Source organism: Lytechinus variegatus, chromosome 3 (genome assembly GCF_018143015.1).
Source record: "Lytechinus variegatus isolate NC3 chromosome 3, Lvar_3.0, whole genome shotgun sequence".
NCBI classification, from domain to species: domain Eukaryota; kingdom Metazoa; phylum Echinodermata; class Echinoidea; order Temnopleuroida; family Toxopneustidae; genus Lytechinus; species Lytechinus variegatus.
Genome location: NC_054742.1, coordinates 66,543,829 through 66,603,336, shown reverse-complemented (window position 1 = coordinate 66,603,336; position 59,508 = coordinate 66,543,829). Strand labels below are relative to the sequence as shown.

The 59,508-nt window shown below is 36.6% G+C and overlaps 1 protein-coding gene across 1 annotated transcript; it reads left to right on the top strand.

Moving 5' to 3' along the window:
• Window positions 1-12,766: 12,766 nt before the first annotated feature.
• On the top strand, window positions 12,767-55,767 carry LOC121412125 (the record flags this gene model as incomplete). Its single annotated transcript, XM_041605030.1, is given in 25 exon segments — window positions 12,767-12,896; window positions 21,365-21,513; window positions 22,152-22,247; window positions 23,494-23,575; window positions 24,079-24,164; window positions 24,948-25,088; window positions 25,899-26,038; window positions 26,633-26,778; window positions 27,196-27,322; window positions 28,322-28,425; window positions 29,241-29,281; window positions 29,283-29,345; window positions 31,281-31,431; window positions 33,245-34,000; window positions 34,507-34,746; window positions 35,643-35,863; window positions 39,697-39,916; window positions 40,027-40,767; window positions 42,245-42,536; window positions 43,736-43,844; window positions 45,164-45,272; window positions 48,742-49,040; window positions 49,307-52,960; window positions 54,126-54,175; window positions 54,783-55,767. Coding segments are annotated over 25 exon segments (8,370 nt in total), but the record flags the coding sequence as incomplete, so codon positions are not given.
• Window positions 55,768-59,508: the final 3,741 nt, after the last annotated feature.

Genomic DNA, 59,508 nt, shown 5'->3' with positions numbered 1-59,508 from the left:
TACTTGCCTATTACAAATGTGGAAATTTAAGGTCTGCTTGTTGATGGTTGCATGTACGCAGAATAAGATAATCAAGGCCAAAATGTCACATTATATTATTATTATTAATGTCACAAAGACTTCTGAAAAAAAAACTACTCAAATTAAGATTGTTTTCCCTATCTTTTACCTCAGTTAGTTATCATTGAAATGATTTAAAATAATACTAAATTTCACTGTCACAGTCTTGTCACATTGAATACTGCCAAATAGAAGACAATATATAATCAATTTGTTCAATGTATTTGAAGTTATGATTTTATTGTTGAATTTATTTGAAATCTTTCCTTATTTACACTATAACATGTTTTTATGTTATAAACTAATTTCCATTGTCAATGAAATACATGATTTTTTTAACACGCCATAATCACAAAATTGTGAAATCATCCCCATTTTTATATACTCTTGAGTGAAGTTTTCCTTGATATGTATATATTATATTAGAACTATTGTTTATTTTCATATTTAGTGTTGGAAGCATTCCGTAATTCCTTCTATATTTTTCTAATGAAGTGATAAAAAAGAGAATGATGGTCTTTATTAAAAGTATTCTTAGAGAAAGCAAATGAAAGAATTTTTTGTACTGTTTTGACAACAAAGCATGAAAAAATACTTGAAAGGTAAACATTGTTGTTTCGATATTTTTTATTACTGTAGCCATTTTCTTTCTTATTTTTTTTGGCTTGGATTTTTAGCATGGATTATAGTATCCCTGCTCATGTTACACATGAAAGAAATCAGATTTCTAATATTTTTTTTTCCAATATTTAACTTTGAGACTGTAGGCAAAAATTTGGTGAAAGGTATGAACAGAAATATTTGCATAACATACCATGATTACTACAGGTTTGTACTGAGTTATTGAAATGAAGTGTATTTCGATTCTGTAGAAGAAAAAATATTTTAAAAGTGGAACATGATTACAAAATTTGTTTTACTGTATTTATATGTTTTAAATTCATCAGCCATTTGATATTGATACAACAATATAATTATTATTCTTGCCACATATACATTTCAAATACAATGTTTGAAATTTGTCATTTTCGATTTCAAATATTGTAAAAAAAGTGTACAAGATTTCATAGCATATATCATGATAATAATGATTTAAACAGTGCCATCTATTAAGAAATAATCTTTTCGTAGGTGCGCTATTTTACTTTTTATTATTTTAAATAATTTACAATGTTTGTCTCATAATTCAAAATTGTGTTTTGTCCTTTTTTTATTATGATTTGAAAATACTGTGTGATGTGACAAGTCAATCACTTTTTGTTGATTCTTATACCTTGCTCACTGCAGGTGGTTAATGAATGGAGAAAGTAGATATTTTTATATTTACGTAGTGGACTGCTACATAGTTGCCATAGTAACAGTGCTCAGGAGCCAATCAGAATCAAGGTTACCATTAGGAATACCTTAATGGCAATGAGAAAGTTACCATAATGAAGGCCTTTTTGAAACGGTCGTCTGGATGGAGAACGTAAATTTTTTCCCTTGGTCCTCCACATTATTGGATTTTATGCATTTGTTGTTGGTAAAGGCATGGTCACACCGCCCGAGCGTTGGTGGAGCGGAGAGAAAAAATCATCACAGCTCGCTACCGTTCACCATTTTCGATTTCGATTGTTTTTTTTTTTTTTTCGATTTGTGTTATCGATTTTTTCCCCAATTTTGTGAGCGAAATTCGGCCCTTTCCCTACCGCTCCACGACCGCTCCAACAACGCTCGGGCGGTGTGACCACGCCTTTACATGATATCATCACAAGATGACTTGCCATGGACCTACAGGTCTCTTGCGACCCAAAAGGTTTTAGGCTTACAGGCCGGTGCTCAAGTTGAGTTTTCGTGAAAATCTGACTTTTCTCCCCCGAATCTAATTTTTTTTTTAAATATTCGGTCTAACTCTTTTGTCAAGAAGTTGGCAGCTCTGGTTTTTATCTGTTGTCAATGGGGCCACTTGACTCTGTTGAAAAGCTTAATCAGTGGATGTATGGGACATTTTCATTCAGATTTGTTTGGCCAAATTTAAATGTAAATAGTTTGATAATGTAAAGGTTATATCATTTTTGACAAACAGGCGACATTGTGCAGGCATGCTCATTGGTAGTCAAAAACAAACTAAAGACCTATTTATTTTCTTTGTAATATCCATTTGATTAATATTGTTAGCACTTGGAGAGCAGAATATTCAACATAATTATAATATGATACTGTAAAGCGCTTTGAGCATGTTTACATGGAAAAGCGCTATATAAATATTTAATGTATGTATGTATGTATGTAATAGTTTATGATATTTGTAATAACTATTCATTTCACATAGGATATATCAGTGGCGGACCGTGACCCAAGGGAGACAATGATTGGAGGGGCACTGTATTGTTTGTGAACAATGCTGTGCCCCTCCAATGCTTTGTCTCCTCCGGGTCACGGTCCGCCACTGGGTTATACTGTATAATCGTTCTCTGTGTGATAACTCAAAGTATGATTGATGGTAACTGCAGATTTATGTTTTTTTTTAATTATAAATGTTAAGAAATTCTTTCAAGTTAATTATATGATAGATTACTTGTACATAGATAAGCAAGGGACTTATGAGTCAAGGATTTTCACATAGAAATATATTTTTGAAGGAAAAACAACCAAGAGTTGAAATAATTATATTTAGAATGTATTTTTTTTTCATCTTTCATGGAAGGGATTGAAATCTGATATCAACATATGTGAGATTTATTATATATACCATCTAAGAATGGATTACATTGTATTGCCTCATCTTAGAATTACGACTATATTTTCATAGCCATATCTTCACTGTTTGTTGTATTTTTTTGTATGGTATATTCGTTGTAAATTGCAACTGTTATCACTGATTAAGATAAAAAATTTAGTGTTGTGCAACACAAGAATGTTTATACAAAATTTATAGATAAATAAAAATATTCATAGCAATCTTAAATCATGATTTGAATTCTTTTGTGCAGCTTATCATGCATGGATGTCAAAATGTTTATTCCTTAAAGGTCAAGTCCACCCCAGAAAAATGTTGATTTGACTAAAAAGAGAAAAATTAAAGTAGCATAACACTGAAAATTTCATCAAAATCGGATTGTAAAATAAGAAAGTTTTGACATTTTTAAATTTTGCCTATTTTTCTCAAAACAGTGTTATGCACAATGCAGTGTCATGTAAATAAGACAGTTGATGATATCCTTCACTCACTATTTCTTTTGTTTCTTGTTTGAATTATACAATATTTCATTTTTTAACATATTTCACAATAAGGACCAACTTGACTGAACCATATAGTATTAAACAATGCTAGTTCCACATCCACCGGTGTGTTGGCTCAGTTGGTAGAGCGTCCGTCTCACAACCGGGAGGTCGGGGGTTCAAACCCCGGCCGCGTCAGACCAAAAGACGTTAAAAGATGGGAGTTGCTGCTACCCTGTTTGGCGTTCAATGATTAAAGGGATAGAGCCTCGTCGATCTGGCGCTGCACAGTGGCTGCCGGGCCCACGATCAATTGGGCTAAGCAAATTTTCAGAGTATTTCATTTCATGTCTATTTCGAACAATAAATTATGGATTTTCATTTTTTTTTTTCAGGGAGGAATTAATCATTGTTTCACTTGACAATGAGGAGAAAATTAGAATATTTCATATTATAAAATATAAAGAAATAGTGAGTGGATGACGACATCAGTCTGCTCATTTGCATACCAACCAGGATGTGCATATAACTGTTTTGTGAAATTAAGCAAAAATTAAATTTGTCATATAACAAATGTCATACCTTTCTTATTTTACATCCGATTTTGATGAAATTTTCAGTGTTATGCTTGTTGGATTTGTCTATTTTAATTCAAATCAACTATTTGTCGGGGTGGACTTGACCTTTAACTGAGATGTGATCTGGTGCTAGTGACTGATGACAAGGAAGATATTTATGATGGTATTAAAGAAAAATGAATGATGCTAATAATATTGATGAAAATTATGACAGAGAAAGAGAGGATTGGGTACCAGCTATCTCGGCACTTAAAAAAGGGCTGGGTTTTCCAATATTTTGTTGACAAATGTTTGTATTGAATCCTGTTAGTGAATATAAATCAATTGCTATGCTTTCTATTTTTTGTTTCAATTGCTTTAATGCATTTTAGTATCAGTCTTACTGGAGGGTTAGGGTAAAAAGGTTTATGGTTCGGATTGGGTTTTATGATTGACCACTTGGTACCTAATTTTCCACAGGGCTGGGGCCGATTGCACGAAATGGTCTTTCCAAGGACCGTCTTTCGTGTCGCCCATCTTTTATGATACGCTGTAAGCGGGGTGTTTCTGAAATTTATGATAAAGAATAAGATTCGTTAGCTTGCTTTAAAATCAAATTTTATACAATTTCATGATATATCACATCATTTTATAAACAAATATTTTGTTTATTTTAATGGACGAATGAAATATGTTTGCAGATGATTTATTTAAAATGCGTTTCACATGGCGCATCATAAAAGATGGGCGACACGAAAGACGGTCCTTGCAAAGACCCTTTCGTGCAATCGGCCCCTGAATTCTCTCAAGTGCAGGGTGACCAGACGTCCCGTATTTCCGGGATTGTCCCGTATTTTGCTCCTTTGTCCCGGCGTCCCGACAAACCCTTCCCGGGACGCCTATTTGTCCCGTATTTAAGAATATTGAACAAAATGTAGTTAATACATTTAAAAGTGATGAATTCAAGCAGAGATAACAATGAAACTAATTTGGAGATGTAATCGGTGGAACAAATTATTGAGTTTTCATAACTAGATCTTGTTGTTTCAGCTTTCGTTTTGAGTCTTGTTGTGTATGATGCCACTATGTTTCATCTAATTTTTAAGTTTGACAATTGTTTCACTTTGAAATATATCTTAATCATTTTAGTTTTTCAAAATTCTAAAAATATATTAAAAAGCACCAAATATCATTGTGATATTTGTTAGATGACTGGATTTTTTGTTTGCTTGAAGTTTGAACTTTTTTCCTCTTTCTTTTGTATCATTCTTTGTTCATCTTTATATCCTTCCTGCTTGCCCTTTTTTGTTCCATCTATCTTTATTTCAGATCTTTATTCCCTGAATCTTTCTCTCTCTCTCTCTGTATACTTTCCTTTATTAAATATTCATTTTTTAGTTCCTGAATTCATTCTTTCTTTCCTTAAACTTTTCTTTGCTTCCTTCCCCCTTTCTCTCTTTTTTGTTCTTTTTCTCCTTCCATTATTTTCTCTTTCTTTCATTCTCTCTTCCCTTCATTCTTTCCTCCCTCTCTTTCCTCCTTTCTTTCATTATTTATTATATATTTCCTTCTAATTCTTTTCCCTTATCATTTCTTTCCCTTCCTTCCTGTTTTCTTCTTTCTTTGTTTCTTTCTTCCAAAGAATGAAGGAAACATTTTTCTTTCCTTCATTCGTTCTTTCCACCCCTTTTTATTTTCTTTTTTCCTTTCTCTCCTTTTTGTCTTTCACACATTTATTCATCTTCCCTTCCTTTTCTTTTATAGGAGCGCCTTGAGCACCTAACAAGGTGGATATGTGCGCAATATAAATACCCTATATTATTATTATCGTTTTTCTTTCTTTCTATATTCATTTTAAAGAATGAAGGAAACCTTTTCTCTCTCTCTTTTATTCTTTCTTTCATCCTTCTTTTATTCTAACTTTATTTTTTTCTCTTTATTTTCCCCTTCAGTTCGTTTTTCTTGAATTCATCTCTTTTCTTTTGTCTTGTCTTTCTCTCCTTCATTCTTTCGTTTACCCCCCTTTCAATTCTTATATTTTGCACAAGTCTAACACTGTGTATCTTTGTTGATCCTTTTGTCGATTGTCCCGTATTTCATTTTGTGAAATCTGGTCACCCTAACTTGGACGCTCAAGTGCCGAGTTGACCGGACCCCGCTCGGGCCCATTACCACCCCTGATAAAAGGGGAGCGGGGGGTTTCCAAACTCTTCTTTTACAAAGTAACTATTGTTGAATCAATTTAAATTCTCCACAAAATGAGGCCCTCATCAACATCTATATTTCTTTTTTGCTAGAGATAAAGGTTTGTGTAGTTTGTGTCACTGTCCATATGCAAATTTCTAGAGAACTCAATACAGTATACTCGAAGGATATATATTCATTGGAACCTTAATATCACGGCTACCCTACAATATTCAAAGTTCAACCCCGGTTTTGAACTCTTAATTTAGTTTCCTAAAAAATGAGATCACATAGCGTTTGTACAGAAAAGTGAACGGGTGCTTGCTGAACATAGATGCTTATTTTCTCGTTTGTACCTATATTTAGAGTGCATCATGCATACGAAACCACTGAGATGACGGCCTTCAACATTCGCGAGATTTGATACTGTCTATGAGCATTTTCATTAACTGAAATAGTCTTTCATGATCTAGCAAATTTACGTCTTTAACCATCTCATGCATACGTCCAACAGACTGATTCTATTTGTAGGGCGTTCTTGATAGAACTGAAGAAAGGACATTTTATTATGGGCGGCCATAAGTGCCAAAATTACCGATTTGAGAAATATATATGTACCGTTGAAAATAAACTAAAATGCAGAAATATATCTAAAAATAAAGAAATTTTTAAAATAATTAAGATAACAAAAAATAGAAATTCACAGAATCAAACATTAGTGCAGAAATAAGGACAAACACAAAAACAAGACAATCGCAAAGAATAATAAATGATAAAAAAATACGTAGATAACCATGTAATTGAACACAATCACAGAAATATAGGTTCATGCAGGAATAGAGAAAGACTGAGAAATGTAAAGACATTCATAGAATTAAATACAACTTCAGAAATATAGACAACCGCAGAATTGAAGAGAACTACAGGAATAATAGAGACGTCAGAAATAAAGACATTTTCAAAAATATAGACAGCCAGAGAATTGTAGACAACCTAATAAATATAGACAATCTCAGAATTTAAGAAAACTTCAGAAACATAAACAACAGAAATATAGACAACCTCAGAACACAAAAACTTCAGAAACATAAACAACAACAGAAATAGAGGCAACCTCAGAAATACAGACAACCGCAAAATTAAACAAAACGACTGAATTATAGTCCATCGCAAATAGCGCTACCTCGTCGAAAATAGAGACTGCAGAAATTCTGGAGAGCACAGAAATTCTGTAGAGCTGATCGAGAAATAAAAGTACAGCACGTCAAACATACTGGAAATGAGAGGGCAATAGAGGGCGTACTACCACCACGCACGTGTACATGCGACGAGTGCGATCGAGCATGTGCTATGGTTTTCATCGTTACCGGTATTTTGTATTACATTATCCCACTTGTTTTGGGATTTAATTTCAACCTCTATGGTTGATTACGTTTGTTGGGCCTGAACTTGGTAAAGAGGACTTCGTGAAACAGCGGACAAGTAGCTCACTATCTCCGAGTCAGTCAAGAAGTTAGACTTATAACGGTGTTGAGAAACGGGCCCCATGATGTCTAATCTACGATGACCGGCGTGAAGTTGGTTGGATATTCGATATTCGATATTCAAACTGTGAAGTTGGTTGGATATTCAGGTTCGATATTCAAACGCGTGTGAAGTTGGACAGATATTCAATATTCGATATTAAAAAATTAGGGGTTTTGAAAGCTAGCTAGGGGGTTTAAAAGGTGGAACACGTCTCGGGCAACCATAAAATAGCTGGCTTGCCCTAATACGAGGATTTTTTAGGGGACAAAAGTCAGTGAATAAAAGGGTTGGAAATTTCTAATTTAATTGTTTTTTCAAGGGGCCCCCAGGGATATCCCGACGGCCTAGCCAGGGTAACCACCTATCCTAACTTGTAGAAATCGATTCGGGTAACACGATAAACACCTGCTTGACCCGGCGCATGTACATTAAGGGGGCTCAAATTAACAAAATTAAAGTGAATAAAGGGCTATTTAGAGCATTGGGAACTACTGCCCCGACTTCCTCCCTATCTCTTAGTGCCGGCAATGGGAAGAGTAGAAAAAAAAAACCAATAAGAAAAGGGAGAAAATGAAATAGAAGATATCATTTATTCTACTCTTTTATATTGTATTAATTATATTTGATTTTTTATACAAAATTATGAAAAAACAAAACTTTAAAAGATAAAAAAATAGAAGAGAGAGAGGGAAAGGGACTCGGAGAGAGAGCAAAGAAAAGGAGGGGGAATATAAAGAAAAATAGGGAGAACGGAGAGGTCATAATAGTATGAACAGGATACTTTAGGATTGTGCCCCGAGCAACTTTGAGATTGTTTTAGACATGCATGGTGTGCAGAAAATGAACATCATATATCTCTTCATCTTCCTTTCCTTTCTTTCCTTTTGTCATTTCTTTTTTGTTCCCAGTTTCAGAACTTTTTGGGGGGCTTGGGGCAGTGTTATCGGATGGGGTCCGGAACAATAATGGCACAAAGGTTTTTATCCTATAAGGAGGCAAAATAACATTCTCGGTGGGGGGGGGGTGACACACAATTTCTTTAAATCGAGCGAGAAGTGAGAGCTAATTTTATTTCAAAAATAATGGTGTCCCTCCTGACTTGAAAAGCGACCTGTTAAGGACTAGCTGTTTGCATTAATTGGGTCATGAAGATGATATCTCACCAAATAAATAGTGTGAGCGCGAAGGGATGATACCTGGACGTTCTAAGCACCTTTTTTGTCATCATGAACTGAATGGGTATCTAATTCGCTGAAAATATTTCAGTTATGAAAATTGTGGACACGCAGGATATGTATCTCGCTAAAACAAATAATGAAAACTCTAATGACATTGGATTTTTAAGACCCATGTAAATAGATAATTTACTTATTTCAATTATTAGTTACTGCGAGCGCGTAGCGCGAGCGACATCGTGAATTTTATATAATGACCTGAAAGATCTATGTTAGTGACCAAAATTGTCGGAGCTAAATGCTAACGGTGAATGGATGAGAAAATTTTCAAAATTTTAAGAACAAAAAAAAAAGTCTTGGAGAATTATGACAATGCTTACTAAACATTTTTTTCTTCAAAATTTCGGGGGGTTGGGCAACTCACTGGGCCTCATCCTTTGGTGCCACCACTGGTCTGGGGCGGAGCCCCCGGAACCTCGTGATATTTTAAAACTTTGCAGATGGCCAACATTTTTTTATCATATCGCGGGTATATACACCACATATTATATTAAAGGGATGGTCCGGGCTGAAAGTATTATAGCTTAATAAATAGAGTAAAATTCACTTAGCAAAATGCCAAAAATTTCATCAAAATCGGATAACAAATTAAGAAGTTTAAATTTTAGCAATGTTTTGTGAAAACAGTATGGTCATGATATTCATTAGGTGGGCTGATGATGTCACATCTCCACTTGTTCTTTTGTATTTTACTATATGAAATTAGGTCTATTCAAATTTTTTTCCTCCAAGAGCTAGAAAAATTGGATTGTCCATTGATTTATTGCATTTGATATTATTTTATTGCTGCAACTTATTTCACTATAAGGGAGACATTATTCACACAAGTATGAAATAACGGGAAGAAAATTATGTATTAACACGTTAAGAAAAATGAAAGTTGAGATGTAACATCCACAGCCCATCTAATAAATATTCATGATGATTGTTTTCACAAAATATTGCAAAACTTTAAACTTGTTTGTTTGTTTTATTTCATAACAATATAGATACAATAACGGAGGATCGCCCAATTCAGCTGTATTTGCAAAATACTGCTGTTCTTCCTTGGGGTCCTACATTTACCAAACACAGTAATATACACCAATAAAAATACTAAAAGAAAAACATTTCCAAGTAAAGTACATTGACAGAAAAGTGTTCAAAAAAAGCTTACTAAAACTATGAAAACAAAAAGAAAGAAGTAAAAATACAAATGCTCAATCTAAATAATCATAATAGAGTATGAAAGCAACTTAAAGTTGGTACATTATGAATTTCATTGAGCAATCGATTATAAATTGATATCCCCGATAGAAAAATGTCCTTTTACAATTGTTAGAATTTGGCTTGGGTAAATTAATAACAAATACTTTAGTATTTGTTTTCCGATTTTAATGAAATTTTTGGCATTTTGCTCAGTGAATACCACTCTATGTATCAAAATATAAATATTTTCACCCCGGACTATCCCTTTAAGTTCAAAGCAGTTCAGTGCGGATAATAAACGAAATATATTAAAGCAGCAAAACATAGCAAAAGTGGAAAATTTGTATAAGTCACCAGCGAGCGAAGCGAGCTAGAAAATCTTGGCCTTTTAAAAAGATTTTAAATATAAATTCAAATTATGTGATGGTCGCATTGGCAATTTAGCCGATCAATCAATCAATAATTAGTCACGCGATATCGTATAAAAGAGACATGTTAATTCATAATACAATTATTTTTTAGGGGTATAACTCCGTCCTTGTTGATTAATTGAATTGAAGGCTACACGTGCCATAGAAAATGTTTCCTGAGAATTATTTGAAGATTAGAAGAACGTTAAACTCATATTTTCAACAAGACGTTTTGTATCGATATACGGCCCCATATTTTTTCGGTATGCCTATTTTCTGCAAGAGCATGCAGAGACAGCCGATCTACAACAAAAGGCTAAAGATAATCATTCGACCCAACCCATTCTCATTTTTCTTACTTTGTAATCTGATTACAAAAAAGTAAGTATGTATAATGATTAGACTGATTCGAGAAGAAAAATATGGTTAACAACTCAACAAACTTTGTGCGAATAAAACAAAATACATGTATCACTCGGTTTTCGGAACTATGTTAGTGGCGGAGGAATTAGGACTGAGTGTCATTAATGAATAAAATCTGCTGATGAGATGCTTTACCGAGTTGCCCCTAAATGTGCATGCGCCGGGTCAAGCAGGTGTTTATCTTGTTACCCGAATCGAGTTCTACAAGTTAGGATAGGTGGTTACCCTGGCTAGGCCGTCGGGATATCCCTGGGGGCCCCTTGAAAAAAATACTTTTTTAATTAAAAAATGGTCTAAATAGCCCTTTATTCCTTTAATTTTGTTAATTTGAGCCCCCTTAATGTACAGGCTAGGCCGTCGGGATATCCCTGGGGGCCCTTGAAAAAATACTTTTTTTAATTAAAAAAATGGTCTAAATAGCCCTTTATTCCCTTTAATTTTGTTAATTTGAGCCCCTTAATGTACATGCGCCGGGTCAAGCAGGTGTTTATCTTGTTACCCGAATCGAGTTCTACAAGTTAGGATAGGTGGTTACCCTGGCTAGGCCGTCGGGATATCCCTGGGGCCCCTTGAAAAAAACAATTAAATTAGAAATTTCCAACCCTTTTATTCACTGACTTTTGTCCCCTAAAAAATCCTCGTATTAGGGCAAGCCAGCTATTTTATGGTTGCCCGAGACGTGTTCCACCTTTTAAACCCCCTAGCTAGCTTTCAAAACCCCTAATTTTTTAATATCGAATATTGAATCTGTCCAACTTCACACGCGTTTGAATATCGAACCTGAATATCCAACCAACTTCACAGTTTGAATATCGAATATCGAATATCCAACCAACTTCACGCCGGTCATCGTAGATTAGACATCATGGGGCCCGTTTCTCAACACCGTTATAAGTCTAACTTCTTGACTGAATCGGAGATAGTGAGCTACTTGTCCGCTGTTTCACGAAGTCCTCTTTACCAAGTTCAGGCCCAACAAACGTAATCAACCATAGAGGTTGAAATTAAATCCCAAAACAAGTGGGATAATGTAATACAAAATACCGGTAACGATGAAAACCATAGCACATGCTCGATCGCACTCGTCGCATGTACACGTGCGTGGTGGTAGTACGCCCTCTATTGCCCTCTCATTTCCAGTATGTTTGACGTGCTGTACTTTTATTTCCCAGCTCTACAGAATTTCTGTGCTCTCCAGAATTTCTGCAGTCTCTATTTTCGACGAGGTAGCGCTATTTGCGATGGACTATAATTCAGTCGTTTTGTTTAATTTTGCGGTTGTCTGTATTTCTGAGGTTGCCTCTATTTCTGTTGTTGTTTATGTTTCTGAAGTTTTTGTGTTCTGAGGTTGTCTATATTTCTGTTGTTTATGTTTCTGAAGTTTTCTTAAATTCTGAGATTGTCTATATTTATTAGGTTGTCTACAATTCTCTGGCTGTCTATATTTTTGAAAATGTCTTTATTTCTGACGTCTCTATTATTCCTGTAGTTCTCTTCAATTCTGCGGTTGTCTATTTCTGAAGTTGTATTTAATTCTATGAATGTCTTTACATTTCTCAGTCTTTCTCTATTCCTGCATGAACCTATATTTCTGTGATTGTGTTCAATTATATGGTTATCTACGTATTTTTTTATCATTTATTATTCTTTGCGATTGTCTTGTTTTTGTGTTTGTCCTTATTTCTGCACTAATGTTTGATTCTGTGAATTTCTATTTTTTTGTTATCTTAATTATTTAAAAAATTTCTTTATTTTTAGATATATTTCTGCATTTTAGTTTATTTTCAACGGTACATATATATTTCTCAAATCGGTAATTTTGGCACTTATGGCCGCCCATATTTTATAGCTCCAAAATCAAAAGTTCAGAAACCATCCGTCTTGCTCTCGACTCGCGTCTTCGCCCCGAGCAGCGCATAGGATCACGACGAGATGGACATGGGTTGCCGTGTGTTGTGAATGCGTCACGTGCATGGAATGAACAAAGTTCGGGAACGAACAACAAAATAAGACCAAGGAGACTGGCAACATGAAGAAAGGCAGCAGTCATTCAGGAAGAACCTCGCCTGGGTTAAATGTAAATAAATTCAAAATCCCAAAGAAACAGAAAGGTAATAATGTATGAATTAATTTCAATTATTTTCTCAGAATTTCTCATTTTCTGTCTTCTTAATCTTTAGAAGTTATGTCTTATGTCTAGTTATGATGAACCTGCCAATAAATTTGATGTTTTTTTTTGTTTTCTGCAAGTGCAATAACAAACATGAATAAGATTAAGAATAAGATGTCTTTTCAGTTTTCACAAAATGAAATCTGTATCGGTGTTTGTCTATTTTTAATTGCAATATTTATTTTCACCTAAATTGGCCATGATTACCAGTAGAGGCGCTGGTCCAAAAATTGGGATTGTCCCAGAACACAAGGATATCCTCATAAACAAAGACAAATCATGTCTTGATAAATTGAGACTGTCCTTGTTCATGGAGACGTTTTTTTTCACTTCCCCCTACGGGACAAAGACAGCAATTACGGAAATTGAGAGTGCTAAAAATAGATTCAGTGACCTCAATTCCCCCCAGTTCACCGTCTATTTTCCATGACTTACGGCCTTCCAATAATCTTGTTATGAAACCTGATATGTTTACATTGACTAGCACTAGCACACTTGATTGGTGTCGGCACTTGACAGGTGAATGAACTTTCCTAGATTTCTTGTGTGAAGAAAGCCTTATAAACTGAGACAGTCCCTGTAAACTGGGACGATCCCAATTTTCTGACCAGCGCCTCTACTGATTACTAGACCAATTTTAAATAAAATCATGTATCGCCAAGTTTTGCGGCTGCAATTCGACAGCGCACAGCCCCTGCCTTGCCAGGAGGCTTCGAGAGTAAAAAAATCATTTACTAACGTAAGCTTACTCTCATACGAAGCCTGGTCACTGACCCACACGACGGAAGCCAAAACCTGAAACTTTCACACCCGAGATTTCTACTTTCCTTCCAAAATATCTAGCCCTAAATCCTGTACGGTACCACTCACACAACATGCGAGGTTAGTAATACTAACCTCGCACAACGCATGTGATTTCATAGTGGACTTTGACGTTTTCATTCATCACACGAATGTGAGGGAATGAAACACGCCAAACCTTTCAATATTATGTTATTTTTGTTCGTATTTTAAAGTTCATTATAAAACGGAATTAGAAATTATTTATAAAAGTGTTTTTATCGCCTACCTCCAAATATCAACCGTTCGATCCGTCCTTAGTTATCCTTAATACTGCGGTGGAAAGTACGCAAACAACAATCGAAAAGCAATTTTTCCTATCGAACATTCTCGATTCAAGTCGTCAGCGCATAATAGGAAATTGTACCAAAAATCAACAGGTTGCATCTCATGTATATATACTTATTGGTAAAGTACGCCATCTTTTGACAAGATGATGATGAAAGTGGATTGAACGAGCAAGAAAATAATGCTGATCGCCTAGAATGCAGCTAGCAGTACAAGTTGCGAAACCGTAAACAAACGGTAGACACTTAAGAACCAAGTTTGAAAGGACACTCGTAAAATTACGTCACTCTCGCCGATGAATATTCATTAGATCGTGGTCGTGCGTGTTCAATACAAACTCTCTGCATGCATGCACTCAGTGTGTATTGAACACGCACGACCACGATCTAATGAATATTCATCGGCGAGAGTGACGTAATTTTACGAGTATCCTTTCAAACTTGGTTCTTAAGTGCCTACTGGCTTGTGAATAATATCGCGCGCCCTCTATAGGCAAAAATTGAAATCCGCGCTGAGCAGGAGGTATCTACGTGAAGATCACGAAAAATGCTCTTATTTTATTTTAAAAAACAGCAAAGAGAAGTCAACAAACGATCCATATGTAGGTATGTTGCAAAAAAAATAGATCTCAGAAATAAGGTGTTTTCTTCATGACATCATTTAGAGCTCATCAAGACCTTTAATTTAACACCTCATTTATCTCAATAGCTCCAGAAATAAGAAAGTTATTGCAGTTTTAAGGTCATATAAATCGCCTATTCAATTCTTATGTATTTCTTTGTTTTTTAAGCCAAAAGTTGTGATCTTAACTGGGACCAAGGTGCACTAATAGAAAACAGCAGTGCGCATGCATTTGCATATGGAAGTGCCCCAAAATAACAGACGCCGCCGAAACAGGGACATAAAAAACATCTTTAGCGTCAGTAGATTTCATTCAAATTTCACCACAATATAGTTTAAATGTTGCTCTATCGGAATGAATACATTTTAGAGTGGTATGATACCTGTAAATGTGAATAGCAAGAGGTTGAAAGAAAGGCCAAAGTTCCAGTAGCACACAGAGTCGCAAGATTACCAAGTGAGAATTTTTTTCAAGTCTATATAGCTGCCATAAACATTCAACTACGTAAAAACAATGATGCAATGGGGAATAACTTTTCCTTGGACATACAAAAACAATACAAAGCAATGCCTCCACAGTCGCCCTGCAATTCTAGCCAGCACACTCAATGCCTCATTCAGAATGCACCTAGAGGGCGCTTTTGCAACATATGGTTCGGTAAGTGTCATAGCACAATTAGAATTCTTAGCTATGATGTAAAGTCATAGTTATTTTAGTAAAAAGGGTGTGAAAGATTCGCGTGCACCAGGTGCATATGAATCCTTCGCATGCGAGATGATTTGAAACCATGGGTGGTACGGTACATGGGATAAAACTTCATGTCCGACATTTCTACACTCTCGTTGGTCGCGCGGTACGGTGCGAGCGGTAGCCATTGCAAACGTACTATTACTAATATTACACATGCGGTCATTGCCGGCCCCAAACAGAGTCAGATCGCTAGCATGGTCCTGAGCTCTGCTGCGTTTATGGAAACAAATTTAGACCTAAAAAGAATTCAATTTGAAAAGTAAGTTATGTACCGGTACTGAAAATGTTTTCTTAGATACGAATTACTATTTCATCCTATAAACACGCTGTTTTAACTACCATTACAATGGAAGCGTCACTGTACTCCCATACGTACGCATTAAAAGATTCTACGCATGATCAGAGGAAGGTCATTTGTACTAAAGTGACATGGTGGTTTAAAATCTAATGAGATAAGCACCAACTTGATGTCTTGATTATTCATATATTCTTTTGAATTGTGGTTTTTATTTACATCCACAAAAAACAACAATGCGTCCACGAACGACTGGTATTTCACAGTTTGCCTAGTACATTGTGCAACATGCGATGATATGCATTCAAAGTAGGAATGCAACAAATACCTTCATAAAGTGTTCATTGGTGTGCTATTCTAGTCCCCTGGTCTATTCAATTTCTTCATCCTGCTATGTAAGGCAAGTTTACATAATATCTTGCTTTGAAATCTGCCTATCATAATGAAAGAAATAAAAGGTCATTTGACCAAAATTGTCCCTGAAGTAACTACGAACTGGTCTATACTAACCTCGCAATACATGTAAGATGGGATGACCATAATTTGCGCACATTTCAAAAGTTATCATGAAGTTGATTTTCAATAAAAAATTTCTCTCAGCTCACACAAAATTAATCAAAATAATAAATACCAAACAGAAGGCAAGATCCCAAAGTCAAATTCACTTGACGGAATTATAAAGTAAGTCAAGGGTTTCGCTGGTATCGCAATCTCAAAATTCCATGGCGATCTACTAGTTCGCGCTCAGCTAAAAAAGTGTGACCTTAATTTGCGCACAATCGTTTTGCAAGGCTTTAGATAAGAAATCAAGCAGAAAAAGGTAAGATAATTATATCAGATGGAGGTTAAAATGTCATATATTCGGTTGGTATCACATTTTACTTACCTTTTTGGAGACCTCTGCTTGCAAACTGGCGATTTCTTGATGCTGGTTGAAAAGATAGGACTTGGGGGACCTGCATGTTATGCTGCAGTCGGAGGTCACATGATAAGGTCAAAGGTCATTTTCAGGTCGACGTTAAAGTTTACATGCAAGACTCTCTTAAGACACCTACTGTAAAAGTGGAAATATTCGCTGGGTGGAAATTTTTGCGCATTTCGCGGCAAGATCGGCGAGCGCGAATTTAAAAACACGCGAATTTATGAGCATCTATTTTAATGCAAGTTTTGAACCGCGGTTCAATTGCATGTATCGTTGCGGTTCAATTGCGTGTATCGTTTTGGCAAAGAGATTGCATAATTTGATCTAAAGAGGGCGGCATTTACACAAGCAAGCTTTAGCCCCAATATGTGCATCGCGAGAATTCATTTTAAAAGCAATGCGATCATTTTTTAACAGTCGCAGATCGGTATTTAAATTATGATTTTGGTTGAAATATAAATTGCTTTTGCTATTTGATTGGTGAGTGTTTAGATCTGTTTAGTTTTTGAGAAGACGTTGGGTCGATCGCCCATGTTTGTTGATTGATCCCATGCACTTCGAATAGCTGTAGTCCCCCGATCCTTACCCGGTGCTCGGCCGTCTATCCCAGGCCAGCAGCTAGCAGCGCCTCCCTTTTGCCTTTCCCGATGTCTGCCCCGCAAAGAATAGTTGCGCTAAATGTCACAAAGCTCATGATTAGATCAAAACAATGCTGAATTATGCGACCCTAGAGCTAAAATTATGATCAGAAAATACAATTTCGTTGCTGAAATTTTAATTGAAACTATTCACAGATGGCAAGAAGGAAGTGACTTTGTGATTATGGAGTGTGCAGCGCGAATTTAAAAACCCGCGAATATGTTTGAAGCCGCCCGAGCGCGAAATATTAATCCCGCGAAAATAACAGCGTTTACAGTAACTCCGCAACCGTAAGTCGCATTTCTACCAAACTTGGATGGTAGATGGACTTGGGGGACCTTCCTTCTATGCTGCAGTTGGAGGTCACATGGTTAGGTCAAAGGTCGTTTTCAGGTCAACGTTAAAGTTTACATGCAAGACTCTTACGACACCTAACTTTGCAACCGTAAGTCGCATTTCTACCAAACTTGGATAGTAGATGGACTTGGGGGACCTGCATGTTATTCTGCAGTTGGAGGTCACATGGTTAGGTCAAAGGTCGTTTTCAGGTCAACGTTAAAGTTTACATGCAAGACTCTTATGACAAGTGTAATTCCATCCAAGTCATTTCACAATGAAGTTTCGATATAATTCTCTTGCGTGCCCTCGCAAATCACGATATTTCTGGTTATTTTCATAGGTGGGCGAGACACAAAATTGCTTTTGCCTTGTTAGCACATTTTTTGGCGACCCCGATTCTTAAATTTGAGCTAAGCCGCCACGTGCTCTAAAAATATAGCGCAGATTCCACATTTTTAATCGCAAAATTTGACTCGTAAGAGGGGATTTTTTTAGTTGAAATTGGTACTTTCATGGAGTGAGTGATAGGCTAGTGCCGGTGCATATTATATATAACAATGTTTGGTGTGTGTTGTGGTGATAATTTGCCTTTTCTTCACGAAATGCTAGAAAAAAAATGAGGACCGCAAGAAAAATTTTCTGATAGCTGTTGCCCTGGAAAGGAGGCGCAATACCATTGCCAATACTTTGCCTTATCAGTCACAATTGAAATACCGCACATGTATGGTATCATTTGTGTGGCTCACTGGCTGACGCTATTGGATCCACGATTTGGCAATCGTTTTTTTTTTTTTTTCATGACAAAAGCCATGATGGCACTGTTGTTACCATCAACAAATTTTCTCACGTTCCCCCCCAAAAAAACTTTTTGTCTAACATGATTTTGCACAAAAAAGTCAGATTTCAATTTATAGAGGTCCAATCGTTTTATCAATTGATACGTAAAAGGCCACTTTTCTATTGGGTACAAAATTTACAGCACAAATGTATTCAAAAAATAAAAACATGGACATAAGGGTAATCAAGTATTAATTGTATCCTGCTTGACCTAGGTCAGAGGTCATTTAGGGTCAATGAACTTAGACCATGTAAGGGTCAATCAATATCGAAATCTTATCCAAGGTTAAGTTTTTGAAATGTCATCATAACTTAAAAAAGAAAGTATATGGACCTAGGGGATGGAACTTAGACATACATGTAAGGGTAATGGTGTAGATGTATTACTGAACATCCTGCCTGAGTTTCAAAGGTCACTTGGGGACAACAAACGTTGGTCATGTCGGGGATATTTGTGTCATTGTCATCATAACCTACATATGTTATGGAATATGGATCTAATTCAGGAAATTTGTACATAAGAACAATCAAGTATCTTTAAACATCCTGTGTGAGATCTAGGTCACACATGACCAAGGTCAAAGGTGAACAAACTTTGGTAATTTTGGGGGTATTTGTGGAATTTTTATGAACTAGTTAATGAAACTTTAGAACCATGTAATCCCGAATATACTGTGCATGTTTCAGATCAAAGGTCATTTAAGTCATTGAACTTTGGTTGGTTGGGGTAATTGTTTGAATTGGCGTCATAACATTATATAAAATCTAGGCTGGGACTAAAACCCGGTCCCGCCCGGAAGCCTCGGGTACCCGGATAGAAAAATCAATACCCGATACCCGAAAATTGCTCACCAGTATAACATACATTTGATATTGTATTGAGTAGTGTAAGACATGATTGTAACTCATCACAAAAGTACACAAGTCTCATTTTGAATCTCACCAATTACCCTCGAAATATCCATAAATATACTAGTTTTTCAAGTGATGATGATGTGACTGAGATCGTTCAATTGTCGCCATGTTTCTTTTGCAGCGCAGTGACGTCATCCAGCCAATTTATGAATGAAAATAAAGTAAGCATGCGCATTGTAAGCCTCCCGTGCCCCACGCAGTATTCCGTCAAAACAAGTCTGCAATACTCTGTCACCTCGTACCAAAATTGACCTAGAATCCACTTTCCTTTATTTCATATGAATTATGAAAGAAATTCTTCAGAGGATCTGTTTTCTCACCGATACCACGCAGGTAAGCAAATTTTATTACTTCGTGTTTTTCCGTCAAAATCTTACGAAGTAGCGTCGATATTGCATACGAGGCGCCAGCCAATCACGTTCTTGATACCATTTTCAGTTCATCATAAACCGAAAATGGTAACACGATCGTGATTGGCTGGCGCATTTGACGCTCCGAAACCCGGAAATCAATTGACTTTGTTCACGTAGCGATAGATTTTACAAACTCAAGAACACGATGTAATATCGACGCTACTTCGTAAGATTTTGACAGAATAGCAAGAAGTAAAAAAAATTTGCTTCCGTGTGCGGTATCGGTGAGAAAACAGATCCTCTGAGAATACCTTTTATAATTCATATGAAATATAGAAAAGTGGAATTCTAGGTCGATTTTGGTACGAGGTGACAGAGTATTGCAGACTTGTTTCGATTGAATACTGCGTGGGGCACGGGAGGTTTGCAATGCGCATGCTTACTATATTTCATTCATTAATTGGCTTGCATATCGCATTGGCTTGATGACGTCACCTATGGGGTTTTTCCACCAGTCATATTCGAGCGACATGATTTTCGGGTACCCGGGTACCCGCCCGAAAATTACCACGGGTACCTGAAAAGAAAAAAACCTGAAAGTCCCAGCCTAATAAAATCTATGGAGCTCATTCATTAAATTATAGACATACATGTAAGGGTGATCAAGTATGAATGGTTGTTTTGCACACGTCTTAGGTCACATATCACGGTCAAAAGTCATATTGGGTCAGTGGATATAATATATCATTATATGAATGTTTTGTTTTGTGAATTACTGAATAATTCAATAGCTGTTATTAAAAGTCACCACTGAGCTACAGGTGTATATCAAATCGCGTAATGCAGGCGAGACTGCTAGAGGCATTCTACTTGTTTATTTTATACATGAATTTACAGGTATGTACTAGAAAAAGTGCCCTTGCCCTGAAAATATAGATATTGAAAGCCCAATGAAATATCAAAGTTCAGTCACAAAGACTTAAGTACTTTCCCGCATATCATAATGTAGAGTGGCCGAATGTTCAAAGATACACCTCACAAAATCAGTCGTAAAACAAGCAAACTCAAATCATATCAAACAGCCAGAAGCACCAAATAAGAAGAACCTAAAATATAATTGAAGCTGAACTAAACTCAAAATAAAGATGTTGACAAAATGAAGTCCAGTGATGCTCTGATTTATTGGTCTGCAATCTAGACCTCACAAGGCATTGCCTTTACAAATTATACATTCAAATATATTCAAAAATAATGTCACATGATAAATTCAACCAATAGAGAAACAGAGAATGGAAGAACCCAGAAAAGTGGAAGAACCAAGGGTGAAAGGTGAACCAATGAGGATGAGATAAGATGATATGAATGAAGAAGAATGTTCTGAATGTAAATGAGAAAAGGACAATAGAAACATGTGAAGATGCATCGAGTTGGAATGGCAATGGAATGATGTGATGTAGAAACTAAGGAATGAGAGAAACAGGTGTGTGACAATGGTATAGAAATCGGAAGTAAAGAAAAGTATGGAAAGCAAAGTGTAAATAAAAATATATTAAATAAGGCAAATTTCAACTCTTAAAATAATAATGATTCTCTTTTGTTCTCCCAACAGAGCTGCTGAATGAAGTTGAATTAGATTCCAGTGAATACCTCAGAGAGGTCCTGCCCATTATCCAGCAAGGGTACAGAGATTCATCTTCCAAGAATAAGTTCAACTATGAAAAAGTACAGCTTGTCCACAATCCAGCATTAAAGAAAGAGGTATCCTGCATTGATTATGAATTGATACTCTCCTTATCGATGTTGTGCAGTGTGCATTGTAGCTCTTGAAGATTTTTTTTTTTCTAAATGGCAGTGATCTTGAACATGTGTGCAGCTCCTTTAAAAGTGGACATGTGTTTAAATTTTGTCTTATTAGATAGTGCTGGAAATATATTGGGGGAGGAGTATCACCAAGTTGTTTATTCATTTTAGTATAAAGGATCAGGATTATCATTGTGATTAGGTCATAGGTTTTATGTTTGGCCGTATTTACAGATTAAACATCTTTAATGATTTTCAACAAATTAAACATGGCTTGCTTTTTATGTTCTCGATGACAAATGCTGAAGACCCGTTTTCAGTGAATTTATTGTATTTTCCAGGCAATGTAAATGATGCAAAAGATGTAATATTAATATTTTCCTTTCGTACTTCATATGAAAGTCAATGATGCTACAGTGGAATTAAAGATTATGACCTGGAATCCCTTCCAGAAAATAAAAAAAACTAAACAGATTCCTGGACTTACAAATATTAATTTATACATCTTTTAGATCTAATTAAAAAAAATTGCATTACATGGTGTGAGATTTTTTTATTTTTATGAAATAACCATATTTTTTTCAAATTATGTGCAGTTCATAGAGAAGAAGAGAGAGATGAAAGATGCTGGCCGAAACGAAAAAGAGCTTAGCGAGAGTTATGCGTTTCTCTGTGTAAACGCAGATGAGAAGGTAAGCAGCAATTTGCTTAGTATATTTTGTGCTTTACAAGTTATTACTTATTTGGCATCTCAACAGAGAGAATGCAGAGGAAAAGAAAGAGGAGAACAATAATGACAGTAATGCAGATTTTCATTTATTGGTAAATTAATCACTCATTTGCTTTTACATGTGGTTTGTTGTGTAGCCAATATATGCTGACATATGTGCATACACAGAGACATTACAATGATATACAACCACAAAAGAACTCAGACTCCTAGGTTATGCTTCAAAGAACACAATGAAAAGTGAATTCGTCTTCAGTATGTGTTTTGTGCCTAGGCATGTGGTCTTTTTGGAATATCATGCATTATTGTTGAAAATGTTCTACACGTTCATGTATAGAAAAATTCTTGAATACAAGCCGTCTAATGCCTATTGGAGGGTGTTTTGTACAAGGTTGCATTAATAATGGGCTAGATTCTCATTATTATTTTCATATTATGGATCAATAAAGAAGCAGGACTGTGAATGTTTGAAAATAACATAATTATCATGATTGTGTAGTACTATATACACTACATTTTATGACAAGAGAAAATAATCTGCCATTTCCGTCACTTGCACACTCCTAAAGCATTTGAAGCACATGATAATTCCTTTGGCATGGGTTTGTCATGGGTTCATGTTTTTATAGTTAAAGGGTTATACTTACCATATTAAGGATTTGTATAGGGCATGTATCCACCATTTTAATTGTAGGTGTTCAAGGCGCTCCTATATTACCCCGGCTATAAAGCTAGTCTACCTATTCCGGTGCTCACGGCTTTTTGAGGAATTACTTCCTGCCGGTACCCGTTTGCCTCACCTGGGTTGAGTGCAGCGCAATGTGGGTAAATTTCTTGCTGAAGGAAAACACGCCATGGCTGGGCATGGAACCCACATCCCTCAAATTGAACGAAGAGACTTAACCACTAGAAAATTATATATATTTCATACTTATGGTTTCTTATGTTTTGTAAAAACCATAATTTAAAAAAATCAAGAATATTCATGCACCATCACGAAAAATAACAAAAGTTGAGGGCACAATAATGAATCACCCTTGTTAGCTCCTGATTCATTTTTTTCGTCGTGAAATATTGTATAAATTGAAACAACATCTCTACATGTAAATGCTCGAGATTGAAATTGCATATAAAGCAAAAGTCAATTCTCAACTTATTTCCTGTCTCATGTTTTATTTAGTTTACTCTTATTTATTTTTATAATGCAGGCAAAACAACTAAGTGAAGAATCTCTACATGCTGGAACAAAAAGGAGAAAAAACATGCACTGTTTAGGCAGTCCAAAGATGGGTGAGTGTAGACATTCTGAAACTGATAAGAAATCTGTATGACATTTTTCACAAACTGTTTTTTTTTTTTTGAATTATCTATAAAGCCCTATTTAGGCAGTCCAATGGTGGGTAAGTTTCAAAATTCTGAAACTGATAAAGAAATCTGTATGACATTTTTGAAAAACATTTTGTGTAGTTTGAATTAGTGAAGCCCTGTTTATAGATTTGTCTCTGTAAAATATGATGATCACATACTTGCAACAAATAATTTTCCCCACTTTTTTTCTATCATTCCTGACTACTGAAGTATTATTCTGAATTATAATGATCCTTGGTTAATTACCAAAATATTCTGCATTTTTCAAGGAACATTTATACTATTTCATTTGAAAAATAAATGAAGATATTAAGGTAATGTTCTACTGATAAAACGTATCGAGCATCCCCTAAATAATTTTGTTAATTCTTTTTGTATATTTTACTCCAATTTTTTAATTTAATTCTATTTTCATTGCTAATCAGGTGTTCATGTCTGTCGATATTCTGATGTATTACATCGCAATGGAGTGCCAAATGAAGGGAAACTCATACTATTTAAGATTCTGAAGGTATTGTAATTATTGATAATAATGATGATGGTGATGGTGGTGGTGGATGTGGTGATTGTGATGATGATGGTGATGATGGAGATGATGATGATGATGATGATGGAGACGATGGTGATGATGATGATGATGATTGTGATGGTGATGATGATGACGATGGTGATAATTGTTTTCATTAAATTATCAGTTTCCTATCCCAAGAAAACAAGTTTTTCCAGGTTATTTTGATTATTCATTTCTTAATTGTGCTTTTTTTAACTCAACATATCTCCATGTATCAATAGTACTTGTACAGCAATTTCATTTATTAGTTATGATTTAAGAGTGGTGATAAGAAAATGCCTTTATTTTGTAGGACAAAGCAGCACTGATAACAGAGGTTAGTATTTTTAATCAATTAAAGGTATTATTTAACTTTGTGAGCAGCCAATTTAAAAAATTCTCAAACCAAGATGAAACATGTGAACAAGAACATGTATTAGAACAAAAAATACCCTGATAACAACCATTATTGAGAATGAAAAGCTAAAATTCAATGCAAAACCTAATTTTGTAATTAGGTGTCTTAAAGACGCTTAAATTGAACACATTAATGTACGGTCACTTTATATTTTACTGTTTGAAGCACTAAATAATGATTTCCGGATGTGATTTTTCTGGGACCCATTTTTGTAACATATCACACACACAGGTGACAAGTGTGACCTTCTAGCTCAGATTTTTAAAAAGTCAAATCAATGTTAGCCAATCACTTTAACAAGGTCAAATTAATTCTAATTATTGCAGGGTAAAGTGAAAGCTGTACCCCTTGTGTATGGAGCTTCAGAGATCTTGGAACCGACCCCTAACTATGACTGCCATGTGGCCAAGAACTCTGGGGAGGATATACCCAGCAGTGCCATCCATCGTCTCTTTGATTCATCAGAGGTGAGCTACTCCAGTGTGTTGTGCAAGCTTGAATATATAATAATAATAATCAGGCATTTATATATCGCCATCTATCTAGAAATATTTTATTCCGAGGCGCGTTGTTATTATTATTACCCGGCTATATACACAGTCTGACCTCTCTTATCCGGACACGTTGGGACCACTCCAGCTCCAATCCGGATAAGGATTTATCCAGATCTGGGAGACCCAGTATTGAATACACGCAGCTGCTGCCGGCCCAACGGCGCGTCGTAGCTACATGTTATCCTTTGTAGTGGGCGTACAGACAGTATTCACTGCAGTGTCAGTGCAAATTATAGGCGGTATTTTTAAGGAAATTAAATCGATCGTTTAGATTGAAATCTCATTTCCTCACGTGATAGATTGAATTGAAAAAAAAATCTTGGCAAGTGTGTGTCCAGATAATAGAGAGATCCGGATAAGGGGAGGCCGGATAAAGAGGTCGGACTGTATATGTTATTATAAGTATAACAAAATATAAGTTATATAAGTTATTATATAGTTCATCTTTTGGCATATTGTTATGATCAGGGGGTGTCATAAAGATCTTAATTTTCCACTTGCATCTGTTATTTTACACATCACTGCAAAAATCAAATTATGCTTGGATTTTGACCAATGAAGGTCTTTCACAAGGTAATGCTTAGTCTACATTCGTCAGTAATTGAACAGAGAACATGAGATAACGTGTATGTTTTTTTTTTGCTGTGTTGAGATATCCAAGTGTCAAGTGATGCCAATACTTTCTAGCCTTTAAACAGAGTTTTGTTTTAATGTGTTTGACAGCTCTTTATCTATGACTTTGATGAAGATGAAGTAGAGTTCCGGAAGAGACCGAGGAACGTTTGTCCATTCGCCGTGGTACACTTCACCTACTCGGATACCGGCATTGCTTCAACAGCATCATCCTCCAGCAGTTTCAACAGGTGAACAAGCCCAATTATTACAAATGATTATGGTATTATAGGATAATCCATACTGCACACACATCCACTTTTTTAGCTGTTGAAGGGGCACAGTTATTACCCCAGCTTTTAAAGCTAGTTATCACTTTTGGTGTTCACAATTTTTTGAGGGGTTCTTATCTTTAATGGGTGGAGTGCAGCATAATGTGGGTGAATATTCTTGTTAGATTTTAACCCATGACCCTCTAATTGCAAGGTGAGAGTAGTGCTGTTACATGTATATTTTTGTAATGTTATCAGATCAGAAGCAGATCCTTATAGTTTTAAAAGTGTGTGTAATCGAGTTTTAACAGACATGTATTAATCGAGTATGATTATTTACCTCTGGGATTGACCTGTAAATTCACCATCCAAAATACGTTACCAGGACTTAAACCTCAAAACTCTGGGCGAGCTGTAGCTTCTCTCGTGTCGGTTGGATCACAGGCAAACTTCACAATACCCATTTCATTACAATTACAACTTTCGTTTCAATTACCTCTTTACTATGCTAACAGTCCATTGTCAGATTACTACAAATTCCTTTTCAATTTTTTTTTTCAACTATGCATACAGAACTCCTGTAGCCTCTTCGAATGAATCCACGCCAACCAGAAACATCTCTGTCCCTGACACCGTGGGTATAGCTGTCGTAGCTCCGTGTTTCCCGAGAGATGAAATCTTTACCCAGAAGACGATAAGTGATGCAGACAGGCCATTCAGTACGTATCTTCCCATCGTTCTTTTCAGTGGGGACTTTAGATTGATAATTGTATCTTTGGAGTTGGTAGTTCAGAGAACAATTCATTTCCAATCAAACACCTATCTCAATCCATTTCGCTGATCTTTGTGATGGGTATTCACATGCAGACAGGCTGTTTAGTCTGTGAAACATTTTTTTTTTCATTAGGAAGTTGCCCTTATCAATGTAGGAAAGATCGAAAAGGGTAGAGATGATAAGCAATATACATATACTTATTTGAAAGACGGTAATATTCTCCTTTGATATAGCTCCTAACATCTCTAAATGCATTACAGATATTTTGTTATCCAGGTCATCAGATCCTGGCATATATAGGACAATATGTTTTAACAAGCCTTAACATCAATGATATCAGTTGATTGTTTTCTCTTTACAGTTGAGAAATATAATGAGTACTCTGAGAGGAGTTACAGAGTTTGGTCAGGTCAGCTTCTCAACAAGAATGGCAACAGCTGCCGTGTGTCTCTCGTCTCATTCGGGCTTTCCTTCATGCCATGCAAAATGTGAGTTCTAAAATCAATGTCCCATATTCTGAAGACAGGTTTAACTTAAACCATGGTTCAACACTGCTAAAATTACGGAAACCCAAAAATGTCAAAATTTCCTTACATTTTATGTTTTTTATGTTTATTGTGCTCTTTTCCTTACTGTTGAATGGTGAAGAAAGCTATCTCATTTCTCCTTCCGAAGCAGATTGATTTGAGTAAAATGAGCTGATCCATTAAAAATTATACTGTTACAGATTTATGCCAGTATTGTCTATCCATAGTATTGTCTACTTAACTTTAAACCAGAGTTTAAATCAAACCTGACTTCAGAATAAGGACCAATGTGTCATCTTTCTTTTCAATTTCAAACTCATGTCCTAATAATGGCACTGGTTTTTTTTTCAGTCTGCTGATGAATGAGACCAAATGATGATGATATTCTGCCTTTATATAGTGTTATCCATAGGAATGTCTTTGTGCACTTTACAGATCTTTCCTGTGGCATACAATGAATGTACACCCTCCATTCCAACAACAGTTTCAAAACTTAATTCTTAGAAATACTGCTTGGGCGCTTATTGAGTTTCCATTTAAAGTTTAACAAGTGCAGTGGAGGGATTTTAACCTTGAACTTTTGGTACAAAGTCTAGAAACTGATCCACTGATATGTGGGTGCATCGTGTTCTAGTGGTTTTGGCTGTCCCCTTTCAAAAAGGGTCGTGGGTTCGAATCCTAGCCATGGCATGTTTCCTTCAGCAAGAAATTTATCCACGTTGTGCTGCACTCAACCCAGGTAAGGTGAATCGGTACCCGGGAGGATTAATTTCTTAAATGCACAAGCGCTAATGGGGAGCTTGAGCTAAGACCTGGGTAACAATAATAATAAGAAGATAGATTGTTTCTAGATAGATGGCGCTATTCAAATGCCAATTTTTGTTATTATCCACCATCTCAACCTCTCTCATTTCCTTCATTACTATCCCACATATATCTGATTCTTACATTGACGTACAGGCCAGAAGCCTTGAAAGCATTAAAAGCAGTGAGGATAAGAGAATTAAGACTACCAAACAAGGTCTTTACAGGAACTGTTCCAGTGCTTTCAAGAGTCAAAGAAGGTGAGTTCTCAGGCCAATCCTTGGCAGTTTTCCACAGGTGTTGTTGTGACACTGCCCACCATTAGTGGTTGCCAGTTGCATTGTGTTTTCAGGTCATCCAGATGTCCATCCATCCTGTTTTCAATTGCATGATAACTAAAGAACCTTTCCATATTAAACTGGTTCAAGTTTGTTTACAGGAGTGATATGACGATAATATGATGAGGAACTACTAAGTTTTGGGGTCACATGATTAAAGATCGTATACATTGAAATATCTCATTCCTGCCATAACTTAAGAACTGTTTGAGGGATTCCCTTCAAAATTTTGTTGATCGTTTGACAATAATTTTAACAGATTTAGGGATCATGAGGTCAAAGGTCACAAAGGTCATTACATACATGAACATATTTGTTACTCATGATAACTAATGACCAACTGTTCGATCAGTTGCTGCTCATGTATGCATAATATATGTAAGTGAGAATGCTCTGGGGGGTGTTTCACAAAGATTTAAATATGACTTAGAGTCACACTTGAATACAGAGTTGCATACGGTATGAAAGGCTTGACAACATTATTCAAATCGTGTCATGAGGACACGCACTACTGCGTATCTATCAATAAGATTGCGCATTGCATATTATGTACACGTCAGCATTTAAGTGCAACTTAAGTCACACTTAAATCTTTGTGAAACACCCCCTGATCTGTAAAAAAAATAATTGTTGTATACCTGTTCCTAGTAAAATTTCTTCTGGACAAACATTCCTGGAGTCCCAAGAGCTTTGACTATGGTATTGTTAAAAAAAATCTCTGATTTATTTTCTGATAGCCCAAGCGAACGGCAAGTACTACTGGTATGCTGAGCTACACTTCACTGAGTCTAGATGATGCAGTATATTCAAGATTTCTGAATTACCTCTCAGAAAAAGAATTGGTAAGTTGAGTTCATCACTCCAATTGATAATGTATTTGCCGAGTATTTCACAGTGGGATTTATTTTTGTCATAAAGAACCACATTAATCTTTTTATATATTATATATATATATATATATATATATTATATAGGACAGTGATTTCCACGATCACGGAAAGGTCCTTTTGAAACGGAAAGTGGCATTTCAAATGGAAAATTACGGAAAACATATTTTCCCTCAAAATACACAGAATAGCGACAGAAATTACTAAAAAATCACAACAAAATAAGAATATTAAATGGCCACAAAACCCCAGAAAACACGATCTCACTTCGCTATGATCATGACAATTCACACATCGTGACTGCACTCGATATCAGCACGGACAGCACACTCGATTGTACCCCGCCCCATACCTGGCCGGCCGGATTGGGCTTCACTGTACACATATCGTTCCTACTACACGGTTTGTGTTGCTGCCCTCTACGTTTGAAGATGTAACAGCATGATATCGTGGCCTTAAAATCCAAGATGGCAGATTGGCAAAAGCCGTTGACTGATGATAATGAGGTAAAAAACCCACAAAATTATTGATGAAATATCATTTCACTGTGAAATAATGCTAATAAGGTGAAAGGTGAGGAACAGTATGCATGCTAAATGTCTTTTTTAAAATATTATATATACCCGCATAGATCCAATTAGAACAGATTCTATTGTGTTGTTGGTACAGTAGCAGATAGAAATTTTGACCAGTGTGAGCGTACGTGTGATTTTGCTATTCAATGTGTAAACAGAATTGTCACTTTTCCGTGTGCAAAGTCTATGGGGAAACGGAATTTCTGTTTTCTGACATGCTGAAACGGAATTTGAGATTTTCTGAAATTGAAAAGGCAATTTTTTGAAACGGAAAATCACTGTCCCTGTATATATATACTGTTGCTTGATTATCCTAGCGATAGAAATATGAGCTATAATTTGAAATCCGTTTGCCATATGAATAATCCAACTTTAACATTAATTATGTTTCCAGTTTAGTTAAAAGAATAAATACACTTTGTTTGTGCGGTTGCTTTAGGGGAATTCTATGAAATATTCAACCTTGTCTCACCCTCAATTTCCTTAATTTTTATTTCACTTCATGAATTGCTTGAACCATAAGTTGAGTGTATTGCACCTTTTCCTATGTACAAAGTACAAAGTGGAAGCAAATCATTTCAGGAAGGCTTCTCATAGGGGTTTGGATGTCTGTATTTTTTGGCATTGTCTTTTAATTGCTTATGGGGAATTCTATAAAATATTCAACCTTGTCTCAACCTCATTTTTTCTTAATTTTTATTTCACTTCATGAATTGCTTGAACCATAAGTTAAGTGTATTGCACCTTTTCCTATGTACAAAGTACAAAGTCCTCCAGGTTGGGCGTAGGGTTAACAACCCTACACCGTAATAAATAATTTGTTACAGAAACATTTACATTGACAATAGGTTTTCTAGTCTCTTGGTTTCCCTACTCCTCCATTGCCCTTGATACACCAAGGTGGTATATCCCATAAGAATAGCCTTGCAAGAGAAAGAGAAAGATATATTTTTTCAAGTACATTTATGATTGGTATCCTAGTAAGTGTAAGCCCCACAAAGTCATTCAAGTTAATAAACCCTGCTTCGCCGTGTTGGGTGTTTCATAAAGCTGTTTGTAAAGTTACGAACGGCTTTACATATAACTAGAACATGTCCTCTAGTTAAGTCAGCTACATAGGTATATACATGTGTATAATTTTTCTCAAGAAGAGGCATCAGCTGTGTGTAAAGTTATTCAAAACTTTTTGAAAACACCAACTGGGTTTATTCCTTTTAATAGAAAACTTGATATATTTCTTAATATTTCTTACTATTAAAGAGGATTTTTATTTAAATAGAATTTGATGAGGCAATTATTGTTTTTCCTCTCGTAGGTACTGAAGAAGGATCTAGGGGACAGAGTGCTCCTATACATCCTGCCGACTGGCAGGACGACTCAAAATCTAGGACTGACCTCAACCTCACATCCTAAAATCATGCATTGCCTTGTCGAATCATGTGTGCCGATGGTCAGTCACCTTACAGGTTAGTTTTGTCTTGTGATCAGTCACCTGAGGAATGGTTATTGGTTGTTATAAACTGTCACCTGACAAAATAGTTGTCAAAAACAATCACCTGACATGTTGATAACTGTCACCTGACATGTATTGTTATTAGCTGCCATTGGTCACCTGACATGTGTGAAAAGTATCACCCAACACTTGATATGTTATAGTATATAAGTCACCTGACTAGATAGCTATTAGCTATCATAAACAACCACCTGAGATGTTGATAACTTGACAAAATGGTTATTAGTTGTCACAATCAATCACCTGGCATACTGTATTTGATAGATCTCACATGACAAAATTGTTGACATGGTCAATCCCTATTACAGTTGACATGGTCAATCCCTAAGAGGTTAGGTAGCTCTGACCTGAAAAAGTAAAATATTAGTCATCACCTTGTATCATGATCAGTCATTAGACAGCTTAAGTAGCTCTGATGACTATTCTTCTGTCACAGTAGTTAAATCTTTCAACATTAATTTTTGTTTTAGAAAAAAAAATTGTATGTGACTGAAATTGATTTATATTTCTGCTGTTGGCCATATATTATGTTGTCTGATACATTTCAGAATGCATGGTTGTTAACCCTTAACCCTAAACTGACTGGGGGGGTTAAATCAACCCCCCTCAACATTTTCTGCTATCATTCCGCCTCGCGAAATTTTTTGACCACGCCACTTTGAGTTTACACTTTCAAGTCTCGCGCATCTTTTGAGACCAAATTTGCGATGCACGGGTATGCGGTTCCGAAATTACGCAACATTTGGTAAGTGCATGTCAGACCAAAAATTGTTCCAAAATGTGATTTTGTGTACAAAGTCAATGCAAATTGAGTTTTCTCATCTTATTCATAAAGATATGATTATTTTTGCTTTAAACGGCTGAAATCAATTGATTTTAGCATAATTATGCTTCAAAAAGGTTGTGCAATGAATCTGGTGAAAAAACAAAGAAAAACAAAAGGTTGAAAAACAAAGAAATACATAAGAAATTCATAAAACAAAATACATAAGAAAATGATTTCCAAACCAAAGTCTTTTTTCAATTGCCATTGTTAAGAATGCTACAAAGAATATTTTTACTAAAAATTAGCATTCTAGGAGCTTCACTTAGTGAATTAGAGCAAAAAGAATGATTTATGCATTAATTAGCATAATTAATTAATATAAATTAAAATCTCCTTATTTTGGAAAATTTTACCATACAGCCTTGTAGATTACATCACACACTACCAGCGTGCAAATTTTTGCGGCGCTCGCGTGATTGGCAGCCGAGTTCTCCCCCCCCCCCCCTGGCTACAGAACAGCCCAAAAAGCCCGGCCTAGTTAGGGTTAAAAGGACTGTGATATTTGAGATGTATTGAGGATGGGGGGGCATGATGCCCCCCCCCCCTTCTGATCTCGGCCGCCGTTCGTGTGAATCTTTTGTTTTTTTCAATTGAAATTATTAGAGACCATTTAAAAACTAAATTAATTTAGCAGACCAATTGGAACGAAAAATAATCTCCCATTTATGAATTTTATCTCCCATAGACTTTGTACACAAAGTAGAAAAATGAGCCATTTTTGGCATGACATTGCCTCGTTAAAAAGTCACGTGGCGTCGCGATGGTATACCTGTGTTTCACAAATTTGGTCTCAAAAGTTGTTCGAGACTTCAAAGAAAAAAGTCTTAAAATTTTGCGGCCCATCATGCCCCCTCCCAGTCCTTTTAAGGTTAATACTTGACATAAAATTTGGCTTAGCCTTAGAGTTAAAGTAATTTTTATTTTTTTCATTTTCAAACAGATATTACTGTGAAGCAACCAAGACATCAAGTAAAGCCAAACCTGGAATCCGCTCCAATTCATGATATTGACAAGGACCACCTGAAGCGGCTGAGGTTTCAGTCATCCCTCGCCAAGCTCTTCTATGAGCAGAACAAAGAACTGAAGAGCATTGGTGTCAAAGGAGACAAAGAGGAGTGCCCTGTGCCTGTAGCTTTACCCAGGCAGCCATCCTTTGAACAATCTGTAGAACAATCCTCAGTAGAACCAGAAGATGACGATGAGGTGGAGAAAGTTTCAGTAATGTCTCCAGCGAGTCCTGATGAGCAAGTGGATGAAAATTTGAATGTGTTCATGCCCAGGACACAGCAGATGGACAGTCTGCAAAGCAACCAAAGAACAGCATTACATTCAAAGCCTTCAGCATCACCCATAGATAAACGTCCTTCCACCGATAGACAAGACTGGAAAAACTTAACTGATAGGAATAGAGATCAACTTGGCAATAAGCAATCTTGGGATCATTCCCATCCGAAACCTATTCACCCAAAAGACCAAAGGAGACATTCGGTTGAAACCAAAGAGATCCATGCCAAGCGAGACCCACCTGAAAATCATAAACAATTGCAACTTGGTGAAGTGCCAAATGCCCATGTGGGTAGACAAAGCCCGAGCCATCATTTACACAGTTCCCGTCCATCAGAACATTATCAAACGGGACACCAGCCGCACCAGCAACAACCCATTCAGACGGAGCATCAAACTGTTATCCCAGAAAGTCCAAGCAGTCCGCCACCTAGTTCCAATCTGCCAGAACATAATCTATCAGGACACCAACAGTATCAACATCAACTCGCAAGGAGAGAGAGTCCGTCTCTCATTCAAGACAGTCCAAGTAGCCCTCCACCAAGTTCTTATCTGATAGAACATCAATCAGGACTAGAGAATCGGTCTCTAATCCCAGACAGTCCAAGCAGTCCTCCACCTACTAGTAGTTCCAATCTACCAGAATCTCATCAGTCAGGACATCATCATATTCAACAACAGCCAGCAAGGATAGAGCATCACCCTGTCATCCAAGACAGTCCAAGTAGTCCTCCACCCAGTTCCAATCTGCCTGAAAATCATCGACCAGGACACCAACCGTTCCAGCAACAGTCATCAAGAACAGAGCATCGGTCTGTCGGCCAAGAAAGTCCAAGGGGTCCTCCACGTAGCGCTCATTTGTCACAACATCATCGACCTGGACACCAACAGTACCAGCAACAACCGGGGCAAGGACAGATCAAGTCGGTCATCCGCCCCATGGGCACTGGTCAAGTAAAGAATGGGGTCCTCCTAAAGGACCTCCAAGGGGAATGGAATCCAGTTCCAAAAGGCCTCCACAGTTGCCTCATCACCAGCAAAGGCATCCATCTAACCCTTCAAGTAATCAACAGTACAAACGTCAGTCAAGCAGTGATTGGACAAGCCAACAGCCAAATGCTAAGCATAGACCATCTCAGGACAGGAGACTGCCAGAAGGTATAGATCAATTTCATTTATAGATGATAACAGTTGAAAGATTTTATGCACAATCACAAAGTTGAAGGGAGATTTTCAGTTGTTTTTTTCTTTCTAAAGGTTTTTACAGTTGGTCATATTCTACATTCTCCAGTAGCATATCATAAAAGTAGACAATATTTGTGCTGAAGTAGCAAAATTGAGATGAACACAGAAATTCTATAACTTTCAAATATCAATAAATGAGACAAAGCCTCTGTTTATTAATGACTTTTCTGTATTTTCAATTTCCAGATACAGCAATAAAATTGTCTTATGAACATTAATCCATTGTAATTTGCTTCCAAGTTAGGTTCATTACTCAAAATGAATTACTGGGCTCTCACAGTTTGCGAATTAGACTCTATGAACACTACAAAAATTGCATTTTTGCCTTTAATTTATGCTCAGTTATCAATATGCATGACTTTAACTATTGTTAAAGATTTGTTGGTCAATAATTTTAGGAAAACTTTTTTTTTATTAGAAATGCTTCACACAAACAAAAATAAACATATATTTACATTGCAAGAAAACAAACCAAGAAAAAAAAGAGTTTATATTTATGTTTATTCTTCTTTTATGAAATCAATATGGCCCAAATTCACAAAGATGGTTTGAAACCCTGGTTTATGCTGATTATATTAAGTATTTATGCTGATTTCAGCACATACATTGAGATAAAATCCAATAATGAATGCTCACTTTAGTCATATTCATGTTTGTTACTTATGTTACCACTTAAATGTGCCTACTGCATATTGAAATTATTGAACGAAAAGAATTAGCTGATTCAAAACCATTTTGTGTGAATTAAACCATTATGCTTCCATTGGATGATAATTGTGTTATGTCCTCGAAACTTTTTCTCTCTCCAGCTGCCAAGCCTGATCTGCCCCCACAGATCAAAGAAGTAGCGTCCAAGGTCCACAGCATGCTGACCGGTGGTATAGACCTGGCTCTCCGAGGGGCATCTGGGGACACCAACGTCCCAAAGGTCCGGCAAGAGACCGACGATGAGAAGATCGCGAGGATGAGGGCCACTCTGCAAGCCTTGGTGGAGGAAAGGGAGAGATTAGCAAAGAACAATTCAGATAAGGTCTACAAATATTTATATTCATGATGATAGATAATTACTGTTGTATCTTTTTATTTCACTGTGGTTATTGGAAAGCCTTTTATTGTCCATTATGCCCAAATTGGGCACTTGCTTGGAAACTTTCAGAGAAAATGCCACTTGGTATTGTACCATCATGTCTCATTGCAAGATATTGAAACAGTATTACCACGATAAACCCATTTGGTGAACTTGGAATGGTCTAGTTGCCCTTTTGTTGATCTTCACCTGTGAGATTTTCCACAAAGCTATTTGAAAGTTATCCACAATTCTATCAGATTATCAATCATTTTGACTCCCATGGGCTACAGTTGGAATATTCTGATCTTTGTTGATATTACAAATTTTTAGTTTAACATGGATCTAAGCGGAAAATTTTATATTTTTAAAAGTTTGATAAGGGTTGTATGAAATGCACAGACATGTTTGATTTAAATGAGGAAATTATTACATGTTGCAAATGTTGCGCAAGGAGGGGTAACTCATCGTCGTAACGTTGCGCGTAACTTAACATACCTCCAAACCTGCATTGGCTAATTAGGATGGAGCCTTCTCAGATTGACAGTCGTTTTAGAACAATGGGATATTGGACAGAGTCAAATTCTCTATTCTGTTTCAAAAAAGTGACATTTGCGTTTCTGTTTTGCTTGGTCCCCCCCCCCATAGTTCTTATTTAAATGACTATGTTTACAAAAAGTGATGAATTTAAATAGAAAATGCAGGGGCTGTGTATGAATAAGAATTATTAGCTTTATTTCCGTGTTTAAGTTATCATTTTTCTCTACCAATAAGAATTTTTTGGTTCTCACAAATTGGAGGTTGAGAGTTATTATTCTTCGCTTTATAATTAATGGCTGATGAAAATTTACCAACTCTGTTCCTCGTGTAGATAATATTTTAAATATAAGCTAATACTTCAGTGACCAGCGTACATGTATTTTCCTGATTATTTCACTTTTGAATGCTGCGTTTTCAATCTATTATCCGTGATGAAATTTCCTCCATGTTGGCGTTGAAAATTTTAGTCATCATGAAAAACATGTAACTCTACAGTAATACCCATGACAGGATTGACAGCTTAAGTTTTAACTTTTATTCTGGTTTTAAGGTTTCTCAATTAATAGCAATTCTAGAATAATGAACATAAGTAATTTGACTTTAAGTATTTTTCAAGGACAAAAAATCAATGAGGACTATGGGTGTCAGAAGAATTGTCTATTTTTGTCTCACCAGTATAGCAGAGGGAGACTATAGGCGCCGCTTTTCCGATTGCGGCGTTGGCGTCGTCAACATTGAAATCTTAACCAAGGTTAAGTTTTTGAAATGTCATCATAACTTAGAAAGTGTATGGACTTAGTTCATGAAACTTGTGACATAAGGGTAATCAAGTATTACTTAACATCCTGCCTGAGTTTCAGGTCACATGACCAAGGTCAAAGGTCATTTAGGGTCACTGAACTTAGACCATGTTGGGGGAATCAATATCGAAATCTTAACCAAAGTTTTTGAAACGTCGTCATAACTTATATGGACCTAGTTCATAAAACTTAGACATAAGGGTAATAGTGTTTCGCTAAAGATCCTGCCCAAGTTTCAGATCACATGATTAAGGTCAAAGGTCACTTAGGCCAACAAACTTTGGCTATGTTGGAATAATTTGAGGGATTGTCATCATAACTTTAAAATTTTATGGATCTAGTTCTTGAACCTTGGACAATAGAGCAATCAAGTATTCTTGAACATCCTGTGCTAGTTTCAGGTCACATGACCAATGTCAAAGGTCTCTTAGGGTCAATGCTCTCTGGCTGTGTTGAATTGGCATCACAACCTAAGTTTATGGATCTAGCTCATGAAACATCGACATAAGTGTAATCAAGTATAAATGGTTGTTTTGCACATGTCTTACATGTAGGTCACATGATCATGGTCAAAGGTCATTTTGGGTCAATGGATATAATATTTTATTATCATGTTAGTGTTTTCTTCTGTGAATGTTTATTCATTGGCTGTTTACAAAGGCATTACTGCTGCTATATTGAATTGCGTAATGCAGGCGAGACTGCCAGAGGCGTTCCTCTTGTTATCATTTGAAGATAATAATTAAAAAATATCAAGAAAAAATTAAAAGCCCACCATCATTTTTATTTGGATTTAAAAAGATACCAGCAATTGATTGCAAAATGTAATTTAAGATTGATTGCTAAGTGCTAAGTTTAATCAGTTGGTCAGCATCTATCATTTTAAGAAAAGATCACTCTTAAATTCTACAATATATTTACACTCTAAGTCCCAAGCAATCAAAGATTTTTTATTGCCAAAAAAATCATTGACAGGATGTGTAAAATCCTTTTGCCCAACACTGTGTTTCTACTTCTCATAATTAGGGTTTCATGTAGAAATCACAAAATTTTAATGTACTAAAAATGTAATTGATATTACTTTGCCATTGTCCACAATTTTTATGCATTATCTGAACTGTCATACACTCTAGTTTACGTAAAATTTTAATGCACGCAGATGTAACAGTATTGCTGATTGCATATTAGATGCGTCCTGCCGTCTAAATCATCTTATTGCTTTGCTGCAAGTACACAATTTTATCAGGAAAAGTGTATTTTACCAAATAACTATGTCCTTACATTAAAAGTTAGGAATATTTAGAAGGTGATTATTTTATTGGTTTTTTTTTAAAGATTTATATAGTATTACCAAAAAAGGAAGGTGTAAATAACTGTATATTATAAAATTAATTTCTTGATTAAATCCTGTAGAGAGGATCTGATCAGGTTTTCATCACTTTCAATTGACAATGGTCTTTCATTTTAAATAAAGTGTTTTCAATACTTTTTAGGAAAAGTCTACTTTTTTATTGAGTTGAATGGAATAAAAATAAAGCAAATATGAAATATACTTCAAAGTTTAACTATAAAACAGTTTGGCAAAATATTATGGAATTATAGCAGGTTATAAAGGTGACATGCAAATCAGACAATTGAAGGATTCATTCACTAGATTTTCAGATATATTTTCTTTTATTTTGTGAGGAGTACAGCACTGCTTCCCAAACAAGAAATACATAGAAGTAGTAATACAGCTGGACAAATATAATGTCATCATATATTTAATTTCATACAACCGCTAGTATACATCTAATTACATAGATTTGACTTCTCTCACCTTATTTTGTCATTTGATTTTTTTGGGAGGTGAAGTTATTTTATATTTCTCTATTTGTTTTATTTCTTAATCTAGGTAGGCTTTCTTGTCAATTCAGTAGTTATGATTCTGTACTTCATGTTTGTTTGTTTTTGATAACTTCTTGCCTTCAATAATACACTGTCTTCAAAATATCTGAGCATTTTATGAAGTGATATATATATATAGCGGTGTAAATTTCTTCAGTTATTTTTTTCAATAAATTATTGCATAAACAGAAGAAATTTTCAAAAATTTGTGGTATGTACTGATTCCGGAATGTTATTTTTCTGGAAGAATTTTTAGATGGATGAGATGTGTGTTTATCAGTTCTCAACGAACTGTCCATACTTTCAAAATCTGACATTGCCATTTCCTGTCAAGTAAGTGCTCTTCATATTAGAGTAGTATCCCTTTGATCATTTCCAGTTTTATTTGATATTATTTGGATCCTGTCAAGTGTAAGATGCATATGAATTCAGAGAACGGAGAACTGTTGAAACCGTAAAAATTTACAGAAGTACTTTGAATGATTTACTGAAAGATTTACTCTTTCAAAGTTACAGTAATTGCAAGTATATTGCTAAAACTCTGATTTCCTATGTGTTCTTGCCTTGCAGAATTCTGCAAATCCTCCCACATCAGTGACACCCAAGGGCAATCAGGTCTTGTGCAGCTCTTCAGCCACCTTGGACACTACCTCGGAACCTAAAGCACATTCTACAGAAAGCCACAAGGAGAGCACAGTAGAGAAACCAAAAGAGTGCAAAGTTGTAGAGAAATCCGGGGAAAGTGCATTACCTAAGGGAAATGGCAATGATACAGATATGAAGATGAAAGGTCAGAACGCACTTACGGAGGGAAAAGGCAATATGACGGATGTAGAAATGAACCCGATGTAAGTGCATTAACCAAAGAGATGGGCACTGTGACAGATGGAAGTGTGAAAGGAAGAGTAGACATAGACAAAGAAAATACAACAAATTCGGTGGAGAGTGATGGGGGGAAGGATTCCCAGAAAAAAGCAAAGCAAGAAAAGGTGAAAGAGAAGGATAGTGTGAAGAGAAAACCTGAGGAGATTGAAGAAGAACCTGCTAGAAAGAAAATTAAGGTTGATGATGTGCCTACCGCAGGAGCGGAGACGAAAAGCAGTGTTCCGACGCAGGATGTTCCTGTTTTGCCAAAGGATCATCCTGCTGTGCCAAAGAACAATCTGCAAAAGAATGTTGAAATAGGTGAGGGTAAAACAGCAAGTAAACCTATAGGGGGAACTGATCAACAACCGAAGGAACCACCAAGTCAAGAACCAATCTCTGCGACGACTCCTCTTGCCAATCCAGTGAAAACAGTACCAGCAACCAAACCGCAGAAAGATCAAAAGAAGCTGCAGACTCGTGAGAGGAAACCAAAGAGCACTGTCGAGGACAAGGGCAAGATGTCCAAGAAGGAGACATCGGACATTCCAAGTAAGGTACCTAAGGAGATCACCAGTGCTTCTCAGATGAGGGAGTACCTTGAGAGGAAGCATGGTACTAATAAGAAGGGCCCTGAGGAACCTATCTCAAGTGCTTCTGAGATGAAGATGTTCTTGGAGAACCCAGACAAGGTATCAACCAAGATGAAGAGAATCAATAGTGCCTCTGAGATGTGTCAGTTCTTGAACCAGCCTTTAATCAAGAACCAAAATAAAGGTCAGTACGTCTTCATGTTTCCATTTTTCTGTGATTAACGCTTGTCTCATATCTTGCAATTTTATGCAGGCAACATTGACAATTAATCAAGGAATTCACTTGTCTTTACAAAATTGCTGATGGAAATCTTATTGAAGATTAATCTATTTGAAACGTAGTGTTTTTTATTTAAGTTCTTCTATGTCTGTATTTGAAGTTGTGATTTTTTTTCTTTATAGTTCCAAACAAGGAGTCAATTTGAAGATAATATGTAATAACAACTGTAAATTTGATATCAGAAGCTTTTTAAAATCCCAGATTTTGCTGTGTAAAATTTCCTCAATTACCATTCTTTCTAAAGCACCAAATTTGTTAGAAATTTGTTAGAAATTTAGAATGCAATCTTCCATGTAATTGTTTTATTACATAGTCATACGGTAATTGTTGAAAAACTTGATCGATAAGAATGTATATATTTTATGACCATTCAGTGAATAAACATTGATTTAAAACTCTGGGAACGAAGAAATAAGTATGTGAGTGGGTGGGTAAGTGAGTTATTGGATGGATGGTTCCGTGATGTGGTTATCGAGTAGGTGAATGGATGCGTTCAAGATAAGGTGAGCGTGCGAGTGAGTAGTTGTAGAGTGAGTACAATGAGTGACTGATTTAAAAGGTGGATAAGTAAGTTAGTGAGTTGATGAGTCAGTTAATGGTAGTTGATGAGTGTAAGCAAATGAAAGATTGGTTGGAATGGGTGAGTGAATGATGGGTTAATGAGTGTGTGATTTGGGTGAGTGAATGGTGGGTTGATGAATGAGTGAGTAAATGGTGAATTGATGAGTGAATAAATGAATGAATGGTTGGTTGGTTGATGAGTGAGTGAGTGAGTGAGTGAATAGGTGAGTGAGTTAGAAGATGAGTAGATGGATGAATGATGGATAGATGTTGAGTGAGGGAGTAAGTAACCATTATGATGAGTTGATGACTGAGTGAGTTAATGAAAGAATGGAAATTACATTCATGAAGGAATTGATTTTAAGATCCGCTTGCTTACTGTCCAATGTTTGATAAAATCAGCTCCAGTCTATCTTCAACAGTTAATATCAGAATACTAACCCTCCCGCAACTTGCGCTCATGCAAAAAATCACTCTTAGAAGTTCCTGCCATCAACACCCAGTCCTATGGTTCCCGATCTTTTTGTTCAGCATCCCCTCAACTTTGGAACAACCTAGGAGCATAAAATAAGCAGACTCAACTGACAAAGTCAAATCTATGTTAAAAACTCACCTTTTGGTTAAATAGATTGTCCTTAGCATATGCAGCTTCAACTGTCTTCAACATGTATAATTTAATCTTAGCTGAAATTTCTTGTCTTCCTATGTATTTTCCTTAAACGCTTAGAGACATTATTTGTGATAAGCGTTATTTAAATGTTTATTATTTTTATTGTTATTACAAATAAACAATCAGTGTCCATTACCTTCAATCCTACAGGTCGGTCAACAGCGGACAATGCCCGCTTGTGCCGCGAGCTTGAAGGCAAATCTCGAGACGACCTTCTTAAGAACCATGATGGTGAATTTACGAATAGCCATCTACAGAACTTCCTCAGCACCGGACATCAGATCACCTGGAGCCTATCCCAGGGTCTACGGGTCACCGTTGAGAGGGATATGGCTGGAGCACTGCATCTAGACCCGCCTCCCCCTGGGACTCCGACCGAAGTGATGACTGAAGTCGATGCCTGTAACTCTGGCATCATGGCGGTGTGCCATAGCTCCCAGCGGTATGAAATCATTAGGGTTCCATTTCGTAAAGACTATTTACACTAATAAGTGCAGTATTTCTGTAACAAACTGTTAGTGTAAAATTGTTATCATAACAAGTGTTATGACACTAGCCTTAGGCGTTACATGGCACTGTTTCTTGAAGGGTTGCCATCATTGACGAGTTGTTACTTACTAATCATCACCATAGTAACACTGCTTCATAGCCAGTCAAAACCAAGAATTTCACCGAAAATGTCAGTGATGGCAACAGTCATGAATCAGTGCCCTGTGGTATCAAGACATCAGTGGGGTTATTTTCACTAATTTGGTCTTTTCCAAGCAGATGCATGGCTTTCAGTCGCACGTACTGTACATTGGTGCTCAAAAGTTAGTGAACTCCACCAGTGGTCAAGTTCTGCCATGTTTTAGATATTGTGAGGTCAGGTTATATTATTACATTAATTATAATTTATTACATTCAATTAAGTTTGTTTCTCTTTTGAGCATACAACTAACAATTGTCGATAAAATCACTATTTCATGAAAGGCTCCCTCAAAGGTCTCGCTCTCAATGACCTATTGTGTTTGAACATGCACTTTCAAGGGTAATGTTTTTACCTTTTTGTCATCACTAATGTCCATCATTCACAACCATGCTACCCTCTTTTTTGTCGTCCCTCATGACATGTGCACATGCGACCTCTGTGCATTATCTGACTGGTGCAGTGACAAATTGTATACCACATGCAAGCGAGGATTTCACTTTAATTTGCAGTCCCACTTTTATCCTTGCACCTGGGTAGGGTATATCATGTAGGTATGGTGCATTACTATTGCTTCCACAGCATTTTATAAACTCAGTCATAATTAAAGCATTTTCCAAAATTTTATCATGCCATACTCTTTATTAGTTTTCTGTATTAACCATTCTCCTGAGAAAAAGGGGCCAGAATATGCAGCCTTAAATTCCCTGGTAGTGATTTGTGCACAGAAGGTCCTTTTCAATAGAAACAGCAAGTTGTATTTGGGCTAGTCTTGTGTAAAGACCCATTTGTTGATCAAAGTTTCAATCAGGGTCTGTGCCTACAGACTATGATATGATAGTATAGATGACTTCCATGTATTATATTTGCCTTTGCTTTTATTGTCCAAACATGTATAGTTAACTGGAATATTTCTTTTTAATATGAAATTGTGAAATCTTTTTGGAGTACAGGTCAATGAATGGGATGGAACCAGACACCAGTACCAAAGAGGGACTTGCCTACCAGATCCGTCAAGTGATTCATCACAGTAGACCGGTCAAGAAACTTGAACCAAGAAAGGTATCGTTAATTGTTCCTTTTCATCCTAAAGCAGTGCCCCATTCCTTACTAGTTCGAGACGAAGCGACCAAGTTTGTAGTTTCTCCCAATAACTTTTTGAAGTAGATCCCTAAATTCATACAGAATACATGAGAAAGGAAGGATATGAAACAATATGCAGATAAACTGCCTTTTTTTTTACATCATTCATTAAAATGTTTTTAAAACTAAAAAAAATTATAATCATCATAATTCCTAAATTGGCATTATGATAGAACTGTCAAAATTGAAAAATGTCTTTAAAACATATTCCTTATGAATTTCAGTTCATTAATTTTGAAAGAAAAATACCATTGCCAATTTGAGGATCCTATCAAATGGAGCTTTAAATAACTCGACTTCGAGAATGAGATAATTGCCACAGAGAAAATAACTTCTTGGAACATAGAACATGGCATTAGACGTACAATGAATCCACTCTAGTATTCTTTCCTGAATTTCAATTAAAATTTATTGATCGTTTGTGGAAAAATCATTATGTTATTCTTCCCCAAAATAGAGTCCTGGGCCCATATTCCATAAGCGAGATAAGGTTTTGGATTAAGTTTGAGCAATTTGTCTACATGATATACCCTACCCAAGTGCAATTTGCTTGTCTAAGATATCTTCCCTAACGATATTCAATAAACTTAAAATCATTTGTCTCAAGTCCAACAATATGGCTAAGCCAAAGTCTCAAATTCTGTGACGTCGTGAGAAAATTGCAACGTCTCCCAACTTTTGTCGCGAACGTTAACAGCTGCTCCGCAGTAAAAAGTTTTATGTGTTAAAGCAAAAGTCACATCATAACAAATATCAAGATGGAGGCTGAAAAAAAGGTAGGCCAACATTACTGAAGGAGAGAAAATTACGCAAATAGCAGAAATAAGAGAGAGGGAAGAGATCTTGAGACCCAAGCTTAATCCATGTATCACGTTTCAGGATAAAGAAAAGGCGTGGGCCGAAACTGCCTTGAAACTAAAACAATTAAGACAACTCACAACTGTCTTAAAGTTAGGGCAAAATTCTTAGGCATGTTGTATTTATGAAATACAGAATCTGCAGTTTTGAGAAACGTTACTTAGCCATTCATCCTTTATCTGTCTTAGTCGCTCAAAAACTCTTAGTCGAATTCTAAGACAAACTTCTCAGCCAGTTCTTTGATATACGTGTTTTGTCTAAGAATTTTGTCTTAGACAGAAAATAAGTCAAAATGCTTAGATTTTTTACTTGCTTATTTCGTTTACAGAATACGGATCCTGGACTTGAGCTTTAAGTAACAATTTATTGTTTTTACACAGGTGAAGGCAGTCCAGAAGGGTGAAGACGGGAAGAGAAAGAACTCGACCCGGAATTCAACAGAGAGTCGAGATTCATTGAGATCGGAGAGTCCGGCATATATACCCGATGGTGCGTGTTTCCTTGGAGACCTAGACAATGAGGAAGAAGGTGTGGCCGTAGCCATGGCAACATCACATGACAACAACACATGGACACAAAACATGGAGTATGCTCCGGATAACATTCCTCCCTACGTATCTTCCTAGCACCATATATCCAGCTATCAAATTGCATGCGTGGGCTTGCTGTGCTTTAATGCTTTTCTTTTCTTTTAGATGCACATTAAATAAAATTTATTTCTTCCGTCCCCCAACTCTTGAACATTATTGATTTTTCTTACACAACAAACTTGTACATTCTTACGTAATTCTGCTTGTCTTTCTGCTTTTATTGTGTAATTTCTTCCTTCCGTAAACCTTTCAGGTCATTAATCTCCTTTACCCAGCTTGCCTTAAAAAATGCCTCTTTGTATTGTTCTTTTTGTTTTCAATCTGGTGGATTTCCTAGACCTTTCTTATTTTTCACATGCATGCTTAGTCTAGATTGCTAAGAAAAAAATCATGCAACAACCATGAAATACACACAATGCATCTAACAGTCCACCACAAACATGTGCTCCAAGTCCTTTAAAATCCATTTTGATATGAAGGAAGAAATGAATACTGATAGGGGAGCATTTCATAAAGAACTTTGTCAGTTATATTCACTGACTGGTGTTACAAGCTACTGTAAATCGTTGCATTTGATTGGCTGAAAGCAAATGTCAGTAAAAAATGACAGACAAAACTATTTGTGAAATGCTCCCCGGGTTGCACACCATATAACACAGCATCCTTCACAGGAATGTGTTATCAATCTTATTTTTAACCCTATGTAGGCTGGCTGACATTTTTTCCATAGACCCTAAACCTTTTGCTATGTATGAGTAGCTGTGAATAATTGCTTATTGGTATTCCTGTTGAAACCCCTTCATTGACGCAGAATGAAAATATGAAAAATGCTATTGATGATTATTTCATTACAATTTGTTTTCTATTTGTCTCTATTTTCATTTTTATTTTCAATATCATTTTCATTTGCCTCAGGCTGGATTAGAAGAAGCCAAAGCTTCTCTATATTCTGTTTCATTTTTATTTCAATGCTAGCATGTTTTCTGTTTGTTTTTTTTTTACTGATTTAAAAATATATCTGTGATCAATATAGTAATTACTTGGGCCTTTTTTATAAGATATGATATGATGATAAATTATTCTCAATATGAATATGGCTTCATTTAAATTTGATTTTTTTTTCTTCCTCAACAAAGAATAATCTTGTTTGGAAAATATTTATTTTATTCACCTTCTAACATTGGATGATTTACTAATAGAATCAAATTCCTAAGGAATCTTTGTACTAGTATTTGCTGGATTACCCTTTTGCCTTAAATACTAATCATACTAATCTCTGTTAAAAAAAATCTTACTACCATTCTTATCCCCAGCATTCATTGAGCTTGTCCAATAAAAAATTGAAAATATAAAGCACATTCTTCCATATCTGTAGATATTTAATACCCACATAATTTCAATAACCCTTAACTAATCAATACTGAACATATATCTCTTTCTATTTTCATAATCTTGAAAATGTTCCTGTTATTGATAAGCTTCACTTGCGAGGCTGCAAGCTTCATCAGACCTTCATCAAAGTTGGCGTTAAAACTGATCTGCAACATGACAGCATGCTTGAATGGGATCGTATGTTTAGAAAAATGCATGTTGTCCCAAGTCTGCAATTCTGTATTCAGGGGGGGACTTCTTTTCATGAGTGAATAAAAATGTAGTTCATATGTAATCATACCATTTTGATGAAACTTTTTGATTATCAGTTATGGATACATATAAGTATATTTAGCCAATATTGAATTTAATGGTATGAAACTGCCTACCCAAAACAAGTCTTGTCCAATATTTCACTGTTCACTTACTATTGGAATTGAAATTGGAGAACCTTACACTTTTAATATGATAAAATTTTCTCACAATGGAGGATGACATATACTAACAAATAATAAAACATTATATTACATAGGTCATGTAGATTCGAATCAGTGATAGGTCAATACGCCATCACGTGACCATGGCTGCGAGGATCGCATTTGTTATATTCTAGGTTTTGACGTCACCTCAGGGAATATACCGCGTTGTATTTTCAATTGCGGCGTTATATCCACTAAGGTGACGTCACTCGCTGCATACAAGTTGCGCAACAAGGTAGTCGATGTACGCGCTAGTGTTAACGCGTCGATTGCATGACGAACGCGCTTAATGTATTTTAAAAAAAACTATTATGACGTAGATGGATCAGAGCAGTAGCAAGAATTTCGGTTTGAGCCAGATGATGGATACAATTTCTGATGGCGAATCCACATATACTATATAATATAACAGATATTGCCTGGTCTATCGTTTTAATAAATAACATTTCAACTCCCTCCGAAGCTATATTTTTCCCTCGGGATAATATTTTCCCTCAGCGCTGCGCGCTTCGGGCAAAATATATTCCCTTGGGGAAAATATAACTCCGTCGTGGAGAGAAAATGTTATATTCAAACTCTAGGTAGGCAATATCTGTATAATATTATAACTCTGAATTGGCCTACATAAAAAGAAAACAAATATACTCTACATCCAATACTTTAAACACACAACTGAATGTGCAATTGCCAAGATAAAGTGTGGATTGTGGTGGTTCTTTATTGTGGTGTATATCATTTATGTTGCTTTATATTAATCAATTTTAATGTTTGGTTATGCATTTTTATTTGATCTTTTATGTGTAATTATTTTACTTTTTTGTATCTTAGCTTTGCATAAAGACTTACTTCATTATCAGTGTGCTGGGATATTAGTTGCCTTCATTTATAGCCTGGTTATTAGTTCTTGTTCACGGATTTATTATTATTATTTTTCTTCAAATCACAAAGATTTTTTTTGATAATATTTATTTATATGATACAATATAAAGACAAGCATCTTATTTTTTGGGAGATGGTAGAGTTACTCTTTTTGGATTGCTTGAAAACAATTAATTTGTGTTATGTAGAAAAGGGCTTCCAATTTGATTTTTTTTACTCCATTGTGGTAAATCTGTGTAAAAATAAGTATATATTTCATCGTGCATTAACTTTTTTTGATGAATCCAAAAGATATTATTCTGAAAGTTTATGATTTCAATGTTAAAGATAAATAATTTCATGAGTTTTAAGAAAAATCATATTACAAGCTTTACAGGTACATAAATAAATGGAAGATTTAATTGTCATTGACATTTTTATTCATGTATATATACATGTATATTTGAGTCTTACATATGACAGCTATTAATGGCTTCACTGAGATAGCAATGATTATAATGATGATAATAATGATGATAATGTGATATTGACTATATTTATACATGTAGCTCTTTTTCGGGTTGCAAGACACTGTAGTTGCCATGTAGTGAGAAGATCCATGTTTTACATGACAAAAATGTATTTTTCTATTTTTTTCAGGAAAGAAGAAAGATAACAGTAAGCCCACATCAAAGAAGCAATCACAAAATCTAAGGCCCACCTTCCCAGTAAAAAACAATTCTACGAATAAAGCGGAGACCCCAGCAGGCCATGCCATCGGAAGTAAAGATTTCTCCCTCCTACAATCGCCCAGGAAAAGCCTCATATTGAAAATCAAAAAAATTAAGAAAGTGTATACAGCAATCCCAAGCTCAGAAGAAGAGATAGAGAAAGAGAAAGCTATGACTCCTGCCAGACAAGACTTAGGTTCAACCAAAGGTCTCTCTCAAAGAAAGAAGGTAATGTAGAATGTATTTCAGTAAAACAGCACACTCCACACACCTTCTGCCCCCCCCCCCCCCCCCCATTTTCAACAAAGTAAAGTATTAGCGATTTAGGAAAGGTTTAAGGCCGTATACATTTATGTGTACAGAAATGTGATTAATCCCCCCCCCATGATTAGAAAAGTATCGAAAACTTTTAACATTTTATTTGAGACAAGTAATTTTACTTGTCTTTGAGGTGTTCAAATAAAAATCATTATTCTCTATCTTTGTATTTTCAGGACAATGCTTCAACAGGAATGGGTAAACCACCTGGTCCACATGTCTCGGCGAAATCTCGTGCGGATGGAGACAAAGTCGTACACCAAGCAAAAGATGTCTCGGCAGTAAACTCCATCATAGGGGTGCCGCCTGCTATAGATGTGACAGAGTCTGTGAGAGATGTGGTGAAATGTCTCTCCACAGATGAGATCAGACAACTAATTGGGGTGTACGATGAGTTATTCAACAGAAGACCTGATGTCAAGGAGATCCAGCCAGTTCAGATGGACAGCAAAGATAGTCCTGATGCCATTCAGCAGTCTACCGTACATCCTTGGGCTGCTGGAGACACCGGGCAGTCAGGATTGCAGAGAGCAGACCAGGATGTTGGAGCCAACAAAAGGATGACCACTATCGCTCCTGAAGAATCTGTATCGGAGAAAAGCAGTGATATGAAAGACCATCTCTCTGATTTAGCGAGTCCAAGTCATGATGAGGTGAAGGCGAAATGCCCAAAAGATCATGTTCAGGAGCTGGAAAAAGACCACACCCTTGAATGGGATATAGAGGAAGAAGATATCATCACTGACATAAGGCAACCGGGAGAACACGTTCTCCTGGGGCAGGACCTTCCTTTCCTGAAGAAGATGAAAACAGGATGTCCTGGTGATGATGTCCACCCATTGACAGAAGACTATCATCAAGAACCCCTGACTTCTCCTGTCTTAGACATCAATGAAAATGAAAAACCTGATGATGATATTAAGCTAGCAGAAGATGAGGATACTCAGGATACGTTGCCTTACCCTCTTGATCCAGTACTGAAAGGTGCGAATGAGACTGATGAAGGCACTGCAAGTTCCACCGATGGTAAAGTACTGATGAATGAAGCTTGTATTCACTTGTATGACTCAGACAGATGGAGTGAGTTAGATGAGGAAATACAAACGGATGCTTCTCAAGGGAATGCTTCCCAGGAAGATTCAATGCAACCGAGCAAAGCGCAACCTGTTAATGCAGGAACCGATCGTCTGAAAAAGACAGTCAACCCTGTCGTAGATGCAGGTGATACTGCTCTCCCTTTGATGTCTCATACAGATGTGCTTTCTATACTCATAAGGGAATGTGAAAATAAAACGCCCATCAGGCAGAAAACAGACAAAGAGCATTTGGAAGGCACCAAAGGTTTATCCGTCTTTGAACGTCTTTCGACATATCAATCGAGTGCAAGGAATGTAGTTAAAGGTGAAGGAGAGATATCAGATCCCTCTGTGATGTCTTCAGAAGCCAGCAGATATCCAGAGGAGTGTGGAGATAAATTGAAAAGAAATGAGAGCCCTGAGCCCTCTAGCAGTCTCCCTGTACCAGCAGATGCTTCACAAAGGACCACATTTAGTATTGGAGACAAGGGTGGGAAGAAAGAGAAGTGCTCCAAGGTATCTGTTTTTGACCGCCTCACTTCAAAACAGGTGGATGAGCAGCTCCCAAAGAAGAAGGTTTCTGTATTTGATCGCCTTTTTGTACCAAAGCCAAATAAATCAGAGCCAGCCCAGTCAGAACTCGGCAAATCAGATAGGGTCTCTGCATTTGATAGGCTCTCTACAAGGAAGGTAACAAAGGCATCCCCACAGAAGAAACAAAAGGGAGATTCAACAAGTTCTTTTTTATCAAAGGGTAAAAAGGAGAAAACGACTGCCAAACCAACATTGCCAAGCAAGGTAATCAAGGTCGATTCTGGTAAAGCGACAACTGCTGTTTCAAGCAAGGTAGTCGCTGTCAAATCTAAGAAAACTGATGAAGTGATACAAAAGGAAAAACAGAATCCAGAAAAGGATATGCTGAAGGCTAATAGTAAGAAGAGAGAGCACCCAAAAGAAGATATCCCAGCAAGTAAAAAGTACAAGTTGGCCACGAAAGATCAGGGAGTGAAGAAAGATAAATACATGGAAAAATCAAAAGAAAATGTCACAGTTAAAACAGACAAGTCAAAGGAAAGTATCACAGTTAAGAAAGAGAACAAGGTTCTGAAGAAGGACTTGGTGAAAAGACCAGTATCAAAGAATGACCCATCAAGGGAGACTTTTGTTGTAAGCAACAAGAGCAAACAGACCTCTGAAAGACTTGGGAAGAAAGAAGAGAAAGACTTAGAATTCCAGAGGAGCAGGGATACTTCAAACAAGAAGTCCAATATTGTTCCTCAAAATCAATCAAGGATGGATAAGAATAATAAAGATAAAAGATCAGTCAAAACCTCAGACCAACGGTCAGACAAAAGGCCTATTAGCAGAACAAAAGAAGAAAGCCGAATCAGAGAAGAAAGAAACCGTGACTCCAAAGATAGGGATTCTGATCAAAGTTCTGTTAGTACAAAGGAAGACAGTGACTCCATTCGTCAGAACATTCTTAGAAGAGCCAAAGGACCTACATCTGACTTTTCAAAATATGTTGTCTCTGGTCGATACAGAAAGTTGGATAGAAAGTCCCCAAGTCGCTCAGAAACTCCAACAAATAGTCTTACAGACAATGCAGGATTTGAGCCGGATCATGATATGACTGGAGAAAGAAAAGTAGTTGATAGATATCGAGGGGAAGGACTATCAAAGTGTTTTAGTGAAACTCACAAAGTTGAAATTAAAAATGTTGATGAGACCCAACAATATTCTCTTCAACCATCATATCCCATTGTAGACCAAATTCCAAAAGCCACTGATCTCTCACAGGTGAATGAACAACAAATACACACTATTTCTGTAATAGGGGGGTCCACTTTAAACTCAATGCGCCCATTCTGTGAAGCAAATGAAGATAGCGATTCAATGACAACCAGCCTTCCTGATGATTTACCGCTTGATAGGATCTCGGTTGTAGGGAACAGGGAAAATGATGGATATCTTAGGCAAGTAAAGGTTGAGTCTTATGGTTCAGCCTCGCCTGAGACACCAACCATCCTTTCTCCAGACACAAAGAGAGAGGTTGAGCAGGTGCTTAAAGCGTCAATAGATTCACTTACAAATGAATACCGTCCAGAAAGTCCAACAGATAGTATAAGGTCTGTGCAGAGTGGTCACCAAGACCAATTCTCTGAAATCAGTAATATCCCTCCGACAACATCAAGTTATAGTGATATTAGCTGTACATTAACACAAAGCACTTCTGCGTTCACACAAAGCACTTACAACAGAGATGAACCTTCTGAAGACCGTGACAACTCCCGGAAGGTGAAGGCTAGCCTCAAAGCACCTTCATCAAGGCAAGTTGTCCACGGGAACCGCTTTCATCCGTATGACAAGAGATTGAAGTCCTTCCAGGGTCACTGCCACTCCATCCGTGAACCAGAAACAACAGAGCTGACAGACAACTTCTGCAAAGAAGAGTACCGCTTGAGGAAGCTCCGGGCTGCCGCCAGAGCGACCTCGCAGGACGAGTTCTTTGATCAGGCCAGGCGGTCTCCGTCCCGCTTTGTATCACTGCATGATATGAGTCATGATGAAGGTGTCATCCTGAAGGCAGAGGAGGTAGAGGTGACGCATTCTCGGGAAAGTGCAGGAGACACATCAGTTGGCCAGAAAGGAGATCAGCTGCAGATCCTGGATCGGCAGATCGAGGCTCTGACAGCGGCTGGCAGTGATATCCAGGATTTCTTTATCCTTGATGCGAATGTATACCCTATCAAGGTGAGCTGTTACATAGATGGCCATGATGACCCCCCCTTCCGATCTCTGCTGCCGTTCGCGCGATCATGCTGAAATTTGGCACGCACATTCTTTTCCACGTAAACTACAAGCCAGTACAAAAAAAATTCTGAAAACTTTCTTTTTGATTATTATGAATAAAATATGCAAATTTATTCATGAAAGACATTTGCACATTAAACACCCAATTTCTCTTCAAATTTTCTTTTTTCCAGATGTCATCTTTTTAATCTAATTTAAAGGTTTCCACAAAGAAAGATTGCAAAAGTGAATTTATTCCTTATATATTTTTTCTTTTTGGTAATTTTGTATTTCTTTGTTTTTACATCCTTTGTTTTTCATGTTTTTTTTCACTTGAAATTATAACAGACCATTTACCAACTAAAACCCTAAATTGATTAAGCAGACCAATTAGAATGAAAAATAATCACCTTTTATCAATTTCATCTCCCATGTACACAAAGTATAAAAATGAGCCATTTTCGGCAAGACATAGTCTTGTAAAAAGACACGTGGCATCGCGACGCTATACCCATATGTCGCGAATTTGGTCTCAAAAGTTGCGCAAGACTTCAGAGAAAAAAAGTCAGGGAATTTTTTGGTTTCGGAATATCGCATCAAGCGTCGAGGGTCATTGCCCTCTCCCCTTCTCCCGTCCTAATGGGGATTTACAAATTACCCATTTCTTTATTGATTGGTGGTATAATACAGAGGAGGATATCTTAAGAAATGTGAAACAAGAACATTTGAAATTATATTCAGTAATTTGATACATAAATATGGTTTTTAATTAACACTGTGACAGGTGATCTTGAAATATCTATAAATGTTTATCATCATTTAGTGTACTTTTGCTTTGAATATGTATTTCATATTAGATCCAATACTGATGTTTGGATGTAAATACGAATCAGGACCCTGTTTCATAAGTGATGGGATCTTTACCAATCAATGGTTATTTCCATGGTGACACCATGCCAACAACTAATCAGAGTCAAGAAATCCATGTGTCTGTTTCTCAGCAGTTATCTTATAGTCCTTTCAATTTTCCCACTTGTTCTTTTGTATTTTGTATTTGAGTTTTCAATCTGTTAGCCTCAAGGAGCTTCATGATTTCCTTGCTCATTTTTCCTTAATTCCATTTCAGAATGGCGATGACAGTGCTTTGTCTGGTGTCCCTGCAAGAGTGAGGGCAAGGTAAAGTTTTGATTACTTTATGCATGAAAGGACAATAAGATGTTGATGATATTAATATGTTCTTGCTCTTCCTTCCACTACGTCACTTGGCCAAAGAAAAGCCCTTTTCACTAAAATCCCTATTTTACAGAGAGCAGGACTACTTAAAGACCAGTGAAAGAAACTTGCTTGATCTTCCTTCGATGAACTTAAGGTGATCTCTGTGGTCTTTCATTATTCTTGACTGATTTTTCTGTCTTTGTGGTCTCCAAAACTTTTTAAATGCTTCAAAACAGTCTCCCAGCAGCCTCTCAAAGAACTTACATTTTCAGAATTTAAAAAAAAAAAAATTTGTTTATTTCAATGAAATATTGCCGGGAGATCATTATAGGGGCATTTTCTAGTGAAAGTCCATTGAAACAAGGGAAAGTCATGCTGCACTGAAATCACTGAAATGTTGTCTTTTGTATTCAAAATGCCATTCAATTCAAAAGGATTTTAATACTTGTTAGATATATTTCATATTTTGATGAACTACAGTGATGGTAAACCTAAAATATGGTAAAGTTTCAGTTTATTGATTGATCTATTAACAAATCAGTTTTGTTTGGTTTTCTTTATCGTGCAGGAGAGGACGTGGTCGGCATCCACCGAGGCAGCAGGGCCCCCCTCATCCATACCAGATACGCATGCACCAAGATGATGGTTACAGAGGTCACCCTCAGGACAGGTGGAATGGACCTGCTGACAGGTTCTGGAATGGACCGAGCCAGAGAAGCTTTGACAGGCCATTGGATAGACCACCTGATTACCCCCCTCCAAGCAGGTTCCATTACAGGAAAGGTTACTGACCTAGGTCTTTGAAAGAACTACTGGTTGGATTATGTTCTGCCCGGTTCAATACAGGGTACCCAAGCTTATAACTGTGAGATTGGTTTGCCAGGTAACCATTGTAAGCAGGTTTCATAACAGGAAGGCTACTGAGGTGTGTTGTCTTCACAAGGGATTACCAGTTTTGTCACTTACCATCCAATTTAAGAGAGCTGACTAGGAACCTATCCTCAAGGGTAGCTTGGGCCTTCCAGCTTTGTCTTCCAGATACCCAATCTCCAAACTGGTTCCATTACAGTAAAGGTTTTTGAAGGGACTTCTGGTTACGTTGAATACCACCTGATCTTAAAGAGCAACATCCAGGAAACTCAGCCTCAAGATTGGTATCATAGTAGCTTGGAGCTCCAGGGTTTGTCATCAAGAAAACCCACTCTAAACAAGTTCCATTGCAGGAAAGGTTTCCTATGTATGGAGGGGACTGTTGATTGTGTTAAATACCAGCCAATATCATTGACAGCGTACAAGGAACACAGCTTGAAGAGCCGAATTCTAGAATCTTGGATTGGTAGGACTTATCATCCGCAGGATTTACCACAGATTGCAGATTGATTTCCATTGTTGGAAACACTGCTGATAAATCCTGACTTACACAAGTTAGCACTGTTCCTCATTGTATTCCTGATTTGGACGATGAATGAATGACTTTGAACAACTTGACCAGCTTCAGACATATCACTCTACTTATAAATGTAAACAGGTTTCAGTCTCTCTGAATATGTAGCTCTTTCGATTTCATTTTTTATGCTCTTGATGTGTAGTATGTGCCAATGGTGTCAATCCACAAAAAGTTCTATTTATCAGGGGAGGGATATTACATAATAATACAAAGTGTCATCCCCTTAATGAATAGAAAGTATGAGCGAATCTACACCCATGTTATGAGCTCAGTAATACTTTTGTTTTACATAAAGTGGTTTTAATGTGTACAATTTCTTGTTCATGTACAAAAAACAAATGAAACGGGGCATTTTAGGTCCTAGCATCTATCAAAACTTCTGCCTACGTTGGCAAAAGTAGTCAAATGCCACATCAGCCAAATGCTGGCTATTGATATCCGTATATTTTCCAAGCGTGCTGCTCTTCTTAAATGTAAAATTCTGTTCATGAATTCCCTTCCTAAGAGAGAATAAGCATGACATATAAACTGCGTCCTTGTGTTTCAAATGCTAGGGCTGCATGGGCCTAATCACAACTGGCAGGCCAAAGATATTCATTCGAGCCAACCCATTGCTCAATTTTTAAATTCGATATTGGTGATTGACAAAAATGTATGAATATGACTGACAATCCAACACTGATTCTAGGGAGGGTACCTTCGGAACTTACTTTTTCCAAATTGGAAAGATATTTCACCACAATGGAACTATATTTTTACTGGCGGAAGAATTAGGGTCACTTTACTCTCTCAAGTGATGAATTTGGTTCCGTCAGGTGTAGTCTTCGTAAATGCTGATTTATTTTTAAAATGAGCCGGTCGAGGTACCATTTTCTGGTCAGATATGGAATGTCAGACATTTATCCTATCCACTGGTAGTAAATGTTCAACCCTCGAATTTCCTCCTTATTTTTTATGAATTCTTTTTAAGTGCCAGTTTAACACACGAGTCTATGGGGAATGAATTAGGCCTGTGAGCCCCTAGAAAAGTTTGTGCTTTTGCAGGAAATTTCATTTTGTTACTTGCTTCCTTTTGTCTTTCGGTTGTGAGATGTTTGCCATATTGTTAAGTGGAAGAGGAGAAGATGGGGAATAGGCACCTTACCAAAACTCTTTTGCCACATCTATTAGCACCAATCTCACTGTTAAGATGCTAAGCGTCTTTTAGAGTGGTTTTCCAATGTTCAGGCACCAAGCGCCTTTTACAGCGGTTTTCTGCACACACCCCGTGGCTTTGTTTGTGATGAAATGTGAGGATGACCAACGAAAAGATACTTGAAAGATTCCGGTGCGAAAGACATGGCCGAATCGTGGTAAGGTGCTTTGATATAAAAGAATTGGTTTGGACCTGGTGGGTGTTTTATAAAGCTGTTCTTAAGATACGAATGACTTTACGCACGACTGGCGATCCTTTTTTTGTGCTATCTGATATCCCTATGTAATTGAGTTATGACCCAAGAACAGGTTCCAGTAAAGTCGTTTGTAACATTATGAACAGCTTTATGAAACACCCACCTGGTACGTGCAACCTTACAAACGAATGGTGATCTAAAGAGCTAAATCCACGCGAATGAAAATTTGGTAATAATTTACCTCAAAGGATAACCAGTCCAAAAAGTTGCTTGTAGTGACTTTATGAAACACCCACCAGGAATGTTAATAGCTTCAATGTACAAGGAGTGTTGTAATTGTATAAGGAGTATCGTTAATATCATATCTCTGAACACTGAATTTGACCCATATTGTCTCTAAAATAGAATGTCAAATTGTATTCGTAGGCCTATTCACCAAATATGTGTTTCATGCCATTGAACAAATAATTGGTACATTAAGTTTCATTCTGCTTATATCATTCATAACTCTGTCACGTCTGCATTTATTGAGGTATATAGTTTGGAATTTGTTATAAAAAGATGAAGTTGAGACTTAGCGGTCCTCGTCCGGGGATGGGTGTTTGCAAAATCCAAGCCATCTTTTAAATAAAATCCTGGAATACTGGCAATGCTAAACCTCAAATCATGGGATTTTCGTTTTAATTCAGCCTTGAGGTTTTAATCAAATGTAGATAATGCAAATTTAAAACACTCCTTCCAAGTTATTTCCTGCTGTAGACTTTGTCTGCTGACCAAAGTATAGTTCTTGGTGTCTCCCTGTATTTGTGAACTCAAATCTTGAGTAAAATGTTCTTTCATTTTGATATATGATGGAAAATGTGTACCCGGTATGCATTTTATTGCCAAAAAGTGGTGGACAAATGTCAAATGTTTTTTTCTAATAAAGTTGTTTTCAACATATCTACAAATCCTGTTTGAGAGGTGTTTTTGGTTTGCATGTTTTGTCCTGGCGGGGGGGGGTTAAATTTTGATACTGGTCCTGAAAATATTAATGGTGGTGGTTTGCGTTGTTGGGGTTGCTGTTGTTGATGATAATGGCATCATGGTGGTGATGTTGAGAATGAAAAGATTGATGTTGGTTATGGTTTTATTGGTGATGATGATGATGCTTATAAGTTTGGTGGAAGTTGTGTTCGTGATGATGATGCAGATATAAATTGTGATGGTGTTTCACCAGCACTACCACCATCAACATCGATGGGACGACACTTATCTTGTGCAAAGAGTGGGTGTATAGGGGTTTCTGAATAAACTTATTGATCTAGACTAGTGATGCTGTTGAAAATGATGACGAACAGTCGCATGAGGAAAAACTTTGAGGCAGTCGTAGCTGAATACTGTTCTTCATTTTGGAAAAATAGCAAGTACTTGAGCAAGCAAAGAGAGAATCTGCGATTTTTATTTAGAATTAAATCAGCCAGATACACTAACATTCGATGAAAATAATATTCAGAATTACAACGCCATGATTTATTTTTCTAACTGGCGGTACCCCTTGATCAGCACGCCGCGTTATGATGATGGTGATAGTGGTAGTGATGGTGTTGATGACGATGGTGGTGGTGATGATAGCGATGATGATGATGGTGTTGACCATGATGATGGATGGTGGTGTTGATGATGATTGTTGCTGCTGTTAAATGGTAATGGTGGTTGTGGTGATGGTTATGATGATGGTGATGATGATGGTGGTGGTGGTGGTGGTGATGATGATGATGATGAACATGATGATAACGATTACTGCTGCTGTTGATGGTAATGATGATTATGACGATGATGATAAGGTGATGATGATGATGATGATGATGATGATGATAGGTTAAACATTAATTCGGCGCCCCTATATGCCGAACACCAATTCAATATGTCGCTTTTATGCTCTTTAATTTACTTTCTTTTATCAGAAAGAATGAACAAATGATCTTACCTTACTCTGGCTCGGTGGCCTACCGTGGGTCAAGCCATGGGGTATCAGTAAAAAAAATTTTGTCACTTTATGGTCGCGCTTAATTGCCACGTTGCTGACATAATAAAGACATTTTTTAAAGACTGCCATTAAACGGATGTTTTGTCACCCATCAGATAATGCGAGCGCGATGCGTGAGGTGCCATTTATATATATATATATATATTATTATTCAGACCTGAATATATGGGACATTGTAAGCATTTTTTAAAACCGTAATACGTATCTGTCTCACTAAATAAGCAATGCAAGCGCGAATCGCGAGCTGAAATTTGAGTATATGATATTGACCCAAACTAAGAACATTTTGATGATTATTTTTTAATTCATGAAGAACATGCATATCTCACCATAGTCATCTAACGGTACACCCAAACACATGAAGCATGTTTTGTAGTCAAAATCGTGAACATGACTACGTATCTCACTCATCAAATTGCAAGCGCGG